The sequence below is a fragment of the Patella vulgata genome, chromosome 7 (genome assembly GCF_932274485.2).
Source record: "Patella vulgata chromosome 7, xgPatVulg1.2, whole genome shotgun sequence".
Classification (NCBI taxonomy): Eukaryota; Metazoa; Mollusca; class Gastropoda; family Patellidae; genus Patella; species Patella vulgata.
Window position 1 is genome coordinate 51,089,448 of NC_065885.2, and position 63,460 is coordinate 51,152,907.

At 32.4% G+C, this 63,460-nt stretch overlaps 2 protein-coding genes across 2 annotated transcripts; one reads left to right on the plus strand and one right to left on the minus strand.

Moving 5' to 3' along the window:
* Positions 1–2,987: 2,987 nt before the first annotated feature.
* On the minus strand, positions 2,988–33,581 carry LOC126828591 (calmodulin-binding transcription activator 1). Its single transcript, XM_050558455.2, has 24 exons — positions 33,550–33,581; positions 30,738–30,904; positions 29,679–29,776; positions 27,985–28,076; positions 27,620–27,687; positions 26,975–27,110; positions 26,132–26,203; positions 25,670–25,808; positions 24,637–24,671; positions 21,689–22,939; positions 20,725–20,851; positions 18,851–19,018; positions 18,506–18,600; positions 18,108–18,286; positions 17,539–17,614; positions 16,609–17,290; positions 14,504–14,590; positions 13,106–13,346; positions 12,300–12,481; positions 11,691–11,836; positions 10,786–10,964; positions 10,213–10,290; positions 5,163–5,200; positions 2,988–3,107 (listed from the first exon to the last, which is right to left on the minus strand). The coding sequence occupies exons 3-23, from the start codon at positions 29,719–29,721 to the stop codon at positions 5,179–5,181; spliced, it is 4,098 nt and encodes a 1,365-aa protein (XP_050414412.2). The 5' UTR covers positions 29,722–29,776; positions 30,738–30,904; positions 33,550–33,581; the 3' UTR covers positions 2,988–3,107; positions 5,163–5,178.
* A 1,030-nt stretch (positions 33,582–34,611) lies between these two features.
* On the plus strand, positions 34,612–60,703 carry LOC126828592 (dnaJ homolog subfamily C member 11). The gene is made up of 17 exons (XM_050558456.2): positions 34,612–34,707; positions 44,957–45,086; positions 45,818–45,891; positions 47,074–47,175; positions 48,130–48,203; positions 49,836–50,010; positions 50,653–50,720; positions 51,310–51,374; positions 53,287–53,411; positions 54,432–54,514; positions 54,906–55,022; positions 55,391–55,546; positions 56,594–56,663; positions 57,080–57,189; positions 57,860–57,950; positions 58,228–58,357; positions 58,575–60,703. Exons 1-17 carry the CDS (start codon positions 34,630–34,632, stop codon positions 58,625–58,627), a joined length of 1,701 nt encoding a protein of 566 aa, XP_050414413.1. The 5' UTR covers positions 34,612–34,629; the 3' UTR covers positions 58,628–60,703.
* Positions 60,704–63,460: the final 2,757 nt, after the last annotated feature.

Sequence of the window (63,460 nt, forward strand, 5' to 3'; positions counted from 1 at the left end):
GGGAAGAGCGACATTTTCATATTGCAGGTATATAGGGACAAATAGGAACGGACAACGGACGTCGTCTGATTAGAGACTGTTCTAGAAGTAAACCATCTGTTACTGACAATTATACTGGTGCCTTATTTTTGTCAAGCAGAAATTTGCAACTAAAATTACTTCCAGGCATGGAAGGTAACCTGGCAATGTCAAGCTAACAAGGTAGTATGATGTGAAAGAAAATAAATTTAGAAACAAATGACCAGAACATCAAAATATAGGGGGATGCAGACTAAATTTTGGATATACAGCGTAATCAAATGTTGTTTAAATTTGAATCTAGTGTTGATTATTTTATCATAAACATATTCTGCATGTACTGGCAAGATATTTTGCTATCAGAAACATAACATAACACATCTACAAACATTTTCTATATAACCAGGAAATGTGTTTTTACTTATCTGTATCAAAACAACCTTCAATAAGTCCCTAATTCTTTAAAAGAATTTAAATAAGATAAATGACAAGTTATAGATTATATTTATATAGATTATATTTGTATAGATTATATTTATATGAGTAAGAAATAGTAGAAAAATAGCATCAGATATACAACATATAACAATATATAGATATATCACATGTCAATACGAGACATCTTTGACAACATACCACATCACATTATTTGAGTATGTGTGTACTGTAATGTACATATGGTTAAGGTATCCGTAAAAAGTCTTACTTAGAGAATATTTAAGCCATTTTTTAGATACACTCCTCCCTACAAAAGCAATGTGGTCTGTCGAAAAGCGTCTCTATTTGTTAGTCAGTAGCTGAAATGTAAGTAGTATATTGTCAAAACTTTGAATACCTTATCTGATGTAATAACTGCCCAGGCCATTAAATACATTTTATAAAAAAAGGAACACTTATTTCAACAAAATCAAACAAGAAATCTAAAAGTACTTTGCTTGTTTACATTTATGGCACACATTGGCCTAATTTATTTTTTAATCTTACAACAAATATTTATGGCGATATGAGACAGTGGGCAGATGGATGCTCACTACAATTCCATGTGTGCGCTTATCAGAGCCGGGCTGTTATTATATTGAATACAGTTTTATGTCTTTAACATCCCTCCCTTGTATGTGAGGAGATCTTAAATAATGTCAGTTACCTGAATGAATTAAATGTTTCGGTCAATTTTATATTTGTTATCAATAGATTATATTTGGATATAAATGACTATCTATATATCCATCTATATATTCTATGTTTTATATCACAATATAATCAACCATATATCTGGTAAATGCTTTTACATACAGTACGGTAATACAAGAGAAGGGAAGACTTCAAGAGACAGGTATAAACAGTTTGAAGCAATAAAATATTAACAATGATATAATTTTTAAGTAAAAACTTATTATCCATTTATATTCCACTTCTATAGTACAGCAGGACCTCACTATAAGGCAGTTCATTATAAGCCAGGTTTCAGGTGGAAACCACATTGGCTCCTAGCATTATATTGAAACCTTTCAGTCTAATATGTAAGTGACTTACAGGAGGGAGAATATGTCAATAGACCCGATAATAGAGTTACAGTGAAACCTTTAGTCTAATATATAAGGGACTTTACAGGAGTAGACCCCAATAACAGTATTAAAGTGAAACCTTCAGACTAATATATAAGGGACTTACAGGAGTGAGGTTATGTCAATATACCCTGATCACACTGTTACAGTGAAACCTTCAGTCTAATATATAAGGGACTTACCGGCATGAGGTTATGTCAATATACCCTGATCACACTGTTACAGTGAAACCTTCAGTCTAATATATAAGGGACTTACAGAAGTGAGGTTATGTCAATATACACTGATAACAGTGTTACAGTAAAACCTTCAGTCTAATATATAAAGGACTTACAGAAGTGAGGTTATGTCAATATACCCTGATAACAGTGTTACATTGAAACCTTCAGTCTAATCTAGAAGGGACTTACAGGTTATAACTATGAACCCCAATAACAGTATTTTAGTGTTATAGTGAAGCCCCAGTGTATTATATTTTATGTTCATGAACTGTACACATTGATAGAAGATAATAGGAGTTATGGTAGGCTATACGTAATTTATATCCAATCTCTATAAATCTAATTTACAAATATCACTATTACAGTATAACTAAATATCTTAATTCTATGTTAACAATCTATAATATATATTAATCTAATTCTGTTTGAAAGACAATAACAATTAAGAGAAAGGGGTAATAATTTAAATAATTTATTTACTAATAATAGAAAATATTGTCTTGTGTTAGCAATCTATGTCTATAAACTATGATTGTGCTAATGCACAAAAAGATATGTTTAAGAAATATCAACTTCCATTTTAAGTTTTATGCTGTTATCTCTTTCAAATCTGAACACAAGTAACTCTTCCAAAGCTGTGCTTAAGTGAACTCATCCATCTAGAATTTTTCATTAACAATTAACAACTTCAGTGGCCTTATTCATAAAAACTTAATATTTTAAAGATGTGAAGGCTTCATTCTTGAAATATTTGCGTTCAAGTTTTCATGAATAAGGCCCCAGGTAATAATACTACTCATGGTATCCACTGTACAGTAAACTCATAGTCTTAGAAGTTCAAGAATAGTTGTCATTATTTTATTTCTGGGCATTCAGAGACTTTCTACTGTACATATGGTACATGTACATTTCATTCAACATTAGTTTAACAACACACCAATAACAATTGTCATATCTTACAAACTAACAAATATAAATATAGAGATTTTAAATACAGTACATATATATGTGTTCATTAAATTCACAATGGGCGAATTAAGAGAAAAAAAACAACAACACAACCATATCAGTCACAAAGAAAGTAGAATCTGGGTGAATAATAAATTGAATAATAAATTAAATTATGTATGAATGGTGATTAAAACAAATGTCTTTTCTTATCTAGCCAATAATTCTGGACCACAGATATCAATAATCTTTGTCTTCTTCAATGTCATTTCCACTCTCTTTACAGCAGGAAGAATCAGCATCTGTTAGAGGGCTGCCATCTCGAGACGGGGGGTTCGAGTCCGGAGGTGGGGAGCTGCAATTATAAAATATTCAAAATATAATTAAACCGATTAATTACTTCCAATCTTTTTATTTACCTAATCACAAAATATGTAATCACTGAATGCTATATTTTAAAAATATTCTACCTACATCCCATGTTGTTCGTTATTACACAAAATGTTGATTTGACGGATGATTACCAGTAAATATAGAAAATCTATTTTGGATAAAATTAATAATAGATTTTGTTTCCTTCATCATATTAGATTTCTAAAATTAGTCTTTTACACTAAATCTAAAAAACTGATACTATCAGTATCTATCATAACAACAGGTCAAAGGACTTTCATTGTCCATTGGGTAAGAGTAAGATTTTGCTTAATGAGAATATAAATGCCTATAAAATAAGAGCTATTTATCATTGTGATTTCCTTGATTAAATAAAAGGGATAATTAAGTATTTTCAAAAACCCCATTAAAAAACATTATGACAATTAAAGTTACAAGCCCAAAAAAAGTTAAATATGCCCCCTCAAAATACATAAATTTGGCCAATCGATGGACTACTACAAAACCATGATAGTATATTATTGATAGTCAAGGACGTGTTTTATTACACAGATTTCTATCAGTTCAGTTGTCTTGTCTCCTTTAAAACATTTTGTAATGTATACAATGAAAAATTCAACATTTTTAAAGTAATAAAATGATAATCTGAAACTATGAAAATAACATTTGTAAAATGAACTTTTCAAATATTTAAGAAAAAAGCCTCAAAATAACATGATTCGCTCTTAGGTGGATACTACTAGTACAATTTGGATGCCATCCAGTTCCCAACAGTTTAATAATGAAGCCTTTGTGTATAATATATACAGGTCTTGCCATAAACACAGGCTGTGCTAACATAAGTTTTATAAATCATACTCCTACAGTACAAGTGACTATTTTAGTGTTAAAGCTTCGAAGAGTACTAATATATATATATCAAACACAAATTCTAGAGTTTTTAAATATACATTATGGGAGATTAGATAGAGAGCTGGCAGTTCCCACTATAATAGTTAAAAACTAGATAATGTAAAGGGAATTTGCTGAAAATTTCAGTCAAATTGATTCACTCTGAACCGAGAATTTAGCGATCAAATTTTGGGCCTAGCTCCGATCATTATTACTAAAGTCGGTACAATAAAAAAAACATACTCTTAATTATCCATTTTTGATTTAATCATGAATGAGCGTTGAGTAGCAGATTGGATCCTAATCAAGTAAATATCGCAGGCTATCAATGACATCAAGTTTATGGTTTGGATAAGTTAATTAATGTCTAATTAATAGTTTATATAACGTTTCAGGCCTAAAGAAAGACCTGCAATAGGCAGATTTAGCTCTTACATAATGTATGTTTAATAAACCCACAAAGTAAAGAATATAGTCTATATAGTATGAGCTTATATAACTCTTACATAACATTGTACTTTAGTCATTATCAATACGTTATAATTTTGATTTCTAACTTCCATCACCATTATGGGTAAGCAGTCTAGTGTAGCCTCTCTAGAAGTTTTACCACCCCTTCTTATAATTAAATTTGACAAGATCAATTTTTCGACAAATATATGGTGGTGTATTATTTGATTTCAATAATTCGCTTTAGCTGTAATAGCGAAGAATACCCACAAATCACGCAATCACTAAACATGTAAAGAAAGTTGGAAATAAAATAATTAATTTTCATGTGGATAAACCAAATATTTTGAGTTCTTAAGAGACTAAACAATAAGTTACAAACTGATAATTTAGATCACTATCAGAAATATAAAATCCAGAAGTATCTGATGTATTCATTGTCAAAAATCAGGTGTTTGCTTTCATGCATGTACGTTTCTTTTATGGGAGGATTTATGCAAATGAAAAAAATCATGAAATTTGGAAGACAATAGACACTAAGGAATACTAATGACATTCTGTAATAATGGTATATAAATTTAATGCTATAAAAGATATAATCAGAACAAAATTAGTAAATAAAAGCTGTAGTATAAATAAAATAAATGTATGAATATACTTCTAACAATATTCATACCTTTATAGAAAAAACATCAACCGACTTCATATAGCTCCCTGTAAAGTAAACATGCAACATGCAAGAGTCAACAATACAGTACTAGAAAAAATGACCATTCTTTTCTCAAATTACTTGTCATTTCATATTCAAATAACATTTACACACACACACATACACAAATAGCAGCTGGCATCAAAACATTCAATGTAGAAATTTAAAACCTTCATTTCAAAATAAGTCTATCTCTATACCCATCTAGCCTATTGGTTCATTGGATTGAATTTCCATCAAAATGAATGTAATCTCAACACAAAATTTCCCTTAAAGTCACTGAATGTCACTTGCAAACTGCACTATTGTGCAACTTGAATCTCTAAAAAGAATCTCAGTCCCAAAATGATTTAATTCTGTTTAGTATTTACAAAGATATGATTAACTGAATATTTTATGGACCATAGATTTTTAAGAACAATTTAACATAGATTTAATCAGTGACCAGCGGCTGCCAGGCAGGATACGCCCACATTTTCGAGAAATGGATAGAAAACAAGCTAAAACGAAAGTGATTTTTCCTACAATCAAGGGCCATAATTCAGGAAATTACAATTCGATATGCGCAAATATCGAAAGGAACCAAGATATTTGAGTTATAAACTTACATTTCAAGTTTCAACGAAATCGGATAAAAATTGTGACCTCTATAGGGTCCACAGCCTTGATATACCATATTTTTACGCAATTTGAGAACGAGGGGCGGCCATTTTGTCTGTCAGTTTAGGGCCGATTTTCACTAAATTTGAACTCAGTCGTCCTTAGGGTTTAACGGTGATATAATAATACGTTTTTTTAAATCGGATAAAAATTATGACCTCTATAGGGTCCACAAGCCAAAAAACGCGTTTTTACGTACAATCAGGAGCCATAATTCAGGAAGTTACGGTCTGATATGCGCGAATATCGAAAGGAACCGAGATCTTAGGGTGATTAACCTATATCTCAAGTTTCATTGAAATCGGATAAAAATTGTGACCTGTAGACTGTTCACAAACAATTGTGGATGGACGGACGGACGGACAGGGGCGACGACAATATACGTCCGTATGAAAATGTGGGCGTATAAAAAATTAGATATAGTCCAAAAAAGTGCACATGACAATCAACAGCTTTAAAGGGTATATGACTCTATTTTTGTGAACCTTGAAATAGACAAAAATGGTTCTAAAAGCACATATCAATGTAATATGAATGCATGTAAAGTGATTTGTATTCAATTTTTGAAAAAAATATTTTGATTTCTAATCAATTATGTTCGGTGAAATATGTGAACAGTTCAAATTGAACACCAGTCATTTACGCCTACAATGCGTTCTACACGTTTTTTAAATTATTATTTTGTCGTTTGTGAATCAGCCATTACTAATTACTTCCACATTGTGTTGTAGGATACGTTTTTATTTATTGTTCATTACAAAATGGTACAATAACCATAGCGTACACGACTCATGTACTAATTGTGAAATGTTAATTGTGTCTTAAATATTGGATATCAGGATCCTATAGTTTGACGGCAAGATAACAACATCAATATTGATTGAAATTGATCAATATTGATATCTAATTTGTGTTTTTAATTTCGAATATTATGGAAAATATTGAGTTATAGACTTAATAATAATAATAATAAGGAGTCTTGTATTGCACTAAAACCCACACCACAAAGGGGTATGCTCAAAGCGGCGACCACACAACGAACACACACTATCACTCAACAACACAATTTCACTAATTATAACGTTTGAAGAGATAGGTCTTGAGGTTTGATTTAAACAAACTTAATGTTTTAGCACTCCTGAGTTTTAATGGCAAATTATTCCAAAGTGTTGCAGAGGCATAGGAAAATGACCGAGCACCAAATGTCTTTAAATTGTAACATGGAGTCTTAAGTAGAAATTGATCAGAAGAGCGCAAACATCGTGAAGGAACATATGGGTGTACAAGTTCTTGTAGATAAGTTGGAGCCATTTTGGACACTGATTGGTAGGTTAGGCACAAGATTTTGAAATCGATTCTTTCTGAAATCCTAATATAGAACCTTTAATATACAAACAATTATATCCATATAATATATTAACTGTATATTATATTTATGGATTTAGACAAGCAAAATAAAGTTTTACTGCACAAGTTTGCATAGATTATATCTACCTATAATATACATGTCCTATAAATACTCCACAGGTTTGATTGCATTATATCTATCTGTAATATGTCTATAAATATTCCACAAAATGATTGGATTATATCTATCTATAACATACATGTCCTATTTGGTCCTTTTGAGCCGAACAAGGTAATCTTTATAATGAAAATGGAATATTGAAAACACTATCTCCTAAAGGCTACGAAGATGAACAAAAGAAATAACTTTCCTAGGCTAGTATTTTGTACAGTGTACATTATGTTAAGCTCTGTTAAGAGATCAACTTTTCACAATAAAGGCAATTAACCGAACTCAACACAGCCAATTACAGAGAAATAGAACTGAAATCATGATACCACCACCGCACATATCCATAAAATATCTTATTCTACACTGTTTAAAAAAGCCTTAATCAAAACATCTCTAATAGCCTTATATAGCTTATAGAAAAACTTCAATCACATTAATATGTAACTTTAATTTCTATACTAATATAGGTCTGATCCCATTTATTGGTAACTTTATTACAATGTATTACAATCCAATCATAAACTTTATAGACCTTATAATATTAGGTCAACAAACAACAAATGTGTAACTGCCTAGTAAAATAACAAGAAATCACTGAGTAAATTAATAAGATTGAATCACTAAACGTATAGATAAATGGAAAATCAGAATTTTGACACAGCACTGCTTTTAAAATAATGAAATAGGAAATGATCCAGAAATGAAATTTGATTGGTTCAGTCACCAGTACCTATATTCAAAAATATCTACCATTTAGATACAAATAAATAGTACCAGAGACATCTTTGACCAGATCTTGGTGGATGTTATTTATCCTTATCATACACCCACAGCAGATGTCCAAGCAGTCCATAATCGTCACATGGTGAATTATTAGGTTAAAAAATGTCTAAACCTGTGTTTTGTGAAATATCAAGATTCTATGTACATAATCAAGAACAATTACTCTAGCAGTAATTATCAGAAACTGTTGTAATTGTTATTTATCAAATCAAAGACTATAAATTTAAAGTAGATTATACAATGACTTTTGCTGTTCCAGCATTCCCAAGATTCTACCAAGTGAGCTACAGCCATTACTCAAGAAGTAATTAAATGAAATTGTTGAAATTTTAACTCTGCACTGTTTCAATAAATCAGAACAATGTATAACTTCTGTTCCCAGAGCATTCACAAGATTCTACAGTAACTCTAGAAGTGATTAATTAATTGAAATTGTTGAAATTCCATACTTGAAATTTCAAACTAAAATTTAATAGGATTCCTGTCTCACTGTCTATGTAAGCAACATAATATCAATTTTAAGCATATTGGATGATTTATGTATTATGTTGAAGTGTATTATCAACATAAATAGTGAACTATTAGACAGATCAACTACATACATGGTGATGGTAATATTCAACCACATGCAGTGGCATTAAATTTAAGTGCAACATTAGCAAAAAAAATTTGACTGTGCAACAACAAAGAAAGAATGACATGACCAGAAAATTTATTTACTACATGAACATTCACAGGTACATATATGTACATACCCTTACTGCATGCATTATATTCCACACTTCCCTGGTTAGCACAGTAAAGTAAAGCCCAGCCAATATTATACATAAATTCAATAGATTTCATACCATTAATTATTATACAGTTAGTAAGATATATATCACACCCCATTCACTACTTGTTAGTGGTTATTTATTATGAAAGACACAACATTAAAATTAGTAATTAGGGTACTACAACTACCAGTGATCCTTTTGTCTAAATCTGCAAATTGATATGTTTAAAATAGTGTTTTGTCCAGTTTTAAGAAATCATAATGTTCATGTTTTTTATCCAACATAAACACATCATGATAATATAAAAACATTGAATAAAGACCATATTCCACTACAATATCATATCTTTATTTTCTACACTATATATTAATATGGAACATATTCAGAAAGCTGATGGCAGCTGTGTCATGTATAAGACTTTGGTCTTGATGTGATTGTAACAGAGAAGCTGTGTTTTCATTGGCTGTTTAAAGTACACTACTAAAAACCAAACACATTGATAAAACTCATCAACTGATAAGTCAAATTGGGTCCTTTAAAACACAAAATACAGAATATGAAACGAAAGGAAGTAAAAAGATGATTTTAATCTGTTTGGCGGTATAATAAATGTAATGTGTATCATTCAATCAACATTCAACCTCAAAAAATACTGTCAGAATCACATAACATACATAGTCAATTAAATAATAAGACACCTTTTTTTTTTATCAAGAAATTATATTTTGTATGTAACTTTGGGCAATGAAGAACTTCATACAATTTCAGTCAGTCATAATGTGATCTGGAATGATCAAATTTAAATTTGGAATTAACAAATTTTTAATATTAAAAAAAGATGAATGAATAGAATAATACAATAAATTTATTCTATACATTAAATGTCTGAGTTATTTTGAAAGACTAGCGTGTGTGTCTATATACTTTTACCTGAGAGTAGAATCTTTTTATATATATCAGTAAAATTGAAGTATTTGAGAAAAAAAAACATTTAAAATTCAATTTCTGGCTAGTACTTTCATGTTTAATTGTTATTTCGTTTTAGTTTTTATATTTAAATTTGTCATTTTCCTCTGTTATGACGTAACGCTATTGTGATAGCATAGTAACACAATAAAATGGCCAGACGATTCATTTTAACACGATGAAACTACTAGCTAGAAATGGAATTTTAAATGTTTTCTTTCTCAAATACTTCAATTTTACTTATATTTTTAACTGAGAGTTAGATCATTGGATAATATTTACTAGTTGAATAATAAAGATTTATAGTAATTACCTTTCAGCTGCTTCTTGTGATTGTTGTCCACTACTACTTCCTTCTTTACCATCTAATGACTTTCTCTGATAATGGCTCCTTAAACATTCAAATTCAAATTATATCAACCATTTCTATGAAACTGGAGATAACAGTTAATTTTCACCATGTTTTTTTTTTTTTAAGGGGATTTCAGAAGATTCTCAATTCTATACAAATATGATTCTAAATAAACTTCTATCTGTGAGCAAAATACTGGTGAGGCTTTAAAGATAAGCATGATGGACAGATTTTGTAAAGCAATAAAGACCATTACTAAAATGAATAACTAAGAAAAGTTTCAAGAAAGTATACTGTATATGAATTATTAAGTGAAAAATGGTGTGCACAAGAAGTTGGCTCATCTTATATATTTTGATATTAAATACTTAAGAACTTTTTTCCTGAATAACTGAAGAGAATGTGGGGAGTTTCAATAACTGACGTTTAATATTCCTTTCCAACAAGGGTGATATCGAAGATAAAAAAAAGGCAGGTTCTTTTTTTTAATAACAACTTCAATTATATAGATAAGGTTAAAGAAATTCCACTAACCTGTATCTTTGTTGTATTATAACTGACTGATTACGACCTTTTTTAACTCTATCTTTAGAGTATGCTAAATATTGACCCTGGCCACCTGCAGCAATCTTCTTCCGTTTTTGGGCATAATAACTACGAAACTGATTTTGAATGAGAACAGCAGCATGAGACATTTTTTTAAAATAGGCATACTGAAATAAAACAATGATATAAGTTTTACAAATATATATCAATGTCTCTAAAACAGTATAGAGTATGGATTTAATGTGAACACATTAGATTCCCAGATAATAGAATTAATTACACTCTAGTATAGAAGCAACTTTTGCACTCATACCATGCATGCTACTTTTTTAAGAAAATATTTAAGAATTGAATAGAATAGGTATAGAATTTAATAATTTTCAGATTAATATACTCTCGTTTTGATCTCTGTACTTAAATAGTTTTACAGTTCTCCTTTACATCAGTCTATCAAGTTTTGGTGAAAAGAAAACAAAAAGTCTGGAAAATAGCAGAAGTCAAATGTTTGAAATGTGTATAAAGTTTCATGGAATTATCTCCAACTGTGACCAACATACTCCAAAGAAACAAATTTTTCAAACAGATCGCTATATGGCCCATGACCATTGTGTATAATAATAATGATATTAATAAAGTGAGTAAAGAATTACATTATCCTTGACATGTGCCCGCCTTGAAATTATTAACAGTAAAAACTTTTATACAAAGTTTCAGTGAAAGTTTACCCTAAACATGGCAGTTATCAAATAGACAAACAAACATACATTGCCAAAGAATTTGTCTCATGTTGACAAAATATAAAAAGATCCAGTCATGACTGTGGTCTTTAAGTGTAATAATAAGGACTTACAGATGGACAGATTTATACATTATTTAAATAGATATATATGTACTTGTTTATATCTTCTGTAGTAACTTTGTATCAAGATGGCTGCTTCTATTTCTTTTCTCTGCTGTATCTGATGTTGTTTATCCCGATAAACTCTGTAAGCATTCTGTATAACTTTTGCAGCCACATACAATTTACGTTGTTCTTGGTCTAAAAATACAACTGTTCTAATTGAAGAGGGAAAGATTTACTCAATAGAACTGATCATTTTGGGACTCAAGGTAAGTTTGCCCTTAGAGAGATGTCAGATCCTACTCTTATTTTCAAAATGTCATGGAAAACATACTCTGGAATAAAATCTGGGACCTCAGGCTAGTGAGCCACTTTATTCAGAATTATTTAGGAATGTTGTCTGTCACGACAAGCAAGTGTAAATGAGATTATTGGTCACATAAAGGTCAGTATCAAAGACTGTGGTTTCTGACCTATTGGAACTGCAGCATGAATATCTTAACTTGTGAGATAGCCTCCACGGGTGTGTAACAGAGTAGACTAGATATCAAAATATACAAAATTATTAAGCTGTTCAAAATAACATTAAACAGATTTCAGAACATTGTTTTATATTAATAGTTCTATTATAAATTCTTCTTTTATACCAAATACTACATACCAGTTAATGTGAGCTTAGAGAAATCTTTTTCCATGTATGTTGATGGTGCATTAAAATATTCTAAAAAGTCAGCAGTAGTAGGTGGTGGTGAGTCTAGTGTAAAGCTATAAGGACTGTAAGGACTTTGTAAACATGTCGAATCGGGACTTAATGATGATTGAGGTGTACCTAGATCAGTATATCTACAAAATATACATAATATTATCAAATACAGCATTATACTTCCTTCTATTTCAGGGTGCCAACTGGCAATAATAAAAATAGGTACATTGCGTTGGGTGTGCATTTTCTTTATGATAGGGCAATAGAAGGGCTATCCACTGGTAAGACAGGGATAAAGTAGGGAATTACTTACACCTACACTGTTTAACTACATGTAGCTTCATATGGAGCACACAAATCCACTGGAATGACAATGGAACATCGAAGATAACAATACTATCATTAATTCTCCAAGAAATGCAGCTCAGAATGAGACATGTTGACACTCAATTGGATTGAAATGTTTTTTCTATCATACACGTGAGTTTCTTGGCACATAAACTAGGTCATATTGGTAATAACAAACTTTTAATAAAAAAGTAGATGTAGAAAAGGATACTTGATTTGTCAGGGAAAGACACTGTCATTTAAAATCTTGTTATTTGTAAATATAAAGTTATCATTAACTATATAAACTTGTTCAAATCAAAGTTTTCTGCTAAGAGCCAATGAGAAGAACCTTTATAAGTGTGTTAATAAATCGAACACAGCTCATTCTTGAAACTTCATACATAAATGTGAATATTTGATACTTAATATCATACCTATATTCATCAAAAGCTAAACTATCTGTCATAGGAGTAGCTATTCCTGAATCATCACCAAATGATGAAGCATGGGATGATTCTTGTGATGGTAGTGAACTATAAGATTCACTTCTAGCTCGACTTGTTGTTGATTCACATTCTTCATCTTTAGATGGTGATAATTTAATTCGTTCTGGTATAGCAGCTATAATCTGATTAGCTAATGTTACCATCTGATGTTTCGATTCTATACCACTACCTGTAGATATAAATAATACATCAAACAATAATTATATATCATAAGATATATTACACAATCATGTTATAAAACAATCTTAAAGTAGACATCCACAGCCTTCAACATTGAAAATATGACTTATTGGTCAAATTAAATCCACATTGATGTTGTTATCTTACTGTGAAAAGATGGGCTTCTGATATCCAATATTTAAGACACAGTGAACATTTTAAAATTGGCACACAGATCATGTGCCAGAATGCTTTTGAGTGCCATTTGTAATGCATGACTCGATGAACGAGGCTAACCATCTCTCAGGGGAGAATATTAACGATGTACACTGGTTATAGAATGCTACTCAATTGGGACTCTTTGCACATTTTGCTGAACATAATTGATTAGAAATTACAGTAAAATAGAAAAGATTGAATGTAAATCAGTTTATATACATTCATATTACATAATTATATGTGTTGTGACCCATTTGTATCAATTCCTTGGTGCCAAAGATTAAAGAATTAGCTCCTTTAACATGCATTCAACAAATTTTTCACAGGATCAATAATTTACAAGGTAAGAGAATACAAAGCTATGGGTACACAGCCCTAATAGTACTATAGCTTTTTTTTGCTTTTTTTTGTAAGGTACTGCACTAATACAAGGACAGCGTACATATTTACCACGAGTTGCCATACAAGATGGCGACAGCACAAAGAATTATGGGTAATTCCTGTCCACACAGAATCATCTATTGAATACTTAAAGGCTAATTCTATCTGTGTAGGTCGTAGAACTTTCTCGAAATCTGCTAGAATTTGCTGCTTGACATCCAATTTCCAATCCGTACAGGCACTCTTTGCCAGACGATCACACATTATGAACACAATATTATAATGATAGTGATTCTCCATCTCGGCAATTTATATATATATACATGTAATGTCACTGTATTTGAAGTGAGAAACTCAAAATGAATTGAAATACCAAGCGCTCTCACAGGCACTACTTAACTAATAAACCAAATAAAAGATAAGAAAACAGAGAATTTATCCATGAGCCAAATTAAACAAAACATTTTTTGGGATAACTGATGAACAGCATGAACAAATGCTATGTTAAAACTACCAGCTATGGTTTTAAATGGAAGTTTTATATTTAGGGAGCTATAATAACCGTACCTTGTTGATCATCTTGAACTGTAGTTTCATCATCTGATACAGCTTTCTCTACATCAACATAAGGACTATCACTTCTCATAGATATATCTACAAATAATATACAGTTTATTATCACCATTTATTAATACTACCTCATAGATAGGGTTGGTAGAAAATATCTATAGTGCTGATAATCATCTGTAAAGCATTTTGAAGATTGATAATCAATACAGATTTAAAATATCGATAATCGCGTAATTATAGGTAGTCACTTGAGAGAATCCATCTATTATACTAATATTTGTGACTGTCATTTGTCTGTCTGTCTGTCTGTTCCGGGTTGGCGGCTACACTAAATCTGCCCCGAGTCTGAAATTTGGGGTATAGGGGTAGCTCGGACCGGGGAATAACATAGGCCAGGTGGCGTTAGTCTACCACTTCCGGTTTCGGGGTTATGACCCCCGAGCGAAGCCGGGCATTCTTCTAGTAAAACATAAACTTATCACAGTATTCTTTTTAATGCGTGCACGAGTCTACATGTAGCTCAGTAACTGTAATCAAACAGAAAAATCATTCAAGACACACGTTTTGTTTTTCACATGACAAGCCAGCACCACAGAGAAAAAATGCCAGCACTAAGAAATGTTGGTCGCTTATAATGAAAGCAAATAGTTTCTCATGTTTTAAAATATTGTGGAATATTGAAATTATATAGATCTCATAGTGACCAAGAGTCAAAGGCATGAATTAAGGCACTATACAAGGTGTTCTGTGCACATGAGAAATCACTACGAGAAATAAACTCATACTGTTAACTGTAAGTGGAATCCATTTCAAAGGGAAATAACTACATTTTACTCATTATTATGGTTATGGTCATGAGCGGCAAAGATTGAGCTTTAGGCCGCATCGAGAAGACTGATATTTGACTTTCTTGGCCCCTGGCCCAGGGGTGCGTGAAGGGAGGCAAGAGCTGAGTGACTCACATTGCTGACTTTGCTTTGATCTAGAAAGTATCTGAGACATCTATAGACGCTGTCATACTAACCCTATGGTTTTACAATAACCCAGCTGTTATTACAGTAGAATCTGTATGAGCAGCCACTCCTATTCAGCGACATCTCCTTGTAAGCGGTCACGATAAATTCCCCCCGTAAAAATTCTGTTGTTTCATCTCTTTATTCAACGGTCACTCCTCTAACGCGGCCAGCGGTCACTATTTTACTAATAAATTCAACCAAACATCGCCCATTCAGCGGCCATTGTTGAATGATACCATCTTGTCGTTTTTTGTTACACCCCCGCTAATCCCGTGAGTAGTAGTTAATTAACTGGACCCCCACTGATCAGGTAAAAAGAAATGTAAAAATAACAATCAACCCTGGATAATCTATTAAAATCTTTTGTTTTATTAAACAACTAACCTGATCCTTGTTTTCACGCGTAACGACACATTATTTGATATTGATTGAATAAAATAAAAGTACAGAGTTTTGTCACGATCATCTAGTATCTCTTTTCCATTTCCCTTTATTGTTAAACGTTTTAGCGCCTCCTATAATATTACATACAGAGTTACACCCCCTGTAAATAGGAGATAAAATTAGCGATGTTTTTTTGTTCATGTGCTTTTTTGGTCAATTAAAATTAATTCATCGATTTTCTTCACAAAAATGGATAAATATTATCGAATGCATCACAATGGTATACAGTAGTATCGAAGGTTGGTACAAAATGACAAGTTTACAGAAGTTATGTCCGAGATTTGAGTAAAGAATTTTCGTTCGGCGCAAGATTCAGCGACGGTCAAATTTACCACTTCCAATGCATTCAAGCGTAATATTTAATTTATGTCAGCACAAAAAGCACCAAGATTTTATTAAGAGTCCACTCCCGTTAAGTTATGTCCGAGATTTGAGTAAAGAATTTTCGTTCGGCGCAAGATTCAGTGACGGTCAAATTTACCTCTTCCAATGCATCCAAGCGTAATATCTAATTTATGTCAGCACAAAAAGCACCGAGATTTTATTAAGAGGCCACTCCCGTTAAGCAGTCAGTTGTGAAAATTCCCTTGGGTGGGTGCTTAATGCAGATTCTACTGTATATCAATATATTAATAAGTTTACCTGTATCTAAGTGAACAAGTAAACCTTGTTTAACTGGGTTACTGGTAGATTGGTAACTGCCTATCTTCTCATTATCTACTGGCATTAATACATCAGATGATGTCATATCTCTCGTATTCACAGACAGTAATAAATTCTCATTTGATGAACGAGTGTCTATAATCAAGGGTAGATGAGGTTCAGAATTTGATCCACGAACAGGTTTTGGTACTTGGCAAGATGTGGATGTTTGTTCTACAACCGTATCATTTGATATCACATCTACAGAATATCTTTTAGATAATTTTCTTTGAGCTTTGTTGATCGCTTGTTCACTTAATCGTCTTACAAGTTTACTCTCCCCCTGGTATGGAAGAGGTGGGGGGATGTCAACATGTAGACTCTGTATTTTGTTTTTTGTGTTATTTTTTTCTTCTTGGCTTGTGAAGAAATTGGTTGATTCAATCTCTGGATGAGAAATATGTAACGTCTCCGGTGATGTGAATGTTGCCGATGGAAAAGAAGAGCTTTTTGATCTGTTGGTTTCCAAATTCTTAATTTGATCGGCAAGGTTGTGATGTCCCTTTAATTGTGCGATAGTTAATGGCAGCTGTCCATCCTTGTTACATATCTTTAGCGGTCCAGAATTCCAGTGATATAAAGTTAAAGATGCATCTGTGTTACCTTTAGCACATGCCCACATCTGAAAAAAATCATTAAATCATGTTTCCTTCAATTCATTAAACGTTAATCCATACAATCAACTAGAATAGTATTAAGCATTACTTTTCTATAGTACCTCGGTCAGTAAGGGGCTTAATCCTTTATAACTGGGAATAATACTGAAAATATCCTGATCCAGGTACATTTAATTTCTAACAAGCAAAGATTGTAAATGAACAAACTAGAATTAAATTCCTTTAAAATTTTATATGAAAGAAAGTAATTTACCAATGGTGTACAAGCATGATTATCCACACTGTGAGCATCTACTTCATATTCAAATACTAGACTTGGATTATCAGATCTGTAACATCAAATACAATATTACACTCGATCTCGTAGATAATGATCACATTTATTAACTTTGAATAAGAAAATAAAAGTAATTAATCTTATCTGATATATGCATATTCAAATTAACACCTATTCAACCTAATTATCAATGTAATAACACATTGTTTGAGAAATACTCCTATGCACGGATTGTCTTCCTTGTGTGAGTTTGTTTTCATTTTGAGTGAAGCCGGTATAACTGCACACCGGGACAGTACAGGGCTGTGTACACTAGCAGACAACCCACAACTTCATCATAGTAATTTAATAGTACTTTTATTGTTTATTCCTTGCAATATTTATGTGTCTTGTCCGCTGGTTTGTCCTCCGGATTTCTGCTTGTTTATGTGCCATGCGGATCTCCTTGACTAAACATTTGGCTCAGGTCTCTGTTGAACTTCACAATGTGTACAAAGATAAATTTTCATACATTTGAATCTATGGAAATAAGATATAAATCCTACCTCCATCTTATAAATGTAGTGATTAATTTAGCATAACCTAAAGCTGCTGCTAGATGTAATAAGGTCATACCACCACGACCTGCTTTAGGATAGGCTTCTACATTTAACCACGGTAACTTGGCTAACTCTTCACAATAACAAACAAAAGCTTTCTCATCATCACCATGGCATGATCGATTCTAAAAACAAAAATAAAACGTATCAACATATAATAAAATATAGGTTGCCAGGCTACACAAAATATATACCCACCAGTAACCATACTTTTTATAATAGGCAATATGTTTGTAAACAAACAGCTATACATGAATAGATTGCATTTAACACTTTATCAACGGACACATTATTATTATTTCCCAGATAAAATGATGTTGAAAGATAGTTGATGATAATATTACCTGTTTAGGTATACATGGCATTGTTTTATCACCTGGTGAAATTCTCTTCTCTAACTCTTCTAATCTCTCTATTAACAACTGTTTTAACAGATCATCTACAAATATATACAGTACAATCATTACATAATCTTCAAGTCTGATCATCAGGCATATTATTACATATTGGTCATTGTATTGTAATATATAGTTTGTCTTTGAAAAATATATATATTTTTCAAAGACAAACTATATGAAATATACAACATCTGAAATCAAGCAAGGTCCCAGAAAACATTGAAAAATATGTTTACTTTTTGATTGCATATTGTTTTCTAATAAAATTAAGAAATATATGATAGCACTTACTACTCATTGAGAACCATTCTGGATGAAGATCTACTTTATAACTTTTATCTTGTTCTTTGAGCACATCCTCATCTGGTTTAAACTCTACTTTAAACTCAAATACTTCACAATGTGATATAACAAAACCATCTTTAGCTACTTGTAACATAACTTGACCAGCATGATGTGCTATAAAACATAAATACAATATAACTCAGACACAAGAATTAGAGTCAAAGCAAATTCTGGCAATATGTTCTAAATTTAGCTTAAATCCATCAAACAGTTTAGGAAACACATAAATTTGCCCAATCAAAGTGAATCTGCAAAGTACCTATTGAGTACCCCAAAGACCACATATCATGAACTTCTATTGAGTTAAAATACATGTAGTCTAAATCTGTCTCCATTCAAATGGTCTCTTTCGGGCCAAATAACTTTATTTGCAGATATCATGACAAACATCACCCAATCAATAACCCTACCAAGTCACAACATAAGCCTTTTGAGCTGATGGCCCAATGGGGTAATGATTGACTCAGTGTTCAACCAGCAGTTGCCAGGCAAGATATGCCCATATTTTGCAAGAGATGGATAGAGAACAAGCTAAAAACAAAAGCGTTGTTTCGTACAATCAGGGGCAATAATCCAAAAAGTTATGGTCTGAAATGCGGAAATATCGAAAGGGACCGAGATCTTTGAGATATAAAGATATATTTTAAGTTTCCTCAAAATCAGATCAAAATCGTGACTTCTAGAAGGTTCACAACCTTCGCATTACATACTTTTACACAATTTGCATACAAAGAGACGCCATTTTGTCGGGCAGTTTATTTTCGATTTTTCCGAAATTCAAATTCAACCTTCATTATGGTGAATGATGATATATTTAAACGGTTTTAAAATCGGACAGAAATTGTGACTTCTAAGAGAATCCACAAGCTAATAACCACCATTTTTCGTACTATCAGGGGCCATAATCAAGGAAGTCACATTCTGATATGCGTGAATATTGAAAGGAACCAAGATCTTTGAATTATAAACATGTATTTCAAGTTTCATTAAAATCGGATGAAAATTGTGACCTCTAGAGTGTCCACAAGCTAAAAATGTGATATTTCGTACAATCAGGGACCATAATCCATGAAGTTATGGTTCGATACATGCCAATGTCAAAAGGAACAAAGACTCTGGGAGATAGACCTATATTTCAAGTTTCGTCAAAATTGGATGAAAATTGTGACCTTTACAGTGTCTACAAACAATTGTGGACAAATGTCCGGACAGACAGGGGCGATGGCATAATACATGAAAATGTGGGCGTATAAAAGTCGTAAGCATGGGGTGGTCTTTTAAGGGGGCATTAGGTAAGATTAGATAAAGAGCTGACAGTTCTCACTATAATAGTTAAAAAATAAATAATGAAAAGAAAATATGCTGAAAATTTCAGTCAAATTACTTCACTCTGAGCCTAGATATTAACAATACAACTATAGGCTAGCCTTGATTGTCATTACTATGTAATGATAATAAACAAAGTCTCGATTATCCATTTTTACGGTAACCGCATTCACCACAAAACGTATTTGAATCTTCTAAATATAGAAAGCACCTGATGGCATCAAGAGATTATTATGGCCTTTATAAGTTAATTAATGTCTAATTAATAATTTATATAACATTTCAGGCCAAAAGACCTGCCATAGGCAGATTTAGCTCTTGCATAATGCATGTTTAATATAGTATAAAATTTTTGTCTTTCGTGAAAAATTTCTAAATTTTGAGATGAGAACAGAACATTAACACTTTATACATGTACCACAATTCTATAAAATGTGATCAGGATTTGTCATTTTCTTATATTCTTCATGAAAATAATAATTTTATATACTTACATGGTGTAAAACATCTCAATACACCAAACTGTACTAAAGTTGCTGGAACACTTTTACCATCAAATAAACAGGAATAGGCTGATGATGATGAATACCATGGTCCAGTCACCAATACTTTTGTTCCTCCCTATATCAATAAACACATTTTATTTAAAACTAAACATTAATGCACATATAATCTCTGTGCATCAGAATACAAAACATATCACAAAATATGCTAGATGTGTTAAGATCTAAAATAAGCGATACGTCTCAGAGGTAATGCCAAGTTGCAGAAACATAATGCCAAGTCTTACTGCAATCAACATGTTTGCACAAATAAAAATTTGTATTTTAAAATAACCATTTTTTTTTTGCTTATAATCCAATCCTTAGTGTACTGTCTTGAAAAATGAAAACAAAATTGAATACTTAAACAAGAGAAACAACTAAAAACAGCCATGTCTAAATAAATCTATGTATAAGATCAATTTATCCTCAATAATAGTCTGTACATGTAACTATCAATAATTTATCAAATTGTTAATTTCCGTTTTTCTATCATAATCATAGCCACAATTAATAATAGTAATGAGTTCTTATATTGTGCACAGATCCATTAAAGTTAATGCTCAAGGCATTAAAGTTAATACACAGATGTAACACCATATAAAGTTTGACAAGGCTGAGACATAATGAGTGACATTTTATCAACCCATTTTTTTAGTGTGAATAATTTATTTTTTTAATGAATGAGGACGATAGATAGATTTTGTTGCATACAAAAAGATTTATAGGCATTTTTGCTACATGAGAATAATTTTGCATTAATGCAACGAAGATAGAGCTTTGCCTGACACCTATAATAATTTAGCCTGTATATAAATGTTTCACATATTGTTAGATATATTTTGATGATGTGTGTTACATGTACATACAAATAGTTTAAATGATATTTTAATACTAATTAACATTATCTACTAACCGTTTCAAAAGACCAGTCTGGTGAAAAATCTGTAATAATAGCTGGAGATTCAAATATGTCAGATTCAATTTGCACAGATTGAGCACCAATAGCGGGTGTTATTGCTGCCACAAACTCACTTAGTTGTCCAGACCCAGTAGCAGTAGATTCACTTGGATTACAAGTCACATTAGGTGTATGGTGCGATCGTGATATCAACTTTTGACCAGCTGTATGTTGAAGACTACCCATGTTTTGATTATCAAGACATGAAGTACTATCAACAAGTGTCAAAGAGTTAGATAACGAGGTGCTTGATATATTTATCCCTGACGTCACAACAGGACCGGCAGGTGCACTAAGTCCACTTCGGGAATCAGCCATAGCACTAGAAGCTAGATCTGAACAGTCGTCCAGTTCTTGGAGATCAAGTAAATATTCCAGGTTGAGATCAGTTCCAGGAAAAGATGAAAAGCTGCCATCTAGGGTATCACAGTTATCACTGACTGATAGAGAATTGTCTTTACTGGTACCAGATTCACCGCCAAAACACTGAGCACCAAAATGTGAGGAAAAGTTGACATCACATCGAGTGGCATGATGTCTATGTTGATTGTCCAAAGATAGTGAGTTTTGACTTGTAGTTTGTCGTTTTATATCGGTGGTCTGCTCATGAAGATGGCTGTCATTTAGCTGCATTTGTAATGAGGATTTATTGGTTTCAGGAGGATTAGATATGTGTTCAGCTTGGTTCTGGTTTGAGGTTGTTTTTCTAACAACTGGAGATGGTATAATCGGGAGTGTGTTGATCATTGATGGAAATGACGTCTGTCTGTCAGCAGTATTGATGTAGGATCCAAGAACGTCTGAGTGGAGTTGTGACGTAAGAGAGTTATTGAGGATTGAAATGGGATGGGTGCTCTGGCCACTGACAATAATGACACCACTCCCCCCCTGTACATTGAGAATGAGAGGTCCAGAAGTAGGGTTGATGTCTGCGTTCCCAGCAGCTGCAGTAGCAGAATTTGATGAGGAAGATATGACCAGTTGATTGGTGCATATTCCCTGAGTCTGGCTTAAATGTATGTTTTGTTCATTTAGGGTGTTAAGTTGATTGTGAGCAACATTCAGTGTGGATTTGATTTTCTGAGATAATCTGGAGGTTTTGGAATGAGGGTTTTTCAGTGAAGGATGTAAGTGTGAAGTACTAGGACCGGCTTTATTATCTTCAACATCAACTGTCTGTTGAACCACTGACTCTAGTACATCATCCTACAAATTAGAGAAGTCATAAGTAATTCCACCCTTTTGATTTTTTCTTTCACTACGAACAATTACAAAAGAAAGTTTGCCAGGCAACAAAACATACGTCCACAGCAACTAAGTCGTCCGGGGAGTCAACAAGGGTTGTTGCATATTCACTAGTCAGCGGGTGCACCAGTCTGCCGCTATAATCATTGGAAATCGTTGAAAATTGATAGGCTTCTTCGTCTCATGACCTTAAACACTGTATTAAATATAAAGTCAATCGACAGGCCTTGAGATTTGACGGGTGCAATCATGCTACACCCACAGAGCGCCCGCAAATAAAAACTAGAGAACATGAATTATCGAGCCAGCAAATTATTGAATTTGGGCTCAAAATAGTTCCTTTATTCAGGTGCAAAGCTATCCTCAAGACATGGAATTATCAATTTAATGAGCAATTCCTAGGTGAAGAGGGGGGTTGGATAGCTGAATGGTTAGCACGTGCATGCTGTATCATAAAGTCTGTCATTTAGTCAACTGGCATGGTTTCGATTCCCCGGTTTTACGTGACAAGGAGTAGGGTCGCCTGTCCAACCTCGTGGGTTTTCTCTGGGTCCTCGGGTTTCCTCCCACTGCTAAAGACCCCTACGAGCAAGCTAATTATTGAAATAAAATTAAAACCATATGTTAGTCCTGAAGTGACCTAGTTTGTGTCGAGAGGACGTTAAACCCCATTTCTCTCTCTCCCTCCTAGGTGAAGAAACACATACAAGGCTTGGAAGGGAAACGTGAAATTTAGATCAGTTGTAAAGAATACCTAGAGGTGCATTTGTAAACTTTTATTTGAGAATTTTGCGAAAACTCTTTATAAACATTGACAGTTATGTTTAAAATAATTAAAAAGAATATGAAACCAAAAACATTTTCAAAATACAGAGAAGAAATCTTATGCTTTTGTCTCCATTAGAACCTCTATCTAACTCCAAAATTAGTAGCCAATCATAAATAGCGATTTACCAGTATGGCGGTGGCTACAATGTAATTTTATTATCTATCAAAGAGAGGCTTGTTTTTGTTTAATTATTTTATGTAAGTTGATAGTAATACGCACACAAGCTGACTTTACATGTCATAATTTGTGATTGAAAAGCATTATCGGAAGCCCAGTATCATTGTGTCAACATTCGGTGGAGTACCTACAATTGGATATTAACTTTAACCTCCAGAGCATCCACAAGATTTTTTAGAGTGATCAAGGGCCATAACTGTGGCAGTAACTATCGGAAATCGTAGAAAATCAAGTCTTTTTCATCTCATGACCATAAACACTGTGTATAAATTTAAAGTCAATTGGATATTAACTTTAGCCTCCAGAGTGTCCACAAGATTTTTTTTATAGTGATCAAGGACCATAACTCTGGTAGTAATTATCGAAAATCATTGAAAATCAATATACTTCTTCAATCAGATATTAACTTTAGCCCGTAGACCATCCACAACCAATTGTGGACGCCAGACTGCCGGACAGATGCCAGTGACAACAATATACGACCACATTTCAATGTGGGCGTATAAAAATTAAATAATTTTTAAACATACATCTTAAAAGTAACTATATTTGGCACAATATGAGTACAAAAAAAAAATGTTCCACTCATTACATCATAATGGATCATTTATGTTAATTTTCTCTGTGAAAAATAAACAATTGATTAACTTACGAGTAAATTATGTTCTCCAGGTCTACCTGAATTAACTGCAATATACAATTAAAAAAATAAATAAATCATTGGATACTGTAGTAAAATTTTCATATTCATACCATGCATTTTCAGAAACAAGATCACCACCATGTTTTGCACACACAAATTGAATTTTAATACATGATTTACATTTTTTGGCAAACATCTTATTATATTTCACAGCTTGATCCATGCTAATTTGTACTCAGATTGATTCTTTAACATTTAATTAATGCTAGGTTACCACTATCACGATTCGTGCTACGATTGAAATCTTGGTTTTGATCATGGAGTAATCGTGATGATCCTATCAGGTCTTATCATACATTAAGGTCAGTTGTAGCAATCGTGTTGATCGTGTCGAAAGGTATCTGACTCAATAGGGACAATCCTATCGTAATGCATCACACAACAGTGGGAAACTAGCCTGAGAAAACAAAATCATAATAGCAATGCTAGATAATCGTTAGGCTTGGATTCAATCAGATTTAAAACAAGCCCATCAATTTGGGGAGAGAGAGAGAAATGGGGTTTAACGTCCACTCAACACAAACTAGGTCATTTCGGGACTAACATATGGTTCAATTTTATTTACATAATTCGCTTGCACGTAGGGGTCTTTAGCAGTGGGAGGAAAACGGAGGCCCCGGAGAAAACCCACGAGGTTGGACAGTCGACCCTACTCCTTGCCACGTACAACCGGGGATTCGAAACCACGCCAGTCGACTCAATGACAGACTTTATGATACAGTGCGCGCACGCTAACCATTCAGCAATCCAACCCCCCCCCCCCCATCAATTTGGTTCACAGCTAATAAATATGGTGGCCATCTTGTTACATAGGGAGCCACACAGATCAATGAAATTTTTAATTCGTCATATCTTTGTAAATACTGTACGATACTGACCCATTTTTGGACTTATATATTTATATTAGAGTTTCAACTTTCACAATATTGTAGTTTTAAGAGAGTTTTTAAGTAATAAATGGTAAAATATTTGTCATACTTACACATGGGTCTGAGTTGATCAACAAGTTCTTCTTTGGTCCATTCTTTTTTCTCTTTATCATATGACATAACAGGAATGCTGAGTTTAGTGTTAGTAGGACAAGGTACATTTAAATAATGAACTAGAACAATGTCGGTATTCTGCAATAAAAAAAAAAGTAACATTCTAGATTATATAAAAACAACATTAAATAAAATACAAGAACAATGTCAGTATTCTGCAGTAAGCGAAACACATGCCAACAAGCAGTTTTACTGTGTAATGTAAATTAATCAACATTCAAATGTTGTGAAAATTACTCTGGAAGTACTTTAGTCTAATAATACTATTCTTGAAAGAACTTAACATTAATAAATTAAGGCAGTCAACAACGAGGTTCTTTCCATTGCTTATAATTTAATGAAACGCAGTCCATAAGAATGGACATCTGTCTGAGGACGTCAATTTTAAAAAACAAACTCACCTGTAAGAGCCAATAACATCTACGATGAAAAGTGGGTAAAATAGCAGAATGTACATATAATCCATAAATACACTGAAAATAAAATAGTTTTATTAAATACATTGGTTTTTACATAATTTGTAGGTAAATTATTATTACAAAACGTTGATATTACTCTACCAGTATTTATATTACGATACTAGAATATATTTTAATGATACTCAAAATATGTTTCACAAAAGCATTTACTATTAAATTAACATCAAATTAAAACAATTAAATACAGGGCTTCTAAATATAGTAATGGTCATAAGATATAAGATTACTATATAGTATTATGCTATGTAAGAGACTTTATGCCAGTTAATCAAGATAATATTACATTTGCAATGCTATTATCAGTAATAGTACTATAAATTAAATAAAATGTTATATTAAACATGCATTATGCAAGAGCTAAATCTTCCTATTGCAGGTCTTTCTTTAGGCCTGAAATGTTTTCTAAAGTATTAATTAGACATTAATTAACTGATCCAGGCCTTAATCAACTCTCGATGGCATCAGATTTCTCCGATATTAAATAGATTAGAATGGTTCAGCGATACTTTGATTTAATCAAATATGGAGGACTGAGACTTAGCTTCGATCAACCAGTACAGTGGTTGAAATTATTGCACACGTCTGTCAAACCTTCAAAGGCTAATATCTTCGCTTGCAATAGAGTAATTTGAATGAAATTTTCAAATTATTCATTTTACATCATCTACTTTCAAACTATTATAGCAAGAATGGCTAGTTCTTTATCTAAATCTTACATAATGTATATTTAAGAAAAATATCCTAACAAATTTTAATAATATTTACCTCTACACCCTGAACTTTGAGTTTCATATGATCTTCGCGAATGGTTTTAGCATCTTTACGTTTTTTCCAACAATATCCATCCTTCCGATATCTCACTGTTTTCCTGTTGTATAGCATCATTGATCCACTTGGAGGTCTAAAATATCAAACAGATGTTTAAAATGAAAATACATCTTTTAATATAAATGATAAATGATAATATTACAACGTTAAATGTTTTCAAAATAAAATGAACTTAAATGGAGTTGTACATCTTACTTTTCTGCACCAACCAAGCTAATCAAGACGAGTATACGTCATTCAGTGTACTATGGGGGAAATTTTGCCTGGACAGTGGAGCTGTCAGGGGATCTTTAATGTGCTGCCAATGGCATACACAGTGCCACTGGGGGTTTTTTGAACCACCACTTTTAAAACCAGGCTGGAAAATACAAGGAATCATTATAGCCACCACCTGAATCAAACCCGTGACCGTCTGGTTTATAAGCCACTAACATCCTCATCAAGACATTATGGCTCCGACAGTTTTCAGAATTTCATTGTGACATATGCTGATTCTGTCGGGTGTAGGGGTTAAGTCCTCAAGGTTGTTAGTTAAAAAGACAAACAAGAAACATTAATACTGTATGGAAGATGATGATATACCTTATCTTTAATTCTCTCATCTGCCATTCTTTATGATGATCAAAAGCAATCAAAATGGAAGCAATTTCCTGAAAGGCAAGATTGTAAAATACTTTATAATAATGAAGATTATGATAATCATTTTTAATAATTTCCAGCAAATTCATAGAAACAACTTCTGAAGACATAAATAAAAACAATTTTTGTCTGACGATGACAGACAGACAGACAGAAGTGATGACAAGCTCTGAACACATTTTTTAATAATTTCCAAGTCTACTTATATATCAACATGGTCTAAGAGATGAAAGTACATGTACCACCCAAGTTCCTAAAATTGAAAGCCCAGTATATTCTGGTATATCATTTATAATCAGTTTTCCTACCTCATTAGTATTCCATCTGTGACGACTTTCAAGAAATTCTGTAGCGGGGGGAATTTTGGTCAAAGGTAAGGGTAGTTCTATAGTTTCTCCATCTAAAATTCAAATATTTACACTTTATATATAATATCCACATTTTGTATGTGACGACTTTCAAGAAATTCTGTAGGGGGGGGGAATTTTGGTCAAAGGTAAGGGTAGTTCTATAGTTTCTCCATCTAAAATTCAAATATTTACACTTTATATATAATATCCACATTTTGTATGTTTAATTGAAATTTAAAACCTATTATCAAAGAAGTAATAGGTCCATATATGAAGGTCAGAATGATATGAGAAAATCAGGTAATTAAAAGGTAAATTTAGTTGAGGCATATTCATTTCACTCAGCTGAGATAATAAATAAAGATAGGTTGCCAGGCAACGAAACATACGCCCACAGCAGCTAAATCGTCCGGGTAGTCAACAAGTGTTGTCACATATTTTTACTTCTTTCGGTAATGAAACATTTATAATACACTAAAATCTGATTAAGAGTAACAACACATGAAGTAATTATCAGAAAACCATTAGAATTTGTTTGTTTTTTATAAAGTTCTGCCTCATGCTAACGTTTAGTATACAAAACCTTTAATATCATGGATTTAGCTGTTCAAGTCATAAAAATTCATTGAAAATCAATATACTTGTTCGTCTCAAGCTCTTAAACTCTGTGTATCAATCTGAAGTCAATCGGATGATAACTTTAGCCTCTAGAGCGTCACAAGATTTTTCAAAGTGATCAAGGGCCATAACTGAGACAGTAATTATCAAAAATCACTGAAAATGAATAGACTTCTTTGTGTCATGACTTTAAACACTGTATATAAATTTTAAGTCAATCGGATATTGACTTTAGCCTCTAGAGCGTCCACAAGATTTTTCAAAGTGATCAAGAGCCAGAACTCTGGCAGTAAATACTGAAAATGAATAGGCTTCATCGTCTCATGACCTTAAACTCTGTGTATAAATTTAAAGTCAATCGTATATTAACTTTAGCCTCAAGAGTGTCCACAAGATTTTTCAAAGTGATCAAGGGCCATAACTCTGGCAGTAATTATCGTAAATTGCTGAAAATCAATAAGCTTCTTCCTCTCATGACCTTAAGCACTGTGTATAAATTTAAAGTCAATCGGATATTAACTTTGGCCTCTAGAGCGTCCACAAGATTTTTTGAAGTGATCAAGGGCCATAACTCTGGCAGTAATTATCGAAAATCACTGAAAATGAATAGACTTCTTCGTCTCATGACCTTAAACACTATGTATAAATTTAAAGTAAATCGGATATTAACTTTGGCCTTTAGAGCGTCCACAAGATTTTTTTAAGTGATCAAGGGCCATAACTCTGGCAGTAATTACCAGAAATCGTTGAAAATCAATAGGATTCTTGGCTTCATGACCTTAAACACTGTGTATAAATTTAAAGTCAATCGGATATTAATTTTAGCCTCTAGAGCGTCCACAAGATTTTTTGAAGTGATCAAGGGCCATAACTCTGGCAGTAATTATCGGAAATTTCTGAAAATCAATAGGCTTCTTCGTTTCATGGCCTTAAAACATTGTATATAAATTTAAAGTCAATCGGACCGACTGACGGACGGGTGCAACGACAATATACGACCACATTTCAATGTGGGCGTATAAAAACATATCTACCTTGATTTTTGGGATGTTCAGGTATCAAGGATGGCTCTTCCATGATTATTAGATCAAGGTCAACAGGTGACCTTTTTTTTTACTCTCTACTCATAACTCTGAAATGGGCAAAAACCAGATGATTAGATTTTAAAAATTAGATGAACATACATAATAAATAATATTTAAACATGACCACTACAGCCTAATTTATGAGTCATTGTCACAAAAATGCTAGGCCCTATGTACTGTTGATTGAAAATACATAGTAACACTATATACACTATTATGACAAAAAATACAAATGTAAGATTTAAAACAGCTTAAGTCAAAATCTTGAAATACAAGGAACATGTTTATGACCTCTTATCCTACTACTGGTATATAACCATAAATTTTATGAAGAAAAAAGTCTATACCAGAAATCTTTAACATAGATTAAACTGGTTTCATATTATGTTAAACAGCTACATATACATGTACCAGTTAAAAGACTGTACAGAAATAATAAAACTATGTGTATAACTTGTAATTTGTCTGTCGAACTAACATTGTGTAAATATTATATGATAAAATCAATAAAATAAATTGATCATATCTTCACTATGATTTGAAAAGCAATTGTATATATTATTATATACAGATCTAGGTCACAGTACCTTAATTATATTTAATGTTAAATAACAGAACAAGAGAGAGAGAGAGAGAGAGAGAGAGAGAGAGCATCCACTCCACACAAACCAGGTCATTTTGGGACTAACATGATACAATTTTATTTCAGCAATTGCTTGCACGTACGAGTCTTCATCAGAGGGAGAGAGCATCTACTCCACACAAACCAGGTCATTTTGGGACTAACATGATACAATTTTATTTCAGCAATTGCTTGCACCTACGAGTCTTCAGCAGAGGGAGGAAACTGGAGGACCCTGAGAAAGCCCACAAGGTAGGGCAGGTAACGCTACACCTTGTGTAGCGATAGGAAACAATGACATATCTTATGAATTATCTAAAGTACTCGACTACACAAACACATTCTAATGTAAGAAAAACACTGATTAATTTATGAAACAATCTTACCATATTTCAAACATCTGTAGAGTTGATCTAATTTAAATAATTATATTGATATCAGTTCTACTTATGCAAGAATAATACTAGTTTTCCGGTGATCAGTTTAATACAGTTCCATCTTTACACTCAGCAGAATCTAAAATACCAGTACTCAGTATCACTAAAACTTTTTACTGCAATATGAAAACAAATTTTTTAAAATGTTTACATATACCTAATGTATTTCTTTGGAATATGTGGGATACCCAAAACTTGAGTTTTTAAAAAAAAATAACAAAAGCGTTATTTCAAACTGTTCATCTGAATTGAGAATAATGCCTTTGCACTAATTTGGCAGAGGTTCAACAAAGACAAGATAGGCTGTCATATTAAGAAACTTACACCCACAACCCTAGTCAATAATGGTTGTCACCACAACCAATGCACAGAAGTAATTATCAGAAATATCAAAATCTGATCTCTAGGTTTTCCTACCACTAACATAAAAAAAAACACACTTTAGCTGAACTTAAAGAGTTACGGCAAACTGTTAAAAATCAACAGAAACACAATTACTGGATTCTAACCTTTGCCTCTTAGAGAGGGTCAACAAGATTTATCAAAGCCATCAAGAGCAATAATTCAGAAGATAAATAGACTTGTTCATATCATGAACATAAATACTTTATAGTTTAATATTAATTTTGATGGAGTGACAGACAGACAGACCATTGGCGGAAACTACAATATATGACCGCTATTCAATATGTGCACATAAAAATAACTAGGCAGACATTATAGGCAGGGAACAATCATTTTAACAGCCAACAAAAATACGCGATTTAAACAACATTTAAACTATACTGTTATAAATCCTTGAGAGGTGTGAAAATTTGAGTTGACAATTTCTGTAGATATGTGTTTGTTCTCAGGAAAAAATATGAAATGCTTCATTAATATTTAGATTTACATTGAATCATTTCTGTTTATACTGTAATTTCTAATCAATTATGTTCAGCAAAATACACAAAGAGTTCCAATAGAGTAGGCATTCTTTGGCGTCTGGTTATTCCAGTCTAAACCAGTAGTATTCTCAAATGGGATATGTTTACATGGCTGTCGCCGTCGGTAATTTTTCACAGGTGATTAGCAGCACTGCTAATCAAAAAGTCCAATTTTGCCAAATGTGATTACCAAATTTAAAAATTGATTAGCAGTTTTTCAGTTTCAACATAAAACACCTAAATAACAAGATTATTTTAATTTTAATTCATAACAAATGATTAGATTTCATTCTTAAGATTATTTTTAGAATTTCAGTACTGCTACAGGTAGCTGTGAACATTTCTGAATGTAGACTTTTGGTTAGGCCTTATGTCTGAAGCCAATTTTGGCTCACATTTATTGTCCCTAAATAAGCTATATTTACAGGGCTGTCGGTAATTTTTCACAGATGATTAGCAGCACTGCTAATCAAAAAGTCCAATTTTGCCAAATTTGATTAGCAAATTTAAAAATTGATTAGCAGTTTTTCAGTTTCAACATAAAACACCTAAATAACAAGATTATTTTAATTTTAATTTATAACAAATGATTAGATTTTATTCTTAAGATTTTTTAAAATTTTAGCACTGCTACAGGTAGCTGTGAACATTTCTGAATGTAGACTTTTGGTTAAGCCTTATGTCTGAAGCCAATTCTTGCTCACATTTATAGACCCTAAATAAACGGCTGTGTTGTATTTAATACGTATAACCATTTAACATCAATATAAAAAAAAGTCCTTCTTAACCAGTATACCGACAGTTCTCTTGCTGACTGACAGGCCGGGATAATCAAGATTATTTTCCACGAAACGATCATAAAGCTAGATCAATAAATCTAATTTAGAAACATGCATGTTTGGCAACTCATCAATTATTTTGAGAACCTTGTAAAAACAAAAGAAAAATACTACTAGTCTAGTATGCTATTCTTGCCTAATGAAGGAGCTTCCGAGATATTAATTTTACTAAACCAAAAGGTGCCGCTCCTAACGGTATACATGTAGTTCATAATTAATATAGCAAATTGAAAAACAAAATAAACGTAATTTTCTAAAGCTACTGTACTGTAAGTGTAACAACAAATCAGCTATTATTATTGTTATTCAGAATCATTAACAATAGATTTTATACGTCTTTAATAGTCGATAGATGTGTTGAAAATTTCACATGCAATGTCAATTTTTATCCTCATTGACTATACTATTTCTCGCACTGCGTTCCTAGACAGAAATCAGTTCGGGTCTAGTCACTGAAGCGTGCACATTTGCTGTGGCGTGTCCAACTTTTAATTGAGAAAAGTTTGGCTGTGTGGGGCACCCTAACTGTGGATGATATTGAGTTAGCCACTTGGTTCCTTTAACTCAAAGTAGGCCTATCCATACTCTACTTAAGAATAATCTTAAGTTAATTCCACATTTTTATTTTATTACCTAAGATGATGCTGCTTTATTTTTTTTAATATACAGTACGGTGAGATGTGAATGTCACAAATTAAAATCACATAGGCCTACATCAAATTATCAAAGCTGGTATAGTTTAATCTAGCTAATTTTTCAAGCCAGTCTCTTTTTTTTATGTTTACGACAAATTATCGTTTACGACAACGTGAACGTCTATATTAGTATAATTCAATGTCTGTTAAATCGATGATTTCAGGATGGAATCTCCAATATAATCTTTGGGTGGTAGATTCTACTAAAGTAAAACATAACAATTGTATCAATTTTTGAAGAAATGATATCAAAAAACATGTGAAATGTGGATAATTTAACTAAAATTCTATTAGACATTACCTCTCGTCAAGACTAATGTGTATTATCCACTGTGTTACGCATGCGCAAGCGGAAACAATATTATCAGCATTAAAATTTAAAGGGTAGAACACAGGACAGTAGTTAATTAAAATGGGGGGTTGGGATGGCCTAGTGGTCTAGAGTGTCACGCTTCGACCTCTAGCTGGCCGGTCACCTCTGGCTTGCGGCTGTGGTTTCAATCCCTGGTGTGAGCGTATGTGGCATGGAGATAGGGGCGCCTTCTCAACCTCGTGGGTTTACTCCGGGTACTCCGGTTTCCTCCCACACGAAAGACCCCTGCGCGTGCGCTAAGATCATGAAAATAAAAAAAAATAAAAAAAAAAGACAACTTGTCTGCGATATCACCTTCGGTGGAAGCGGACGTTAAACACTAACAACACACACACAGTAGTTAATTCAAACAGATTACACTTTAGAAAATCAATTAAATATTAAAAACATCAATTATTTACATAGAATTACATGATTTGTTGAAATGATTGCTGTGAAACAGTCACTGTCAATCACTTTAAAACGTTTTTAGGTTTTTTTAGTTTGCTTTAAATTACAGCGAAACTGTCATGATATTTAATAACTGTTTTTAACATTCTGATTGTCTTTTCTTTTTTTTTTCTTTTTTTTTTACAAAAATAACCGTCAGTCTACACTAATCACTAATAGTCACTATAATATAGTGTTACGCTTATGTTTCCAAACCTGAGCCAATACTGGCAATAGAAGTAGAAGTTAATAATTGTTTTTAACATTCTCTTAGCTTTTGATTACATGTTTCCCAAATATGAGCCAATATTATATAATATATAATATTTTTTTTATTATTATTATTTTTACCCTGCATGATCCAAAGTTAATTCAAATTGAAAGTTTTTTTCTTTTATGACCTTTGTAAAGGTTATTTTAGTATTATCATTTATCTGTCGAGTTTCTGTGGCACAAAAAGATATTTTACCAAACACACTGATTCATTTGTAGCGTGTGTCGGGCTTACGGGGAACAGCTTGATCATTAATTTCGTTTTTCGTATCTTATGACAAATAACTTGAATTTTGCGTAACCAAAATGGCTGCGCCCAGAGTGGAGGACGAGGAACACTTTCTCACAACGGACTTCTACTCATTGCTTAATGTTGGAAGAGAAGTATGTGTCAATATGTTTGCGTATGAGTTCATATATGTATCATTGATAAATTTTTTGGAAGTTCCAATGTCTGGATTTTCTGTCACATATGATTTGTTGAACTTCGATACGTTGTCTTGGCTGGGACCCTGTGACGGGCTTTTGAAGGACTTTTCACAATTAAGCCGGTTGTTTATTTGCTCAGCTGAGTAGAAATTCTACATAACTGGTGTTGTTGTGCTTTGTCATATTTCCGACAAAGGAATAAACAAGCCCGGTTCAATTTACAGTATCAATATTTTTCTCAAAATAAAGTGCACTAAAATTTCATCATTTTATGATTTTTTGGCAATTTAAAGTAGCTAAGTCTCTAACTCAATATCATATATATGCATCCAAAACCTTCAACAATGAAAATACGAATTATTTGACAATTTTAATCTACATTGGTGTTGTGATCTTACCGGAAAAAGGTGGGCTTCTGATATCCAATATTTAAGACAAAATAAACATTTTACGATTGGTACACGAATCGTGTACCATAATGCGTTTCAGCGCAATTTGTAACAAGCGACTAGAAGAACGAGGTTAGACATATTCCCCAAGTCATGTCAAACGGTGACCCCATATTCTTATCTGGAAAACATGCGTAATAAATACTATCGGTGTAGACTGGAATAACCAGACGCTAGAGATTGCCATTGGATTGAGATATCTGGCGTATTTCGCCGAACATAACTGCTTTGAAATTAGAGTAAAAACGGAAACGATTAAATGTAAATCAGTTTATTTACATTCATATTACATTATTATATACGTTGCGACACATTTGTGTCAATTTGTAGTCCCAAATATTAGCGATTTAGCTCCTTTAAGTGGCTCCCAATCAAACTGGCCGGATATTCAGAAATATATGAGCTCTTCCAGTCTGCTGACAGATATTTATGAAAGATGTCAACTATTTCGATTTCCCTTATACTATCTTATAGAAACATATGGAAATGTACGATAATAATAAGTGGCATTAAACAGTTGCAATTATTGACTGTATAGTATAAACAATAATTAATTTTTGATCAAATTAATTTGAAGTTTAATTAATCAAACATTTCATGCCTCAAATCTCTGATATAAATTCTGTACATGTGTAATTTATAGTACCCACAATTATACTAGTGCCTACCTTTGTTGTATGTTTGATAACATTTATCCCTTTTTGTGAAGAAAACCCTTGAGAACTTTAATTAGGGTTTCACACTGCGTAGATTGTGTGAAACACTATTTTTGGGGGGATGTGGTCATAATGGCCATATGCCATAACATCCAAAAACAGGTTTGGTCAAAGCGGTCCTACTTTAGTCATAACGGCCTAACAGTTTGGTCATAATGGCCAAAACATTTGGTCATAACAGCCAAAAATTTTTAATTGAATGAAAAACAATATATTTAAACAAAACATCGATGTTGTGCTGCAGTTATACAAACCGGGGTGTTCCCACTTAGCCGGCAGGCTTTGATGTCAAATTTTGCCGCTAATCCAGAGTTAATCCTAGAACAATGGTGTTATAAACTATAGTCCATATTTTTTTAAGACTAAAACTGTATTGATTTTAACAAATTTAACTTTTATTAAATAACATTAAATAGCTTACACATATGAAAATATATTGATTTTAACAAATTTAATATTTATTAAATAACATTAAATGATTTACACATGTAAAAATGCATTACAATTTACACATTTAACTTTTATTAAATAGCATTATATAATTGGATTATTGGAAATAAAGCGAATATAAACCTGAACGTTTGCCATTTTAAAATAAATATAATTTCGACACAGATCGACCATCTATTTATATTAATATAGTGAATTGAATTCATGTTTGAAATCATAACGCCGGCATGAACTGTGTTCAAAATGTCATTAATTAGTTGGTTAATAAATTTTATTAAGAGGGATTAAGAGCTCATTAACGCTGAACACTAGTGAACAATTCTTGAGTGACTACTTTTAAACAGACTATAGTTTTAAGATCAATCAAAGGATTAACAGTCTGCCGGCTAAGGGGGAACACACCATACAAACCATGTGTCCTGGAGACATAACAACCAAAGCCAACCCGGAAGACTACATGCTGTAAAGTGTAATTGTAATTCAAAGGAAAGAGGTGAGTACTAATTAATCAACTGATTGGATAATCCCTAATTAGGTACTTCACACTCTCTGATCTGATTAGTTAATATATGAGATAAACATTAATCATTTATTTTTTATCAACTTAAGGTAAAAGAAATGGTCATCTCCAATCCATTCAGAGAAAATTCAGAGAACCTAATCAGAGCAACTAACAGAATAAGAGAAAATTTCTAAGTTATTTATTATGTTGAAAGTTATAATTACAAATTAACAATATCATGTAACAATATTACAAAATTTGTAATATTACAAAATATATTTTAGGTTAAGCTATATTTACAAATATACATGTATGTTAGGTTAAGCTATATTTACAAATTTATTTTACAAGTAAATGAAGATGCAATACCTGATGATTTTTTACGTGCCGATATAAAAGTTAAAGGAGAAAGACATTTGATGTTTTCAACCACAAGGCAGCTGGCTTTGCTTGCTAAATCCTGGCAATGGTTTATTGACGGGACTTTTAAAATCGTGAAAAAGCCCTTTTATCAACACTGAAAATTATGTAATTAGATGTATTATGTACATGTATGTGAAATATTATTGAAATAAATTTTATAGTTTGTATGTTTTATTATGTATGTGAAATATTACAGTTTGTATTATGTTAAATGTCTGTGTAAATTTACGTATTAAATTAATGTTTATGTAATGTATGTATTTATATTAGGGTATTATCTATTATGCAATGTATTTATATTATTAAATATCATTCCGTACATGTAATAAATGGTTTGGTTTTTATTGGCCGTTACAACCAATTTGTATGGCCGTTATGACCAATTTGTATGGCCATTACGACCAAATCTTTTGGCCATTATGACCAAATATTTTTGCCGTTATGACCAATTATTTTGGCCATTATGGTTTAGGGCCGTTATGTCTATAACCCTTTTTTTATTACCCTTGGGCAACGAAAGTGACGTAAATTTAGCAAAAACTACAATTTTGAGAGTTTGGTACCACTTTTTGAAAGCAAATATTATTTTTTTCAAATCTGGTATGACTGAAAGGGTGTGCCCTGTAAAGGCGCAGAAAACATCAGACTCCCTTTTTTTTAATATCGATTTCGTTTTCGGGTAATTTCGATTTAAAGGTGAAAAAGGGTGAAAAAAGGAGCTATTTACAACCCATTCAGGCTTTTCATATTTAAATATATTTTTTCGCAACTTTCATAAACTAGTAGCAATAATCCATACGAAGAGAATGTATGTGAAAATTAGTTTGTAATATAAGCAGTTGCCGAGAAATGGGCAATTTTGCATGAGTCCCTTTTTACACTAGTTTGCCTGTAAAAGAGTCAATTATTATTTGATTTTCATAAAAGTGACACCATTTGATGCGTAATGTCAATTTTAACTAGGTCAAACCATTTTAACATTTTCAATGTCACCGAAAATGACGTAATTTAGGCAAAAAATGTATATATAGCCTTCAAACCAGTAATTTATTCAAATGAGTCGTATTTGTTATTTGTTTAAAGTTTTGGTATTTGATTCCAATCAACTAATAGAATGAACCCATACGATCATATAGATATCACAAAATGGTTTCTAACTTGTTCAGTTGCGGAGAAATAGACGATTTTCAACAGGTAACTTTTCAAGGTTTTTGGTCCATAAAAGTGTCAATTATTATTCGATTTTCATAAAATTTCCTGTGTGTGATGCCTAATGCCATTTACGATTTTATACAAGTAATTTAACACTTTTTCTGTCAACGGAAGTAACGTCATTTTGGCAAAAACTGTATTTTTAGCCTTCAAAACAGATATTCTATTCAAATGAGTCTGATTTGTATTGTTTTTAAAATTATGATATTTGATTCCAATCAACAAATAGACTAAACCCACACGATCATACAGATAACAAAAAATGGTTTCTAACTTGTACGGTTTCAGAGAAATAGACGATATTCTACAGGTCACTATTCAAGGTTTTTGTTCTATAAAAGTGGCAATTATTATTCAATTTACATAAAAATTTCCACCATGTGATGCCTTATGCCATTTATGATTTCATAAAACTAATTTATAATTTTTATTATCACCGGAAGTAATGTAATTTTGTCAGGATCACTTACATGTAACAAATGTATACAATGAAATGATATTGCCGGATTTGGTTGATTCTGCGTACATTTTATGTGATGTGTGAAATGCTTACATGGAAACCTGTCTAATGGTTTCATCGGTACCGGAAGTGACATATGTTCACGGGTAACGGGGCACCGGTGAAACCTGTCATTACTGCTTCGCAGTTCTAGTGATGATTGTTTTTACCAAAAAAAACAATCATCCAACACATCGGCCGTTTTATTTTCCACTTGAGTATATCTCAGAAATTACTTGTCGGATCAATCCGATATCTTTGGTTTTACAGGAAAGATAGCATGACTTAGAGATTAAATCTATTTTGAACATTCTGCGACAATCCGAAATCATCGAAGTTGGTTTTTTTCTAAATATTGCCGTAATATTAACAATAATTGCCAGATTTTAACATTTGATACATTTTGACATAGCCAGAGACAAGGCACATAGCTACGGGTCTTTAGATTTTTGATTTTCGATGAATCTTCGGAGATATTAGGCGCCAAATTTTGAAAATTTAAATTTTTACCAAATTTTTTTTTATTAATGAATATTTCTTTATGGTATTTTATCCATGGCTAAAGGGTGATCTGATTTGAGCAAAAATGTGAACAATTTATGTCTCAGTAATTTGCGGTAGCCGCCGTTGGCTAATTCAGTTTTTCCGTCCTAGATTGATTATTTATTGTACAATTTGTTTAAAACAAAGTTCATATGCTTCTTTTTCCAAAATATCATTTTTTTTGTTACCGATAGAGTTATCTGTCGGCATCAGAAGTGACATAATTTTAACAAAAACTATAATTTTGACAGTTCGGTACCACTTTTTGAAACCAAATATTATTTTTTCAAAATTTGATATTACCAAAAGAATGCGCCATGTAAATGTGCACAAAAATTTCGTTTTCGGGCTATTTCGATTAAAAGGTGAAAAACGGTGTAAAATTAAGCTATTTACAACCCATTCAGCGTCTTCATATTTTAAAATATTTCTTCGTAACTTTCAAAAACTCGTAGCAATTATCCATACGAAGAGAATGTATGTAGAAATTAGTTTGTAATATGAGCGGTTGCCGAGAAATAGGCAATTTTTGCATGCGTCACTTTTCAAGTTATTTTCCCTGTAAAGGAGTCAATTATTATTCGATTTTCATTTTTCTTTTTACCATTTGATGCCTTATGCTAATTTTGACTAGGTCAAACCAATTTAACATTTTCACTGTCAGCGGAAATGACATCATTTGGGCAAAAAATGTATTTTTAGCCTTTAAAAGAGAAATTTTATTCAAATGAGTCGTATTTGTTATTTTTTTAAAACTTTGATATTTGATTTCAATCAACTAATAGAATGAACCCATACGATCATATAGATATCACAAAATTGTTTCTAACTTGTTCAGTTGCTGAGAAATAGACGATTTTCAACAGGTAACTTTTCAAGGTTTTTGGTCCATAAAAGTGTCAATTATTATTCGATTTTCATAAAATTTTCAGTGCTTGATGCCTAATGCAATTTACGATTTCATACAAGTAATTTAAGATTTTCGTTATTACCGGAAGTAACGTCATTTTGGCAAAAACTGTATTTTTAGCCTTCAAAGCAGATATTTTATTCAAATCTGTCTGATTTGTAAAGTGTTTAAAATTATGATATTTGATTCCAATCAACACATACATTGAATCCACACCATCATACAGATACCAAAAAATGGTTTCTAACTTGTACGATTGCAGAGAAATGGACGATTTTCTACAAGTCACTTTTTAAGGTTTTTGGTCTATAAAAGTAGCAATTGATATTCGATTTACATAAAAAAATTTCATCATGTGATGCCTTATTCCATTTCTGATTTCATGAAACTAATTGAACTTTTTCATTATCACCGGAAGTAATGTAATTTTGTCAGGATCACTTACATGTAACACATGTATAAAATGAATTGATATTGCTAGATTTGGTTGATTCTGCTTCCATTTTATTTGATACGTACAAAGTTTGTGGATATCTGTTTATCGGTTCCATTGGTACTGGAAGTCATGAGTTCAAGGGTAACATGGCACCAAAGTGACATAAGTTCTAGGGTAACGTGGCACCAGTGAAACCCGTCATTACTGCTTCGCAGTTCTAGTTTAGATTATTATTCTTGTCATTCATCTTCTTCTTAGTATTATTATTTTTCTTTTTCTGTTTTGATTAGATCTCAGTAACTGCTTGTCGCATCTTTACGATGTCTTTGGTTTTACTGGGAAAGTGGATGTGACTTACAGGCTAAAGCTATTTTCAACGTTCTGCGACAATGCGAAATGTCCGAAATCACTGAAGTTGTCATTTTTAAAAATATTGCCATAATTTTAACCATAATCATCAGATTTTAACTTTTGATACATTTTGGCATAGCCAGAGACAGTGCACACAGCTACGCTACTTTTGATTTTTGGCAAATCTTTGTAGATATTAGGCGCCAAATTTAGGAAATTTAAATTTTAAAAAAAAAACTTTTGTTTCAGTAATTTGCATTAGCAGCCATTGGCTAATTCAGTTTTTCGGTCCTACCTAGATTAATTATTTATTGTTTGATTTGTATAAAACAAAATTCTTATTCTCCGTTTTCCAAAATGTCATTTTTTTTGTTACCGATAAAGTTTCCTGTTGGCACCAGAAGTACCACTTTTTCAAAGCAAATATTATTTTTTTCAAATCTGGTATAACTGAAAGGGTCTGCCCTTTAAAGGCACACAAAACATTGAGATCAGTTTTTTTCATTTCAATTTCGGGCTATTTCGATTAAAAGGTGTAAAATTAAGCTATTTACAACCCATTCAGCGTCTTCATATTTTAAAATATTTCCTCGTAGCTTTCATAAATTCGTAGCAATAATGCATACGCAGAGAATGTATGCGAAAATTTGTAATATGAGCAGTTGCCGAGAAATGGGCAATTTTGCACGCGCCACTTTTCGCATTATTTTGCCTGTAAAAGTGTCAATTATTATTCGATTTTCTTATCATTTTCTTTCTCACCGGAAATGTCATCATTTGGACAAAAACAAATACATGTGTTTTATTCAAATGAGTCTGATTTGTAATGTTTTCAAAATTATGATATTTGATTCCAATCAACAAACAGAATGAACCCATACGATCATACAGATACACAAAATAGTTTCTAACGTGGACGGTTGCAGAGAAATAGATTATATTCAACAAGTCACTTTTCAAGGTTTTTGGTCTATAAAAGTGTCAATCATTATTCGATTTTCATAAAAATTTTACCATGTGATCCATTATGCTATTTATGATTTTATAGAACTAATTTAACATTTTCATTATCACCAGAAGTAATGTCATTTTGGCAAAAACTATATTTTTAGCTTTCAAAACTAATATTTTTTTTCAAGTGAGTTATATAGTTATAATTCATTTAACATTATGATATTTAATTACAATTGTCATATAGATTGGATTAATACGATTTTATAGATATCCCAAAATTGCTTCTCGCATATATATTCCCTTGTCCAGAAATAATCAATTTTGTCCGGATCACTTTTTAAGATTTTTTTCGCATTTTAATTTTCCATTAGAATTTTTTCAGGATTTTTTTTTTTTTTTTTTTTTTTTTACTGACATATGTCACCCACCGCATGTTATTGCACAAGAGACAAAATAAGCGAAAATATTGATTTTGATCGAAATTGAGATTTTCACAAAAATGAGTCTATAAATATACTATCTATCGACTCAAAAGATCAAAATAGCAATAAAATATTTTAAAATGACACGGTTACATTAATACAGTGATAAAAAAAAACAGAATTGTCATTTTGGTCGCCATTTTGATAAAACAAAATGGTTGATATTGACGGATTAATTTTACTACTACGATTATCATTTTGGTCGCCATTATGAAAAACAAAATGGCGGGTATTATCGGATTTATTCTTATACTGCAATTGTTTGATGTAGCACCCCCAAAAACCCATTCAATGACATTAATAAACACATAACTTATGAAAACTCCAAAATTTGTCATTTTGGCGTCCATTTTGAAAAAAAAGATGGCGGAAATTGTCGGATCAAATTGTTCCTACAATTTTCGTCTTCAGCACCCCTGAAAACCCCTAGAAAACAATATTCAACGACAAAACAGCAAATAAATGGCTTAGTTGCTATGGGATTTTGTTTTGAAACATACCAAATCTTTAACTTGATTTTTCTCAAAACTTACTCTGGTGAGTTGGGTGGCTTTAAGCAGTCACAACTCGGTCAATTTTCGCCCGATTCAAACAAACTATACATCAAATTGAAGGTAATGAATGTGAAAATAACAATAACTCAATTTTCAAAATTTCCTCATTGCGACTCAGTATGCCATGGGGGGTCACATATGTAACAAATGTATAAATGGTGTTGATATTGCTGGATTTCATTGATTCAGCATCCACCTTATTTTATTAAAAAAGCACATGCCCAAAAAATTTTGCAACACTTTTCAGGGGATGTTACTTGGTCTAATATCTGGGCGCTCGGCACCCCTAAAACATTATATTTTACTGACATGGTGACAGGAGATAATCTGTACTACAATGTAGATGATCATGACAAAACTCTGCCTTCCTTTTGTTTGTATTATCTGAGAGCAATCTTTTCTTATCACAGTTATTTGATTCTAGATTTGTATTTCTTTGCGTGGTAATTAATGTGAAATCTTGATATGTATTACCATACTATATAAACAGGAATGATAACAATTCTTTGTATAGTTTGTTTTTATACGCCCACATTGAAATGTGGTCGTATATTGTCATCGCCCCCGTCCGTCCGTCCGGCGGCTAGAGGCTAATGTTAATATCTGATTGACTTTAAATTTATACACAGTGTTTAAGGTCTTGAGACGAAGAAGCCTATTGATTTTCAGCGATTTCCGATAATTACTGCCAGAGTTATGGCCCTTGATCACTTTGAAAAATCTTGTGGACGCTCTAGAGGCCAAAGTTAATATCTAATTGACCTTAAATTTATACACAGTGTTTGAGGTCATGAGACGAAGAAGCCTATTGATTTTCAACAATTTCCGATAATTACTGCCAGAGTTATGGCTCTTGATCACTTCAAAAAATCTTGTGGATGCTCTAAAGGCCAAAGTTAATATCTGATTGACTTTAATCCTATTGATTTTCAGCGATTTCCGATAATTACTGCCAGAGTTATGGCCCTTGATCACTTTGAAAAATCTTGTGGATGCTCTAGAGGCCAAAGTTAATATCCGATTGACTTTCAATTTATACACAGTGTTTAAGGTCATGAGATGAAGAAGCCTATTGATTTTCAGCGATTTCCGATAATTACTGCCAGAGTTATGGCCCTTGATCACTTCAAAAAATCTTGTGGATGCTCTTGAGGCTCAAGTTAATATCCGATTGAGTTTAAATTTATACACAGTGTTTGAGGTCATGAGACGAAGATTCCTATTGATTTTCAACGATTTCCGATAATTACTGCCAAAGTTATGGCCCTTAAGTTATCATCCGATTGACTTCAGATTGATACACAGAGTTTAAGATCTTGAGACGAACAAGTATATTGATTTTCAATGAATTTTTATGACTTGAACAGTTAAATCTATGATATTAAAAGCTTTGCATACAAAACGTTAGCATGGGGCAGAACTTTATAAAAACCAAACAAATTCTAATAGTTTTCTGATAATTACTTCGTGAGTTGTTGCTCTTAATCAGATTTTAGTGTATTATAAATGTTTCATTACCGAAAAAAGTAAAAATATGCGACAACCCTTGTTGACTGCCCGGACGATTTAGTTGCTGTGGGCGTATGTTTCGTTGCCGGGCAACCTTTCTTTAAACATTTTGGGGGGATTGTCTCTAAAGCAGATAAATTGCTTACCAGTTTATTTTTGTGATGATTTTCCATTTGTTTTAAAAGTCAAATTTTTTCTTCACTAATAATTGCAGGCTTCAACTGACGAAATCAACAATGCATTTCGACAACTTAGTAAAATATATCACCCAGACAAACATTTTTCACCAAACAAAAAGAAAATGGCAGAAGTTATGTTTACAAAAATAAAAAAAGCACATGAAGGTGAAGTATATATATATCATTATATTTTGTTTTAACAATTTTGATAATTGAATGAACATCTATGTATGTAAAGCAATAAATGAATTAAAGCTAATCTATGTAAGATACAAAAATATGTTCATTTGCAGATACAACCAATTTAAAGATACATTACGGGAGAATCGATAACGAGTTGGCAGTTCTCACTATAATAGTTAAAAACTAGATAATGTAAAGGCAATTTGCTGAAAATTTCATTCAGATTGATCCACTATGAACCGAGAACTAAGCGATTGAAATTTCTGCCTAGCCTCGATCATCATTACTAAAGTCAGTAAGATAAACAGCATAGTCTCAATTATCCATTTAATCATTAAATCGTAAAGGAAAGTTATGCAGTAAATCGGCTCATAATCCACCAAAAACCGCAGGCTAGCGATGCCATCTAGGGTTGATTATGGTCTGGATAGGTTAATTAATGTCTAAGATAACATTTCATGCCTAAAGAAAGACCTTCAATAGACAGATTTAGATCTTGCATAATGTATGTTTAAGTTATAAACTAAAGGTTATAAAGAATATCAACTTGCTGCTTTGATATGGAAATTTAAGTGTTATTCCAATACATCAGATCAACCAGATTAAACACATTTATTTGACCCAAGTCCAAGAGGTCCAACTCCTCTAAGATTGTTTAAGCTCAGAATTCTCAAGATTTTTATTTTAATGGTAATTTTGCTATATATTTGCAGTTTTAAATGACAAACACAAGAGAACAATTTATGATATATATGGTGAAAGTGGTTTAGAAACTGAAGGCTTAGAAGTAAGTTAATTCAAATTAGAAATATAGTCGATGGGGAGTCAAAACAATCTGATTAAAACACATATTCTATTTTGTTTCGTTTTTTATAGTTCAAAATTTCGTTTTATTTGTCTTTACTACACTAGGATCTGAAAGAGTTGTTATATTACCGGCGTTTTGGTTGAAGTGAGGGATAAAGCCAATGAAACGGTCTGTTACGGCGACTTCTTGGCATGCCATGCATGGAACTGTGGGTAAACAACTAGAAATGTCAACACTGATTGATTATTCAATGTCTGACGTCATAGGGTCAAAAGCCACATTGTACGACCCCTGACACGACCTTTAAGTACAACTTGACAGATCTTCGTATAGTGTAGGCCATCGAAAGTATAAAAAAACGAAACAAAGTATAAATCTGTATTTTTATCAGATTGGAGTCAAAAGGTCATATTTTAGTTTTGCAAAATTGTCAAAGGGAGCCAGAAATAATATAGAGGTTATAAATCAAAATGGCGTATCATAGTTTTGCGAAATTGTCCAAGAGAGCAAGAAATCATTATAGAGGTTAAGAATCAAAATGGCATATAGAGACATAACATCAAAATTTTTTATGTAACATGACATATTTTCTCAAATATTTCTGTAAAAAATGTATGTTTAAGCGTTATGACAGTATGTAGCTATCCTCACAGTATGTAGCTATCAGGCTAAATATCTCTAGTACAGAAATATTATATATCAAAGACGTACTTTGGAGTAGTGGGGGGGGGGGATTCATCTTTACCTGCTTCCGTTTCATAGATTTCACATAGTACTAGTAGAGACTCTTCTATAATACATAACTAACCATAAAATAATTACATCATTTTTGCTCTCAATATTAATTTTTTTTTTTTTTTTTTGGGGGGGGGGGGAATGCCTCGTGAAACATTTTGAAACAATATTTATAAAAACCCTGTTTTATTGGCTTTAGAAATACGACAACTAGATGGAAAGATGCGCTATTTAATTCTCATTCTGAAGATACGACCTATTGACTCCCTACGAACGATATATGCTACAATGTGGGTGTAATAGCATGTTATTCTGTAACGAAAGTCAGAGGATGTAACCTTACCACCACTCCCATTTTCGGCTGTATAAGGGTATAAAAATAATGAATAATATATTTATTTTTTTAATACTGTTTACTTTTCATAGGTTATATCAAGAACCAAATCTCCTGCAGAAATAATAGCTGAGTATGAAAGACTACAAAGAGAAAGAGAAGAGAGACGATTACAACAAAGAACTAATCCTAAAGTATGAATTTAATTAATTGGATATCAAGGATACAGTAGAATATTGTACTCCTGTTAGATTAGCCTCAGTTTAGATTATAAGCCTGATCTTTGTTTATTCAACTATTATTCATTATTACACGATACGATTTAGTATAAATATATTGGAATTACTATGTATTATGGAAGATTAGATAAAGAGCTGGCAGTTCGCACTATGATAGTTAAAGACTAGATGAAGTAAAGGGAATATGCTCAAAATTGCTTCGCCCTATGTCAAGAACCTTATTTTAAAATCTTTGTAGCCTTGATTTTAATTGTTACTGCTGTCACGATAACTAACAAAGTCTCAATTAACCATTTTTGCGAATAATCATCAACAGACATTGAACAACAGATCGTATTCAAATCCAATGAAAATCGGACAGATAAGATGGCATCGAGAGTTGATTATGGTCTGGATAAGTTGATTAATGTCTATTTAATAATTTAGATAACATTTCAGGCCTAAAGAAAGACCTGCAATAGGCAGATTTACATCTCGCATAATGTATGTTTAAAGGAGCAGTCCAGCAGTTGCAGATTCTTTATATTGTAATGTATAGAACTAGATTGAACCGTGGTTAAACCTAGGTCCAAATCATTCAGTCTGTAATTAACAAATTATAAAGGCAACTGTTATTCACTGTAATCAAACAAATCACTCCATATCTTGTGATAATCTTTATTTCAATGATATTCTTAAGGTATTCACCTTCAGTTACATGTTTACAAAATACCAGTGTAGCTTTTACAGCATTCACACATGGTTTTGTTTTCAAACAATGATAGACAGTTACCCGGATGCTGATGTCTTAAATGTGAGATGAGTTATTAAGAATATACAATATGAAGAAACCTGCCACAGTTGGACATCTTCTTTATGTAATATCTTTGAACATATAATATATAATATAAAGTATTTTTTCTTCCATAGGGAACAGTTTCAATAGCATTGAATGCTACTGATCTATTTGATCGATATGGTGCTGAACCAGATGCAGACTATGAGTAAGTATCAAGCTGTAAAATAGATATGGAACATTCCAAACATTTTTATAAAAGTCCAACTTTCCTTTCTGTTTAGTATGATTAAAATGATTATTACATGTTTCGGACCTTTGGTCGAAACGCATTTTGTTTTTATTATTTTTGGAGGTGGGTAGGGAAGGGGGGGGGATTTAGTCAGAGTTTGAAGTCAAACCTGTGCATGGTGCAAACATTCTGCCGACGTAGATGTAGTTGGACTCCGTGGATCTATTTATTAAATATAAATTGGATTATTTTTGACAAACAGGAAGTGTTTTACGGATGGGACATAAAATAATCTCAGATTGTCCATATCTTGGTTATTTCTCAATGGATCTTCTTCCGGTTTGCATTCTTTAGACAAATCTTCTTTGGGCTCTGACTGACATTTTTTCTAAATTTGGAAGTTCTTCATCATTTTTTCGACATTCAAGATGGCGTATCTCTATCACTATTTGAGGTATCAAGTTGAAACTTGGTAGGAATAAGGAATATTCAAAAATTTTATGACGGCTTCCGGAAACTTCCAGAAATTACTGAGACCTTCCGATTTTTTCCGAGCATGAATAGTTCTCTCCAATTTAAAAATAGACCAAAAATGGCATATGGTGGTGTTAGCCCCAGATATTATCTTTCATTTTTAGAGACCTTGTGTAGTACTATCGGACTTCTTTCCTTGTTGTGTTTGTTTTCTTCGTGATCGTAATTACACTACAGAATAAATGGTTCTTACAACTTTATTGTTAAGCTGTAATGGCTTGAAGGTTCCTCGTTCTCAATAATAATAGCTGCTTGGAATATCTGGGTGAGCTCTGACCAATCTCGCTCAACACCCTGTTTCATAAACCCCTAATTTCTGCACGTCTTAGATAGCCTTGAGTTAATTCCCATCCCAAATATGGAATAAACCTCTTTATTTCACAAGGCCAGAGAAAGAAACATTACCTTATTTGGTCAACCAACCATAGGTCAATAAACAGATATAATTTGATGGATATTTTGATAATGGTTATGATTTTACCAAAATATCACTGGGTTTTTTATGTATAAATATATATTCCCGTTCATTAAGTATGTGTGATTTGACTCTATAGACAGAGTAAAGTAACAATTTTTCAAAGAACCAATGTTGTCTTAAGGACCAAAGTGCTTTGCTACACTTGTTCCATAACATTTTCAACTGTTTGCCCGCCGTATTGGATTTTACAAAAAATCTTCAAATCGTTATATTCTGCCGCCATTTTGATTCCAATTTTTTAAAACATTTTTTTCTTTTGAACCTACTCCAAATGGCAACAATTCTTGGGGAGCCGATTTTTGAATTTCGATTTCGATACTTCCAGTTTCACTTTGAATTTTGTTTGAGTTTTCAACTTCTTTCTGGTGACCTAACCTTTTAATGGCCCTTGACTGTTGTATATATGATGATCCTCATATCTACTAACAATTTATATCAAAAAGTTTAGTCTTGAAGTATAACTTTCAAAAAAAAAAGATCAGTTTCTCCATAAAATTTATATTTGATTACCAGAGCATGACACCAGCTTATATTTTAGCCATTTCTAAGGCTATGATTCTGATGTTAAAGTAATTTATATGATGTGTATATTGCAGAAGTGATATTAATATAGAGATAAGTAGTATGAGTATATTCCAATCTGTTGAATGTCCACTAACAGTTAAAGACACAATTTTAATAGGAGGTTCTTTAATGACACAAAATGGTAATGGAGATGGAACATTTGTTACAACATGGAGAAGATTAACATCTCATAAAGGCTGGGCAGAGGTCTTTTTTTTTATTTTACAACATTTCTGTAAAATTTAACATGTGAAATAATATCTCTGTATATTGTTTTATATTTGATTCTTGGTCTCAAAATGATCTAATTGCCATTAATCATAAGGCCTTTCATGCCAGGTTCTTTTATTTTTCTCTAAATGATTTTTATTTTATGGTCTTGAAGGAAATCTTGATCATTATTTAGTATTTAATGTGAGAAAAATATTAGAAATATTGTGCAAAAGTAAAATAGATTAAGTATGTAATTCAAATTAGAACATTGTTGAACTTAAAGAGGCATTATGGGAGATTAGATAATAGTTATAATAGTTAAAATATAGATGACGTAAATAGAATATGCTGAAAATTTCAGTCAAATTGGTCCACTCTGATAGGCTAGCCTCGATCATCCAATCTGCTAAATATCGCAGGCTAGCGATGGCATTGAGAGTTGATTATGATCTGTATAAGTTAATAAATGTCTAATTAATAATTTAGATAACATTTCAGGCCTAAAGAAAGACCTGCAATAGACAGATTTAGCTCTTGCATAATGTATGTTTAACCTTAAAGTTGCAAGTATTGCACATTTTATTTGTATTATTATTATTATACACTTTCTTATTTTCTTTTGTACTATAATTATAGGTTGAAATTGCAGCAGGTAATAATATGAATGGCAGTATTAAAGGATTTCGGCAACTATCTAAAAGATGGTATGTGTGTTTGTAATTTACAAGATGTTTCTTTTAAAAAAGTATTTTGCTACAGAACTTTTTTTGTAAAAATAAAGCATTTGTCTTTCCTTGACCTTATTGCAAAGTATTCTTATGGTAATTATATAAAAGTAAAGATTTGTAACAAAAGACTATCTGAAGATAGAATACTGAACAGAGGTAGAATATAAATAGTCAATGCATGGTTGTCAGGTCTAATTTAACATTTAAATAATATCATTTTATTTTGAAATTTATATGCAATATACAAAAATAGTTGTTAAAATTATTGTTAGGATTATTAAAATAAATAATCATGGTATTAAGATTACTAGAATGGTTTATATTTATAAAGTACAATTAATTAGTAAATGACATGTTATACAAAATATACAATAATAATATAATTTGAATTAAAATACTATCTGCTACTATTAGTAATGCAGGAATCAATTGCACAAACTGTAAACTGTTATGAGAGCTAACTAAAAAGTTTATGTCTTTGAGAAAAATTTGTACACCCTCCTGGGAAATATAAAGACAAGTCTTATAGGGTCATATTTTTTAAAAATGAAATGGTTTATTTCAGCTATGGAACAGTAGTAGGGTCATTACAGTCAACAAGAAGAGGAATTCGACCATCTATTGTATCAAGTGAGTAGATATGTTTTTATACATCCACATTTAATGTGAGACATAAAAATTAACAGCAGATTATGATATAAAAGAAACATGATTGTGTGCTATTAATTTTTGTGTCTCGACTTACCTGGATATAAAATACATCATTTGTCAAGAGTGATCCCATCAAGCCTTTGTGTTGCCTCTGTCTATTGATTACAAGTTTCTCACATTTAATGTCAACATATACTGTAGTCACCACTTTCATTTGGTGTCTGTCCCAAATTTGTTGTAATCGATCTACAATTGATTTTTTCTAAAATTGCATGGATTGTTCATTTTAGGCATAAGGAACAACCCTATTGTAATCCACAATTTATCGGCTGCATATAGAGGAGTTATCCCCCCCCCCCCTTTTTTCGTTCAAATTTATGAAATATACTGAGCGCCATTGAAAACGCATCACTTAGTTTTTCGTATAACAAAATGATCCTGTAAACATATCTTATTTATTTTGCTTCTTACTGTGAACAATATTCAAATGGGAACACATCAATAACAACACATTTGTACACTTATGGATGTTTAATCTGTAATCAAGGGTACAAAGTCAGAGGGGTCAAAACCAAAAGTACGACACAGATGTCAGTAGCGCGTGTGTCCTCCACGAGCCATCATCACAGTAGGCTACAGCATTAACGCGACCCCTGCAAATGTGTAGGGCGGTCCGGTGATGAAATGTGAAGCCTCCCCACACCATTACACTTCCCCCACCCCATCGATCCCTTTCGAAGACGCAGCAGTCTGCAAGACGTCTCCACACACGTTGACGGCCATCAGCGTGATAAAGATGAAAGCGACTCTCATCACTGAAGAGCACACTTTGCCAGTCTACTCGTCTCCATGTCTGGTGTCCTTGAGCCCATATCAAATGCCGCTGACGATGATGATCCCTGGGGATAGCTCCAACATAAGGTCGTCGTGCACGGAGTCCTACTTCTCTTAGACGACGTCTTACGGTGTTGGCACTTACTGGTACTTGTCTTCCGACGACTGCTGCACCTGTTCGAGTCGCTGGGCGGAATCTGTCACGCAGATGAGTGACCCGGATGTAGCGGTCTTGAGTCTGAGTTGTAACGCATTGTGGACCAGGACGTTGACGGTCACGTGTTGATCCAGTAACTCGAACATGTTCCACCAACCTTACAATAGTGGACTGATGACAATTGAAGTGTCTGGCAATAGCACGTGTAGACATGCCAGCCCTGGACATTCCCATGGCTTCATTCCGTTGATTTTCAGTAAGTCTCTAGAATCTCTAGCTCGATTCCTTCACACGTCCAACAACAAATTACGACAGATTGACGTTTCACAGTTCATGTACTGCACATTAAGTTGAAAACATGCTTTTAAAGGGCTCACACACAATGCTGCACGTGAATATTGGGTTTTTCATGTGCATCTCGTGCAATTTTTTTTTTGCACACGGGCCGATATTTTTTGTGTTTGGGAGCATTGTGTGAAACAATAGTTCAAAGTATTGCATAATATTATACATACAAAACCACCTAGTAACAAAATATATGGGAAAAAAAAGTGATGCGTTTTCTATGGCGCTCAGTATATAAATAAGATAATTTCAGAGTTGTTGATAGAATTATGGGTTGACAAGTCATGTCTATGTTCTTTCATATTGGAGTGAAGAGATGTGGTCTGATAAAATAATTGTATAACTTCTTTTTAATCTATTATAACATATGTATCCAATGCATGTTTAATATATTTTCTTTTTAATGTAGAATCAGATCAATAGAATAGTACATGTGTATAATATTATATTCTGTGTGAATAAGGAAATCTATAGCTATACTCTCTAATTATGGAAACCAGATAAATGATATCTTTAGACATTGGCTTTTGTGATATGAAAGATTTTTTGTTTCAGTGTTAGCGTATCAGTTTGATCGTGGGTTGCAAGGTCGTATGACATTTAATGCAAGTACACCATCATCTGTAACATCAGTACTAAGTTATGATAATGAAAAAAATCGGGCTGTTTTTACTATTCAGGTCTGTTCAAAATCATAGTTATATTATACCCACATTTAATGACCTACATCCTTGCATCTGTTGTCATTTTGCGTTAAGATTCTGCAGGAATTTTTCTTTTGTAAAAAACGCAATACTTTCTACGCCCACATGGAAATGTGGTAGTATATTGCAGTCTGACGGTCCATCCATCGTCCGCACTTTCTTGTGAACACTCTACAGACTACATTTATCATTTGATTGTTTTGAAATTGATATACTGTATGTTGTTAACATTACCGAGATGAAGATCCCTATTTAATTTCAATAATTCTGTTAATTTCTTCTGGTGTTATGGCTCTTGTTTTACTTTATTGCACCATGTGAACACTCATAACAATAAAAGTTATCATCCGATCTGTATGTAATTTATATGCATCAATTAAATTAGGGAAACGAAGAAGCCTTTTGAATTTCTGTTTATTAATTCTAAAGTTATGGCCCTTGTTTCACTTTGTTGAACCATGTGAACGCTCTAACAACAAAAGTGATCATCCGATCTGTATGAAGTTTAACGGCATTATTTAAATTAGTAAGACAAAAAATCTTATCAAATTTGAACAATTTCTGTAAATTACTTTCAGTGTTTATTCCCTTGTTTCAGTTTGTAGAAGCTTTTGAACCCTCAAACAACAGAATTTATAATCTGATCTGTATGAAATGGTCTTGTAAATGCCCCCCCCCCCCCCACCATTACCTACAAATGAATAAATATACGATAACCCTTATCAACCTATCTTTCTGATTAGTTAGAACCTTTAGGAATTTATGGATACTGGCTGATAGTCTGATAATTATGATACGTAATATAACAATTACTATTCTATAATTATGATACGTAATATAACAATGACTATTTTATAATTATGATACGTAATATCAATAATACTTTTTACGATTACTATCAAAATTTATATAACCTGTAAGAAAATATCTAGTTCAATTGGTAACAAAAATTAATAATGTTACCAAAGAGGTCATTTATTTCTAATTCTTTTTCAGCTTGGTGTACCTAATACTTTCATTTCCGCAAGTTATTGCAGAAAATTTTTGGAGGATGATGCTAAACTTCGTGTAGCTATTAAGTAAGTTAGTTTTATTCACCGACCAAAAATGGAGCTGCAATGGCTCAGAGAGTAAGATGCAGGCTTGCTAGCCTAGATGTCCTGGGTTTGCTCCTTTGTTGACCAAAACAGCTGTCTAGTCGTGTACACATTGATATGCACATTAAAGAACCTTTGACAGTTACCGCTGCCTGGGGCAAAATTTCACTCTTAGCACACTTCATGGCATATGCCCATCTTCATTAGCCCAGTCGGTGAAAAAAGGAGGACATATAATGCCTACACCTTCTTCAGCCAAACATCACACTCTTTTGGAATTTAGTAAACAGGTCTCCAAATTTAAAGGCTAAAATAATCCCTGAAAATCTCAAGCCATTTTGTTTATATAGTTCCTACTATTGTTTATTTAAAGATTTGGTACATTAGGAATGATAGGAGAGTACGGATTCGAAAAGAAAATAACACAGTTCAGTATTCTTGGAGCCACCATGGTAGTTGGTCTACCTGTTGGAGTTATGCTAAGAATTAAGTAAGTTTTATTTTGGTTATTTAGTGATATTAGTTTTTTATTTAAATCAATCGGTGTGAAAGAAGGATTGTCAATAATATTTTCAGAACTTTTCCATCTCTTGTTGACTATATAGACACAAATCCTTTTTAAAAAAAAAATGCACTGAGAAAGACATAAGAAAGAGTGCATGTGAAATTGGCTAATGCTTGATGCTTTATAAGATAATTAATTATTCATGCATTGAGGAATTGACCCACTAGTGATTAAATCCTGTTGATAATCTACAGGTAAAATAGACTTTATGAAAGGAGTATGATTATGAGTATTATTGTAAATCCTATCTTATCCTTTACTTATTATTCATATCATTATTATTTGTGTTTCAGATTATTACGAGGCAATCAAACATTTAATTTTCCTATATATTTATCTGAATCTCTATCACCAAGTGCAGTATTTTATGGAACTGTTGTACCTGCTGCTGTATATTTCGTTGTTAAAAAACTTATAGTGAATCCTTTCTTAAAACAACAAAAGGAAAGGTAGGTCACCATAAATCATATAGAATACAACAAAACAAAACTATACAGTTACATGGGACAACCAGTGATTGTTGTCCCATATAACTGTATAGTTTTGTTATGTTTCCAATTGCTAAATGCCACTAAAGGATCATATAGAATACAATTTTAATAAAACAAATCTGTGATCTAGTACGATAATATCATGTAAGGTAGACATAATAAGATATTACTGTGATAAGATAATGACATAAACTCAAGTGAGATCAACAGCGAGTCATGTCTAGTCAATTTTATTGGAGACCACTGATTTTACTGATTCTATAACTGCTACTAATTTTGTCTTCTACTAACATCAGTCGTGAGGGATTGGCCAATGAAACAGTCTGTTACGGCTAGTTTTTGGCATGAGGTGCACGGAAATGTGGATAACCTACTAGAAACATCAACGTTGATTGGTTAATCAAATGTCTGATGGCATAGGGTAAAAAGCCGCCCGTGTGACCTCTGACACGACCTTCCACTACAACCGGTCAAATCTTTATGTGGAAGAAACCTTCAAAAGTATAAAAAAATCGAAACAAAATAAAGATCTGTATTTTAATCAGATTACTTTTTTATGATATATAATTACCAGGATTAAAGGAATAAGACTTGAATGCAGGAACACAATCATATCCCTTAAAGGCGTTTATTGAAAACTACATTATTTTGTCTTTTTCACTTTCACAAATAGGAATAGACATCCTTACGGTTTAGAAATAATAGTTGTTTGTCTGATAACAAGAATTTTAATTAGTAATGATACATTTTTTTTTAGATGATTGAATAATCTACCCACATAGAATAGAAGTTGAAAGGCTTTTGCTTACAGAACGTTTTTCATAGCTTTAAGTTGATGCACAGTGTTCAAGTGCAGTTAAAATAGCTCCTTTTCAATAGACTTTTAAAACTCATTAGAATTCAAGGGCATCCAAAATACAAAAAACAAATCAAAAGTTTCATCTCCCTTTAATAATCCAATCACCAATGTAGTGCTTCAAATGATATATTTTTTCTGCTTATTAGTGAGATAGAAAGAAAGAGAAATGAACATGCAGAAAAACTTTTACAAAGAAAGAGAGAGGCACAATCTGCTGTAAGTATTATATTGGACTAGATCAAGTGCATTGATTAAACAGGCATTATGCCAGAGGTAAATCTGCTTATTGCAGATCTTTCTTTGGGCCTTAAATGTTATATAAATTATTAATTACGATTAATGGTTGATGATTTAACGTAAAAATGGATAATAAGGACTTTGTTTATTATCGTAACAATGGTAGCAATGACAATCGAGGCTACACTGTTCTTGTAACGGCGATAACTAGGCTCAGAGTTAGTAATTTGACTGAGATTTTCAACATATTCCCTTTCCAATATCTATTTTTTAAATATTATAGCAAGAACCATCAGCTCTTTATCTAATCTTACATGATATGATGGTTTACACCAGTAATCATATGAATATATACTAAATATTGTGATATTCCATTTGTTTTATAACTATTTAAGGTTGAGTTAATGAGTGAAACTGTAGAAAGAATTATTGATACGGAAGAGAAAAGAAATGGCTTAATTATTATAAAAGGTTTATATGGTAAACTAGTAGAAGATACATCAGAGTATGTACATTATTTTGTTTTAATAGCAAACATTTAGTATTGTCATTGTTGTGTTTGTTCTCGTACAATGCCTCTCAACTTAGCAATGCCTCTCACCAATGTTAGCAAGTTATAAGTATTTTCTCCACAAGATATGAATTTCTTTTTTTTAAAACCCTTTGCTTTAAAGCAGGGTTGTTTAACGGAATGGTATAACACATTCACATTAGATCATTAGGTCTGCTGTTGAGTCAAGTAGTGTGGTTTTCAATTCTCAGCTTGTACGTGACAAGAAGTAGTGTTGTCTGTCCAACCTCATGGGTTTTCTCCAGGTCCTCCTGGTTTCCTACCACTGCTAAAGACCCCTACACGCAAGCGAATTATTGAAATAAATTAAACCACATGTTGGTACCAAAATGACATAGTTCATGCCGAGTGGATGTTAAACCCCACTTCTCTCTCTCTCCTTTGCTTTAACCATTTTTTCACAACCTTTGCGTCCATATTTTACCAATCATCAATATTTATCTAAATGAACACTGCTGTAATAAGTATAAACTTGTATATAATCACTATTGAACCAGTTAAACAACAGGTATTGTACAGTAATTAAGTTATTATTCTACACCAGATTAAAACTGATTTGATGTATAAAATAAAAGGAAACTATATATTATTATTATTATTTTAGAGCTAATGATGATGGTTGTATAGACGTAACTATACCATTACAAGCTACAGTTAAAGATTCTAAACTTATATTACCAGATAATTCTACTAAGGTTAGTAGAACATTCCTCATAAATATACCAAATCCTGTAGAATTACAAGAAATAATTATCAACATATGCCTGTATGAAATAGTTAATCAATCAGATCTAATATTGTCAAAAGATGTCGCATTTTTAAACCACAGGATAATAATTTGCCATATCTTGGACTCGAATAGCTATAGTTCTGTTATATACTATATTGGATGATGATTACTCTACAAATGTATATATATATATAAGGTTTGTTAGGAGTATATAAATATATATTATGTTTGTTAATTTGTAGAGTTGTGTACCAGGATTTTATGATCCATGTATAGGAGAAGAAAAGAGTTTATATATAAGATATAAATTTAGGAATCGTATACATCAAGTCACGTTACTAGATAATGAACCAATTAGATTGCCACAACAAAGTAAGTTAATATCTTTGATAAAGGCCAATGCACACAGTGCAGTTTTTCTTCATTTCAATTTATTATTTCATGACAAAAGGTCTATAATAGTAAGTGCAGGATGACTGCTCTATACACAAACAAAAACCAAAAGTGTAATTAATTCATAATGTGTCAGCATCATTCAACTGTATAGTTGACATTGTAAATGCTTTTAAATTGTTTTCATGACTTTCAGAGCATTTGGTAAAGGATGAATTACCTTCAACTAGTATGAGTTACAGGTCGTGACAGTGATTATTTCTAGTTATACAAACAATGAAGTCTAGAAAATACCAGCATGGAAGTGGAGAATATTATGTTAGTGCTATTATGATGGATAAAGTCAAGTGATATTAATATAAAGATATACGTATATATAAAGTCATGTGGATGTGTTATTCATAAAGTGTAGAATTCTACTGTTAACTGTGCAGCAGGTGGATAAAAAAAATTGAAACAGCTGATTTTATCTGTTTGTCAACCATGCTTAAAATTTGATTTTTTGTCCATTTGTTTGGAAAATTTGTCCATTTGGTTGGGAAATGAACAAGGAAAGGTAATCTTAAGTTTGAAGATTTGACAGTAAATGCCCAACTATCCAGATAGAGATCTCAATCATGTGACAGGGAATTCAGGAAAAAATCCTATTTTTAAAGATTAAATGGTTATTTTTATAGTTTGGTTGGTAAATGTTCAAAATAAATTTGATTTTATCTGGATTGGACAATTGAGAAGTGTAATAATCAGATTTAAATTAGTGGATTCATCAAAATCAATGTTTGTTAATTTAAAAAAAAAAAACAGTTCAGGGAATCAATTCCATTATCATGTCTAAAAATAAGGTTATTTGAACAACATAGAAATTGATACCACCTTAATGTTATTCACTGTAAAAGTTCACGGATTAATGCACTGTCAGTTCATTTTCCATGTTCATGAATCAATGTTAGAAAGTTTAATTAAAGAAGGTTGTGTGTGTGTGTGACGTTTGGAGGATAGTAGGAAACTAAAGTGTACCCAACAAGAAGGGGGGGGGGCTTTTTTCGACTTTGCAACTGAAAGCAACTGGCATTTTGGCAACTAGGAGCAACTGAATGCAACTGAAAAAAGTTGACGTTTCCATGGAAAAAACATCACATGATAAGAGACATGTGTCATTTGACTTTATAAATAAACAAAATGGAAGCGAACGAAGACACCCTCTTTTCAAATGTTGATGATGTCGACAATAATCTATTATTAGAATTATGGCAAGACCGACCATTCGCCATTTTGTTGATCGTGTGATGAATAAATTAACAGTTCCGAGTCAATATGAGCACTCCGAATTCAGTTGCTCTCAATTGTCCTCGGTTGCTGGCGTGATTGACACAAGCACACTTGCAACTGACTGGAACTAGTTGCAAAGTTGACAGCCTACTTAAATGGCTAATCCCGATATTTATTGGAGAATAAAACTGCTTAATTTTGTGTTAAAATCCCTTAAAATCCTCTAGCTAAGGGCCGAGCAACTAACTCAATATTTGTGATAAGTTTTCAAACAACTTAAACCCGTCAGTCTTCATATGGAAATGGAGACCGGTGTACCAAGCTGTATTATGCGGTGTCTGGATAAAACCAGACTTTTATTTTATAAAAATAATGTGTAGGTGAAATTTACCTTTCGTTATCAAGTAGAGCACATGGGTCATTCACTATATAGACCTCTCAAGGAATGGGAATCGATTATCAGGTCACCCAACGAAAAAACTGCCCCAAAATCTTAAAAGGGTTACGTGTCCGGATAAGCAGTTTTGACGTTCACGTCCAAACGGCTCAATATTTTGAGCTGGAATTTTGAGAGAAGGTAAATACACCATTCCTCTATATTTTGGCGCTTAAATTTCATACGTACTCTGACTTTTATTTTTGAGACTCTCTTGAAATCGGGATAGTCCCTTTAACATTGCAAATCAGGAATTCATGACATAATATGTGCAGATAATTGAAATCAGTAGAAAAGTAGCTGGGGAGCTAAAAAAAAAAAAAAAGGCTCTGTTTAATTTGAACATTTCATGTATATTAGCATGATAAATTTGTTTTTTAAAGTGAGAAAATGATTGAATAAAAACCTCACAATTGTCATTAACTATCAATAAATACATGTAGTTCAGATGTGTGTAAAATGATCTTAGATATTGATACATATATTTTATGTATAAAATTATGGAAGTATGTTGTTGATTATAGTTATTAGTTATAGAAGTAGAGCTTGTTATGTACATGTTATTTGTAAATAATACTGTTTGAAATAGAAAAATAAAGTTATTTACTTTTCAAATTGAATATACAGGTATTTTTATTGCATATTGGTTAAAGTCAATTTAAAGGCGCTAAATCACTTTAATTTTTGTCTGAATTAAAGTCGGTTTGTTTGTTATCCTGCGCCGAACAAAGTTAGGGAGGGATATTGAAATGGGTTTCGTCCATCCGTTCCGATTTCGTTTCCAGAGCATATCTCTTAAACTGTTCAAAATATCTTTTTGAAACTTTGTAACACATCAACCTATTACAGTAGTTGTGCCTGTTGCTATTTAGGAATTTCTTTTTTGTGTTTCCATGGAAACGTATCTTGTTTCCAGAGAATATCTCATAAACCATTCAAGATATCTTCATGAAACTTTGTACAACATCAACCTATTTTAGTAGTTTTGCCTTTTGCTATTTAGAAATTTTTTGGATTTATATTTTTTGTGTTTCCATGGAAACAAATTTGACTTACTTTTTGGGGGTACAATTTTGTTTCCGAAGCATATCTCATAAACCATGGGGATGGGGGGATGGCCAAATGGTTAGCGTGTGCGCTCTGTATCATAAGGTCTGTCATTGACTTTCCCCAGTTGTATATGACAAGGAGTAGGGTCGCCTGTCCAACCTCGTGGGTTTTCTCTGGGTCCTCCGGTTTGCTCTCACTGCTAAAGACCGCTATGCGCAAGCGAATTACTGAAATAAAATTGAACCATGTGTTAGTCCCGAAATGACCTAGTTTGTGTCAAGTGGATGTTAAACCCCATTTCTCGCTCTCTCATAAACCATTCAAGATATCTTCATGAAATTTTGTACAAACATCAACCTATTATAGTAATTTTTGCCTACTGAAAATTTGGATTTTCTCGGATTTAATAATTTTTGTGTTTTCATGGAAACAAATTTGACTTAGTTTTTGATGTACAATTTTGTTTCCAGAGCATATCCCATAAACCGTTAAAGACATTTTTATCAAACTTTGTACACCCATCAATGTATAACAGTTGGTGCGCCTTTTACTAATGAGGAATTTCTTGGATTTGTATTTTTTGTGTTTTCATGGAAACAAATTTATTGTTTTTGGTGTACAATTTTGATTCCGGAGCATATCCCCTAAACCATTCAAGATATCTTCATGAAACAAACATCAACCTATTATAGTAGTTGTGCCTTTTGCTAATTTGGAATTTCTCGGATTTAAGCATTTTTATAAGCCCACATTATATTGTCGTCGCCCCTGTCCGTCCGTCGGTCCACCTTGTATACACTCTAGAGGCTTAAGTTAATATCCAATTGAAATTAAATTTATACACAGTGTTAAAGGTCATGAGACGAAGAAACCTTTTGATTTTCACCAATTTCCGATAATTAATGTCAGAGTTATGGCCCTTGATCACTTTGAAATATCTTGTGGACGCTCTAGAGGCTAAAGTAAATATCTTCTGGAGTTATGGCCCTTGTCATCGGATGTGTATGAAATTAATATGCATCATTAAAATTAGTGACATGAAGAAGCCTATTGAATTTCAGCAATTTCTGTCAATTACTTCTAAGAGTTATGGCTCTTGTTATACTGTGTTGAAAGACAAAAGTTATCATCAGATCTGTATGAAATTTATAGCATTATTTAAACTAGTAAAACCTAAAGGCCTGTCGAATTTCAACAATTTCTGTAAATTACTTCCAGGGTTAAAGATACATTATGGGAGATAAGATAACGAGATGGCAGTTCTCGCTATAATAGTTAAAGATAGGTTCCCAGGCAACGAAACATACGCCCACAGCAGCTAAATCGTCCGGGGAGTCAACAAGAGTTGTCGCATATTTTTACTTTTTTCGGTAATTAAACATTTATAATAAATTAAAATCTGATTAAGAGTAACAACTAATTAAGTAATTATCAGAAAACCATTAGATGTTCTGCCCCATGCTAATGTTTAGTATACAAAACTTATAACATCATGGATTTAGTTGTTCAAGTCATAAAAATTCATTGAAAATCAATATACTTGTTCGTCTCAAGACCTTAAACTCTGTGTATCAATCTGAAGTCAATCGGATGATAACTTTAGCCTCTAGAGCGTCACAAGATTTTTCAAAGTGATCAAGGACCATAACCTCAAACACTGTGTATAAATTTAAAGTCAATCGGATATTAACTGTAGCCTCTAGAGCATCCACAAAATTTTTTGAAGTGATCAAGGGCCATAACTCTGGCAGTAATTATCGAAAATTGTTGAAAATCAATATGATTCTTCGTCTCATGACCTCAAAGTCAATCGGATATTAACTGTAGCCTCTACAGCATTAACAAGATTTTTTGAAGTGATCAAGGGCCATAACACTGGCAGTAATTATCAAAAATCGCTAAAAATCAATAGACTTCTTCGTCTCATGACCTTAAACACTGTGCATAAATTTAAAGTCAATTGGATATTAACTTTTGCCTCTAGAGCGTCCACAAGATTTTTCAAAGTGATCACTGGCAGTAGTTATCGAAAATCGCTGAAAATCAATAGGCTTCTTCGTCTCATGACCTTAAACATTGTGTATAAATTTAAAGTCAATCGGATATTAACTTTGACCTCTAGTGCGTCCACAAGATTTTTCAAAGTGATCAAGGGCCATAACTCTGGCAGTACTTATGAGAAATCACCGAAAATCAATAGGCTTCTTCGTCTCATGACCTTAAACACTGTGTATAAATTTAAAGTCAATCGGATATTAACTTTTGCCTCTAGAGCGTCCACAAGATTTTTCAAAGTGATCACTGGCAGTAGTTATCGAAAATCGCTG

Coding starts and splice junctions, on each gene's coding strand:
- LOC126828591 (XM_050558455.2), bottom strand. CDS start 29,721: ATGGAAGAGCCATCCTTGATACCTGAACATCCCAAAAATCAAG. Junction 18,287..18,505: donor TGCCATGTATACCTAAACAG/GTAATATTATCA, acceptor TTTTGTTTTTAG/AATCGATCATGCCATGGTGA. Junction 5,201..10,212: donor TCACAAGAAGCAGCTGAAAG/GTAATTACTATA, acceptor TTTACTTTACAG/GGAGCTATATGAAGTCGGTT.
- LOC126828592 (XM_050558456.2), top strand. CDS start 34,630: ATGGCTGCGCCCAGAGTGGAGGACGAGGAACACTTTCTCACAACGGAC. Junction 34,708..44,956: donor TGCTTAATGTTGGAAGAGAA/GTATGTGTCAAT, acceptor TAATAATTGCAG/GCTTCAACTGACGAAATCAA. Junction 45,892..47,073: donor TAGAAACTGAAGGCTTAGAA/GTAAGTTAATTC, acceptor TACTTTTCATAG/GTTATATCAAGAACCAAATC.